Source organism: Oryza brachyantha, chromosome 10 (assembly GCF_000231095.2).
Source record: "Oryza brachyantha chromosome 10, ObraRS2, whole genome shotgun sequence".
Classification (NCBI taxonomy): Eukaryota; Viridiplantae; Streptophyta; class Magnoliopsida; order Poales; family Poaceae; genus Oryza; species Oryza brachyantha.
In genome coordinates, this window is record NC_023172.2 from 12,308,672 (window position 1) to 12,369,619 (window position 60,948).

General features: G+C 43.1%; 3 protein-coding genes and 2 pseudogenes across 4 annotated transcripts; 2 read left to right on the forward strand and 3 right to left on the reverse strand.

Annotated features, from left to right (window-relative positions):
• Positions 1-21,012: 21,012 nt before the first annotated feature.
• LOC102718588 lies at positions 21,013-21,689 on the forward strand (annotated as a pseudogene).
• A 6,669-nt stretch (positions 21,690-28,358) lies between these two features.
• Positions 28,359-30,219, reverse strand: LOC102718871. Its single transcript, XM_006662385.3, has 3 exons — positions 30,096-30,219; positions 29,848-29,976; positions 28,359-28,724 (listed from the first exon to the last, which is right to left on the reverse strand). Exons 1-3 carry the CDS (start codon positions 30,114-30,116, stop codon positions 28,611-28,613), a joined length of 264 nt encoding a protein of 87 aa, XP_006662448.2. The 5' UTR covers positions 30,117-30,219; the 3' UTR covers positions 28,359-28,610.
• Positions 30,220-32,197: 1,978 nt separating this feature from the next.
• LOC102719148 (E3 ubiquitin-protein ligase MARCHF11) lies at positions 32,198-35,614 on the reverse strand. Of its 2 annotated transcripts, XM_006662386.2 has the most exons (6): positions 34,983-35,607; positions 33,825-33,959; positions 33,710-33,752; positions 33,302-33,364; positions 33,011-33,125; positions 32,198-32,527 (listed from the first exon to the last, which is right to left on the reverse strand). In XM_006662386.2, exons 1-6 carry the CDS (start codon positions 35,303-35,305, stop codon positions 32,391-32,393), a joined length of 816 nt encoding a protein of 271 aa, XP_006662449.2. In that variant the 5' UTR covers positions 35,306-35,607; the 3' UTR covers positions 32,198-32,390. The 2 variants fall into 2 exon arrangements, with proteins under 2 accessions (XP_006662449.2, XP_040384425.1); XM_040528491.1 differs by lacking the exon at positions 33,302-33,364 and having other exon boundaries at positions 34,983-35,614.
• Positions 35,615-46,781: 11,167 nt separating this feature from the next.
• LOC102700181 (flotillin-like protein 1) lies at positions 46,782-51,066 on the forward strand. The gene is made up of 2 exons (XM_006661806.3): positions 46,782-47,977; positions 50,215-51,066. The coding sequence occupies exons 1-2, from the start codon at positions 47,042-47,044 to the stop codon at positions 50,731-50,733; spliced, it is 1,455 nt and encodes a 484-aa protein (XP_006661869.1). The 5' UTR covers positions 46,782-47,041; the 3' UTR covers positions 50,734-51,066.
• Positions 51,067-53,894: 2,828 nt separating this feature from the next.
• LOC121055507 lies at positions 53,895-59,748 on the reverse strand (annotated as a pseudogene).
• Between the last annotated feature and the right edge of the window lie 1,200 nt (positions 59,749-60,948).

Below are 60,948 nucleotides of genomic sequence, written 5' to 3' on the forward strand. Positions count from 1 at the left end.
AATAACAAACCTCAATTCTAAGCGGAATAGACTGCACTATTACCTTTTCTATGCATATATGAGAGTGATGGATGAGATATTCCTACCTGTTTATGGGTTTCTGATTCAATTTATCTCCAATTCTCCAATAAACAAGTTGGTGCTAAGGAGTGGAGACCAGAGAACCAAAAGGCTAGAATAAATCAGACAAACATCAAATTGGCCGCTACTTGCTTGGTACTACAGCTCTACATCTAGCTCGTACTATCTGTACTACTACTACAGTACTACTACTACCGTGACGACTATTCGGAAAGATCAGAATTCAGAAACCAGTGCGATTTCTTTTTGCGTCAGAAGATTGAACAAAATCTTAGCACACCCAGCGTGAAAAAGGTTGCGTTAGGCCATGTTTAGTTTCCAAAAAATTTCCACCAAAAACATTATATCGAATCTTTGCACATATAAATAGAGCATTAATCATGGATGAAACGGAAAACTAATTGCATAGTTAGGTGAGAAATCGTGGGACGAATCTTTTGAGTCTAATTAGTTTATGATTAATCATAAATGCTATAGTAACTAACATGTGCTAATGACGGATTAATTAGGCTTAAAAGATTCGTCTCGCGGCTTCTAGACGAGCCGTTAAATTCGTTTTTTCATCCGTGTCTAAAATTCCATTCCGTCGTCCACATCTGATGTAAAAAAAAAATCATTTCTCCAACTAAATGCCCCCTCAATAAAGCTTAAAGAAGATCCGTGTCTTATCGTCACACTCACAGGCTGTCGATTTGTGCTCTTTTTCTCCGTTGCGACTCGAAAGCTGGGAGCTGGCCATCATGAGGAACACACGTGAGCTGCCGCGCGAGCAGGCGGCTGATCGGGGGGCAAAAAAACTCCGGGCACAAACAGAGGCGTGAGAGCGACGGACGGCGCAAATCGGCACCAAGAACGAAGGTCTTTCGTGTTAGTAGTTAGTATGCAAGCTGGAATAGCCATCACTATCGTTGCCTCTTCACCATGCTAATACCATTATTTATCATTGATGTGAAAAATATTAAATTGACAGAAATCTTGTAATTTGTCATGTATTGGCTGACTCTTACGAGATGTATATATAGCGTACATAGAATACTTGTTGTACAAAATAAATATTTTATTATATCTCTATAGTATTTTATGTTTATCTATATGATTTTTGTTATAACTTATTAATAATGCCACACACGGTTGTGACCCAACGTCACACATTAGAATATGATTAGTGACGGAAGACAACTTTTCTTGTCTATTCAAAGTGAAACCGAACATAGAAACACATAAATATTCTAATCGTATATTACTTGATTAATCTGTCTTTACATGCAGGAGGTACATGCCTTTTATAACCTTAAGAATCCCTTAGAAAGTTACAAGTATACCCCTTGACTGATGTACCATGTATAAGGTTACTTCATTAATCTATATGGCTTACAGGGATCAACTCGTGAGCTGTCACTAGTACTCGAGTGTTTGGGAAAATATCCCACCGATTCGTAGTTAGCGAGCTTCGTCGTATCCCTTCTCGAGTTATACTCTGGATGCCCCATTCTTTAGCACAATGTGCCCATTAGACATAAACAAAACCACGTGGTTATTGACCATATACATCACAACGTGCTCGGAGGACATATACACCACAGCAAGCTCGCAGAGCATATACATCACAAGATGCTGAAACGGATATACACCATAACATGCTCTGAGGGCATATACATCACAACATGCTTTATGCCGTTTAGACGCTCGGTCAAATAGAGGCAAGATGACCATATATCAACAAGCCCTAACATGCTCATGTAGCATAAACACTCTAACACACTCAAGGAGCATAAGCACTCAAACATGCTCATGGAGCATAAACACTATACTATGCTCATGGAGTATAAACTTTTCAATATGCTGCTGAAACGCTTAGATGAATAGGGTAAGATGGCCTTATACCAACACACCCTCAGAACAAACTACTGTATAGAAATGTAAGATAATTAACTTATATAGAAACAATAAGTAGTTTGATGGGAAACGTAAGCTTAGAAGCCAAGGAAAAAAAGAATAATCATATTCAAAACTTAAGCTAAAGAGATATCGATTTAAACGATTGCACTATCATGGAGCGTCGGTAGGCCGGTTCAAAACTCTCACCGGGCCCAAAAAAGCCCGACCATAAAATCCTGGCACGAGTCTTACCAGAGCTTGGCCTGAGGCCAACAATACCCAAAAAAAAAAAGCAAAGCCCAAACATGACCAACCCGCGAGCTTGAACAGGCTAAGCCTTCGTCTAGGCCTATTCAAACATTGGGCTTTAGGTCAGACGTAATAAAAGCCCGGCAGAAAAACCAGGCCCAAGCAGGGGCCTAGCATGACCCCGAGCTTATTTGAAATTTACCGAATTTTTTTAGGTTTTTCGTAATTTTCGGGTTTCAATAGCTATGTCCGAACTCAATCCGATGCATCGGTTTGAACCGGCTTAGCGTCGGCACTCGCGGCCACGCACCGAGACGAGAGCCCAAACGAGGTCTCACCCACGGCGCGGGCCTGGCAGGACGGAACGCGCTCTCGGCTCGCTCCTCATCCTCTCGCTAGCTGTCCGCGTCGCCGGCCACGGCATGGCACCCGTTGCTACCTACCCATTGCGGCAGCGGCAGCGATGTCGGCACGGCCACACGGCCTCCGTTCGGACGGACGGCTGGCTGGCTGCGCTGCGCGCCGCGAGACGCCGACACCTGCTGGCTGGCGCACGCGGCACGCGTGGGGTGGAGTGGAGACCTTTTCCGCCTCGCTGGTTTCGAAATATGCTCCCTCCCTCTCCTCGGTGCATATATAGATGTGCGTGTGCGTGCGTGCGTGCGTGACGGCCTGACGTGTGACTCTGTGAGTAGCTACCTAGTACTGGGAAGGCATAGAGATTCCTGTTGCCTCCCAGACCACTTTCGGCTGCTTCAACTCGTCGGTGACATCCGTCTCTCTGCTTTGCACTGCTAGTACCTAATCACCCCTCGCAAATTGCCGCTTTTCTCCGTTTTCAAATAAGTTTGTTTTACTCAAATCTGTTTTTGATAATAAATTTACTGTTTTAGCATGTATTGTATCGGAATTTATGTAAGCAGAGAAAAAAACGCATCAGAAGTGGATAACGTGAAATTTTTTTTGATTTGATAAGGCAGAAATAATTTTAGCCCTTTTCTTATATTGGTACGCATGGGATGTTTAAACAATAAGGCGTCCCTTGTATTCAAAAGAAATTAATAGAAATTTTAGGGGATTTTATTCCTATAGAAATTTTTTGCTACAAAGCTTTCTTTGAATCAAAGGAATAGATCCTATGAAAACCTATGAAATTTCTATGGAATGCATCTTTCGTGAGGAAATTTACCAAGAGGAAAGGTAGAACCTTATGGAAAAAATCTATTTCAGTTTTTATCTCTCCTTAAATAATTCTTGTGATCCAATCAAACATTCATTCCTACGTTTTTTCTGTGTTTTGTAATACTCTGTTTTACACTTGCATTCATATCAGAATTCTATATTTTTTTATTTATCTTTTTTTTATTTATGTGATTCAAAGAAGCGGGGCCGTAAAATTATTTTGGGGGGAGGAAGCAGCAATGGATAAGACCAAGTACTAGTCTAGCACGAGGCCAACTATTAAGAGACCAATTATTCGATGCGCACGTACCATAACCTGGTCCATATATGATGGGAGTAGGATTAATAATAAGATAAGAGTAAGACTGAAGAAGCGCGGTCCAGGTCAATTATTTAGCAAAGCACGGATAGGATGGTTAATTACACCACGTTACTACATTGTTACTGTACTGCTACAGTCAGTAGTAGGTCGAGATATAGCACCGCACGTCCGCACCGTCTCTTCTCCTCGGCCTCCTTTTCCTTGGTAAAACACGTGACGGCGCTGAGACGTCGTCAAAGGATCGACGACAGAAGGCTTGTCTCCCACTAGCAAAATCAGAGCACCGATAGATAATGGTGCAAGTGCTAAACATGAAACAACCCATGTTGTTTCTGTTGGCCTTGGCTAGTAATTAAAGTGCCAGTGTTCCCGGCCTTTAGTCACAGTGCTCACCAATTATCCCGCTTCAAAATATAAGGATTCTTAAGATTCAAAATTTGCATTATAATATAAGCATTTCTACTCTATTTCTCATAATTTTAGAAGCCAGCCATATGTTTACAAATGAAATCTAATTAATTTAAAAGTTACAGATTGAGTGACTAAAAGGAAATATTTTGTATCTCCGTTTATATTCTGAAACGGATATAGTATGGCAAATAGTCATACACATAATAATAGCTCTATTTCCATACGGTCCTCTTTCCATCAGGTTGGATCTAGCCAAGCTGGAAACCTACCAAGAATATAGATAAATATGATGTCATTTATATATAATCCTTCAGATTGTTATATGTTACTCTTTATCAAGACTCAAGAGGTGCACTATTGATTGTTAGCATGTTGATATTTTGTTGCTGTACAAGGATTCTGAAGTGGACATTTTAGAAGATAGCGGAAGAAATGCAGAGTTCAATAAAACGGATATGCTAAAGTGAGGCGGAGGCATTAGTGTGCATGAGAGTGAGGGAAGAGATAATTGATGTGGTGATACTGATAGAGTCGTGAATGCATGATTTCGCAAATTATACTCAAATACCGATCTTCACGAATAGGGCAGTGTTACGTTACCTTTAAGAGGAATAAGAGTAGTAATATAGTAAAATTTAAATCTGACCATATATTTTTATAATTATATTAAAAAATTATTAAAACTTTGATAAGATATATTTAGTAATTCATCTATTTTAATATAAATATTATACATAAATTTATTATAATGTTATATATTTTAGTTTCTATAAATTTTCTACTATATTACTAGCGTAATATAAAAAAATCAGATCCGTTGAATCCAAAGTAACGGACAGCTCAGTAATTATAAAAGAGTATTTTAAAAAATCCTCACAAATATGGTTGTGTACATTATTAGGTGGTGCAAAAGGCTAAAGTTATACTCCCTCCTAATCTTTTGTAAGACGTTGGCTAGTTCATTACATTTGTGTATGGAGGGAGTATTTTCATCGTAAGAAAACACACCAAAAAATTGATACATAGGTGACTAAGGTGGGTTCAATGGAGACAATCGATTCAAAGAAGTTTTGCATGATAAGGGTCCGTTTAATTTTCAATTTTATCGTATTGAATCTTTAGATATCTAAATAAAGCATTAAACATAGATAAAATAAAAACTAATTACATAGTTAGAGGGAAAATTATGAGATAAACCTTTTAAGCCTAATTAGTTTGTGATTAGTCACAAGTGCTACAGTACCAACATATGGTAATGATAGATTAATTAGGCTAAAAAGATTCATCTCTGGTTTCCATGCGACCTATGAAATTCGTTTTTTCATTTATGTCAAAAACCTCTTCTGACATATGGTCAAACGTTTGATGTCACACCAAAAAATTTTATTTTCCCAACTAAACACCCTTTATATTCTCCGATGTTTTAGGTCCTGTTTAGTTCCCAAAAATTTTCCCCCAAAAAGATCACATTAAATTTTTGGACACCTAAATAGAGTATTTAACATAGATAAAACGAAAAACTAATTGCATGGTTACGTGAGAAATCGTGAGACGAATATTTTGAGCCTAATTAGTTCATGATTAGCCATACGTGCTACAGTAACCCACATACACTAATGACAGATTAATTAGGCTCAAACGATCATCTCGCGATTTAAGGCGTGAAATTCGTTTTTTCATTCGTGTCCAAAAATACTTTCTGACATCCGGTCAAACGTCTGATGTGCCAAAAAAAATTCATTTCCCCAAACCAATCAGCCCCTTAGTTTTGGAATAAAAAATGTTCCAAAATAGAAAAAAAATCACTTCAACTTGGTTGGCACTGTCTGGGTTCCCTTACCGTTCTTCTCGCAGTGCCACGCTCCCGCGGATCGCACAAAAGTAACCGCAAAAATACTCCACTAGAGAAAAAAGAAATCGCTTCCACTTGGTTGGCGCTGTCGCTTACCTACCACGCTGCCAAAGTACTCCCGCGGTCCTCCCCTCTGCTGCTTGCGCGCGGCTTCGAACCACCGAGTATTACTTCCGTCCTATAATAACGTTATTTTTTGTTTTTCGTGTCTAACGGTTGATTATTCGTCTAATTAAAAAAATTGTAGAAAAATTTAAAAAAATTAGTCACGTATAAAGTACTATTTATATTTTATCATTCAGTAACAATAAAAATATTAATCGTAAATTTTTTTTAATTAAAACGAATGATCAAACGTTAGGCACGAAAAAACGAAAAATAAACGGAGGAAGGTAGTACGATCTCAACGGAAAAGCTGGGTCGGTCAACAGCGACTTCTCCTCCACCCATCCGCTCCGGCCGAACGCGGCGGAGCGCCACCACCACCACGCACCGCGACATTTTTGTGAAGTCTCTCGCGCAAAAAGGATAAAAAAGGAACTCTAGGCCCTACCCCTAGGTGCCTGTCAAGTCCACTCCACGCCCGTCTTCTTCCTCCTCCTCCTCTCTCTCCCCCTTTTTCCTCCCGTGTCAGTGTCAGAAAAATACGCATCTGCTTCTTCTTCTCTTCTCCGTGGAGGCGTCGCGTCGCTCTCGCGGGGCGGACGCGGCAATCCCCCGCTTGCGTTTGCAGCTGCCGCTAGCGCCGCTACCGTTGGATGAATGTTTCAACGGATAAACCCATCGCATAGGAGTAGCTTCTGCGCCCTGCCTTTTTTTATATTATTTTTCTTTTTCCCGACTGCAGTTTCCTCAACATCTCGTCTGCTTTTTGCCTCTCTTTTTGCTCCCTCCCCTTCACCGCCGAGGCGAATATTCGCGCCAAATGCCTTTCGATATGCTTGTGTGATTTTGTCCCCAATTAGCCAGTAATGACGAATTTGCAAAATAAACAGTATCATTTTTTTAAACTACCTCCGTTTCATAACGTAGTTTCATAGCGTAGGATGTTTTGACTTTTTTACAACGTTTGACCATTCGTTTTATTCAAAAATTTAGTATAAATATAAAAAATGACAAGTCGTGCTTAAAGTTCTTTTAATTATAAATTAAGTCACAAGAAAAATAAATAAATTTTCATAATTTTTTGAATAAGATAAATGGTTAAATATCGCAAGAAAAAAATCAAACATCTAGTTATGGAATGGAGGGAGTATAATTTACTGCGTTTCGCTTCATCATTTTTAACCCAGATAAGTTCTCAATCTACGTGCAAAACCGAGATAAATATATTACCACCAGCAGCAGCAATGTACAGTATTAGAAATTTAGAACTCCCTGTTAGGCTCCCTTTTGTTTTTAGAGGACTTCGATCGTATTGAAAAAAAAAATTCTTACAGAAGCCTTTGAACTAAAGGATCGCATGGTACAATATTTTTTGAAGAGATTTATTCCGATAAAAAAATATCTTAGGGTACCAATATCTCGAGGTACCAAATCATTTCTCACCATTGGATCTAGCTGAGTAGAACGTGCATCGTTGGATCTAACGATCAGAAACGAATCTCGAGGTACCAAATCATTTCTCACCATTGGATCTAGCTGAGTAGAACGTGCATCGTTGGATCTAACGATCAGAAACGATTTGGTACCGCGAGTTATCGGTACCTTGAGATAATTTTTGTTACTTTTTGTCGGACTATAAAATTGCTTATTTTTTAAACTTGAAATTTCTATGGATGGAGTAATCCTATAAACATGAGGCAGGACTCTAGATTCCTGCATTCCTCCTCCGTATGAATCAAACGATGGTTTCTTCGATTTTTATAGAAATAAATATAAATATATACCAGTGGACACGTTATTTTTCATATTGCCAGGTTTCTGAGCTTAAAAAAAAAATGCACCAAGAGCTGTCGTTTTCGCGTGGTGGGTCTCGTCTGGGGGGCCATATTCTATCTTGCTTTGCAGTTAAGTACTCCGTGTGAGTGTGCGCTAACCACCTAGTAAGTTAATGCGAGGTGTCGACATTTCGGCGTCCTTCCATCCAATCACCGCACCGCCCCCAACCTCCTCTCTCTCTCTCTTCCTTTCTCCTCCGCATCGCTCGCCCAAATCCAATCTCTTTTGCCTCGTTGACGAGATAGCATAGCTCCGATTATTATGACGAGACTAATTACTGCAGTAATTCGCAGTGATCAGGAAGTGAGCCGAACAAAAGCCTTGGAGTAGCTGATGAGATGAGATTGATAGAATTAATTAATTGATTGATCTCTTCTTGACGAGCAAACGATTCGCTAGGTCGTAGTAGTAGTAATAATGGTGACAATAGTGGTGGTAATACATCGAGCCTCTCGGGGGGAAAAAATGCCAAAACCAGAGGCGTTGATCTCTCTCTCTCTCTCTACTCTTCTCTGCGTCTTCTTCCTCCTCGGGAGGAGGAGGAGGAGGAGGAGATCGCAGCGAGTAGTAGTAGTGGTAGCAAACAGGGGGGGAAGGAATCGTGGAATCCGTACTAGTCCTGGAAGCCGGTCTTCTCCCAGATGGCGTTGCGGACGCGGCGGAGGTCGCGGCCCTTGAGGGTGCGGCCGGCGCCCTCGCGGACGGAGAAGGAGGCGGAGGCGCGCTCGCGGCAGAGGAGGAGCTCGTGGGGCGGGACCCAGCCGCGGCCGTCGTCGCCGAAGCCGGAGCCCTCGTCGGACGGCCACCTCGCCGCCGCGCCCGCGCTCGCCCTGCCGCCGTACTCCGCGCCGAGGATCTTCGACCAGTCCGGGATGTTCACCGGCAGCGACGCCGCCCCAACCTCGCCGCCGCCGCCGCCCCGCTGCCTCCCGCCCTTGGACGACGGCGCCGCCGCCCCCACGTGGTGCGGCGCCGGCGGGCCGCCGTCGCCGCAGCGCAGGTACGTTTCCACCGGGGACGACGACGTCCCCGCCGCCGCCGCGGCGCCCCATATGACCTCCGCCTCGTCCAGCTCCACCGCCGCGTCCGCCCCGTGCTGCGGCGCCTGCGGCGCCGCGAACAGCCTGTGCGCCGCCACCATCGACATGCCACTGCTCCGTCCGGCCATCGCCGCGTACGAGACTGCGAATACGGCGTGGCGTCGCGTCGCGTCGCGGGAGAAAGCAACCGATGGAATGGAAAAGAGAAGAGAGAAACGGAGGCGACGTCGCCGTCTGTTTTTCACTACGCTCGAGAGGAGCTGGAGTGCATTTTATAGCGTGCGGAGAGGGAGGGCGGCGAAGTGGATAAGGGTGGTGGGTTTTGGGTTGATGCCGGGACGGAAGTGGGCGCGTGTGGCGAGCGTATCTACGGCTCTGCCACTCAGCCCTGTTCTTTTACTCGGGAGATTTTGGATTTTTGCTTTTCTTTATCACCCAACACCACGGTTGCAGAGGTTAATGGACAAGCCAGCTGCTAGCTCCGTTCATATTATAAGATTATCTAGTCTGCTTTAAATTTATTAATTGATAAATATATATAATTTATATTTATGTTTAGATTCATTAACATCCATATAATTTTAAATAAAGCTTAAAAGTCTTATATCGTGAAACGAAGGGAGCAATAGCTTAAAATGCTTTTATGCTATTAATAGTTAACTTATATAATAGTTACACATAAATATATACTACTACCTCGGTCCTTAAATATTTAACGTTGTTGACTTTTTTATAAACATTTCAGTATTCGTCTTATTAAAAAATTTGTCAAATATGTAAAGATATATATATATATATGCATAAAAGTATATTTAACAATAAATGAAATGATATAAAAATAATTAATAATTATGTAAATTTTTTGAATAAGACAAATAGTCAAACGTATATAAAAAAGTCAACGATGTCAAACATTTAGGAAAGGAGGGAGTATATCATTAATGTATAATCCATCTCTCATACACACTCAATGTCTAAAAGCTTATGCTTTGACTGGTTGTAATTATGTACCTTGTGTTTCTTTCTTCTCCTTTCCCTATGATGTGACAAATTTTAAATGTTGTTTATATCATTTAGGCCACGTTCGGCCGATGTTGTTTATATCATTTAGGCCGCGTTCGCCCGTCCTTACAAGTTATCTTATCACCCTCGTTTTTCACACGCACGTTTTTCGAACTGCTAAACGATATATTTTTTATAAAAATTTTCTATAAGAAAGTCGTTTAAAAAATTATATTAATCTATTTTATATCTTTCAGTAATTAATAATTAATTAATCATGTATTAATCTAATACTACGTTTTCTATGACAGGTAAGTTAACTTATGCCGACCCAAACGAACGCGGTCTTATTGTGGTTGCTCTGTCATGTATACACGTATATATCTCTCGTCATTTATACTTTCTCCGTTTCATTATATAAGTTTTTTTAGATTTAAATAGATTTATATAATTGCTAATAAATTTAAATACATATATAATCATATGCATTTGTTAAGATATAACTCTACGTTAAATGTGTAGAAACCAGCCCCACATTCCCGGTCTTATACCAGAATTTGAACATGATGGGTACAGTCTTCCCGTACCGTGTACATGTGCTTGAGTACATATTTTCATTTTGTTTAGAACAAAATTTTCATTTTGTAATGGTTAACTCAATAGTTTATATCCACTGTCAACAAAAAATTAAGACACAGCGCGTCAGGCCCTGTTTAGTTTCTAAAAGCATCACATTAAATCTTTAGCCACTTAAATAAAACATTAAATATACATAAATATTCAAACTAGTTACACAGTTATAGAAAAAATCGTAAGACGAATCTTTTGAGCCTAATTAGTACATGATTAGTCATAAGTGCTACAGTAATCAACATGTAACACTGACGTATTTAATAAACTCAAAAGATTCATCTCGTAGTTTCCAGACGAAATCTAAAATTTGTTTTGTAATTAGACTATATTTAATACTTTAAATGCGACCGTCGTGTTGACGTGACTTCTCCCAAAAATTTTTGGGAACTGAACGCAGACTCAGTTTGTGGCGGGCAGGGTATGGGGATAGAGCCAGAAAACGGCTGGAATTTGTGGGGGATGGAGAGGCATGGGCGCAGCATACGTGTTCTGCGCAGGAATTTGCTGGCCATCATGGGCGTTCCACCAGTCGAAGCATATTGTACAGGGTAATCTGTGGATGCGGGTACACCCCGGCAGATGCAGCCATTCCTACATGTTCTATGGGTTTGGCGATAATTTTTTTTCATTCGGAAAAATAAAATTTTCAACCATATAAAAGTGTAATGAAGCACATTGTCAAGAGTAATTGCGACTTGTGAGCGATGTGCAACAGAGAGCCATAACGCAGGAGTAGGAACTCTCTCTATACAAATACAATTGTTGTCGACTTGTGTAGAAACGTGTTTTGGACATTTGAGTATGGGGCCTCTGGGGGTACCGATGTACAATGCTCTCTCCATGTTTCTTATAAGAAGTCGTTGACTTTTATAATTACGTTTAACTATTTGTCTTATTATATATATAATGATTATTTATTTTATTATAATTTGATTTATTATTATAGAAACATTAAGTATAACTTATAGTTTTGCATATTTGAATAAAATTTTTAATAAGACAAATGGTTAAATGTATATGTAAAAATCAATGGCGTCATATAAAAATATGGAGAGAGTATTATTTTAAAATGAATAGATTTATGGTATACAATCTGCAATATGTAGCATGGACATCAGGTATAAATACAAGTAGTTGGATATAATGCCACCAATGATACATATCTTTACTTGCGTATCCTCATAATATAACGAATCGATAGTATGGTTGTGTCATGTGCTCAGTATGGATGATTTGCACTTTATTTTATTTTCCCATATGGTCCTTCACCTTCTCTTTTCAGCAATGATTTACTTTCTCTTTTCTTTTTCTTAAAAAAAAGGGTGAGCCTCTCCCATCTCCGTTACTATAAATGAGGTCTTTTAACAAACATGAACCCCGGTAGTACTCGCATTGGATGTCAAAGATTGTGCAGGATTGATGCTACATGCTAGATAATGGAGTAGCTGAACGTTCCGTGTTGGTAGTTTACGACGTAAGCTAAAATTTAAAATTTTCAACTTTAAATACATAATTAATTTTAAGATTTTTTTTATCGTAGTTTACTTTTTAGTTAAGAACGAATATATAAAATATTATTTATAAATTATTTTTCGTTTGTAAATTATTTTACTGTGCATCACTGCACTCCTCCCGTCTCCCCTTTCACCTCCACGTTGCTCTGTCTCGAGTCTCCTTTTTGTCAGTAAATAATTTTCTCTCGTGCAATCAAAACCACCATTACTTGTGAGCCCACACCATCATAGCATTAGCAATACATGACGATGGCCCCCACAAACGTACAAGTACGTTTCCACTTTCGTGAGAGGAAAAAACCAAACCCGCTTTTCAGCTCCGAAAGCGTCTCTGGCGCCACCACCACCACCACCCTCTGCTTCCGACCGCGGCCCAGCTTGCCCCGCCCGCGTGACGTCAGCTCAGCGCGCGGAAAACGACAAGGAATGGTGGACGCGGGGGGCGTTTCGGTAATTTTCGGTTCGTTTTGCGCCTTGGCTTGCCTTTTTTTTATTTTTTAGCTCCTCGTTTGTCGCGACGTGGGGGGTTTCGTTGTGGCGAGGCGGTGTGACACGTGGCGGGGAGGACACCTGGCGGGCCAGGAGAGGCCGTGGCAGCTGGCAGTCCGGCACGTGGAGGTGGGGCCCCACGTGGAAGTGGGACTGTACCCGTTCGAGTGGGGCCGACGCAGCATCCGAGGCAAAGGAGAGATGGTGGGGCGTGTACTGCCGTGTTGTGGAAAAGGGAGCAGACGGCGTCAGTTGCACAGCGACGCCGTCACCTCGTTACCGCGGCAAAAAAAAAAAAAAAAAGGCGTTCACCTGCGCACTCTTCGGCTTGTCAGCCAAAGTTAAATTTCAAATTTTACTCAGTCCATCCCAAAATAGAGAGCCCTGTAGTAATATTTTCCATTCTAAAATAAATTTATTTTTTTCTAAGATTATAATACCACACACATTCGAATTTTGATGTACTGATTGTACCTCACTTTGTCTAGGTCTATAGTTCTAATGGACTTATTTTCTATTTTTAAAATTAAAAATAAACTTATTTTTGTGACAAACGAGATGGGATAAAAAAGAAGTTATTTTTAACCAGATACAGTTGATGATGCATTGAGTAGCAGATTAGTATATTTCTAAAGTAAAACTTAATCTTAAGAGTTTATTTGATGTATTTTATGCACGGATTATGGTATTAATTTCTAATAAAACTTCTGCCCGTATTTTTCAATTAGATTCTTGGATTTTTCCCATATATATTTCTTTAAAGCTACACGGGAGGAGTGTAATGACCATTGTTTTTTCTACATGTAATCATCTCGTTGTAATAGTTATCACCAATCAACACACGTTTTCTTTACGTAAGGGTTTCCACGTAAAATTTACGTATCTTTGTTGTATATTTTACTAACAAGCAACTACTAACAACCTTGAGGGTACTCATAGTGCAGACTCAAGGGTAGTTTTTATTTGTATTTATTGCTATGATATATAAATAATTTGCTGATGCGGTAAATTATTTATCGAAGAAAGATAAAAGTGAAAAATCTGGTTCTAGATTAAGACCCAGTATCCTCACGTAAAACAAGACTACATGTGAGAGAGACGAGTGAGTCATGTGATAATAAAATACAAAAGTAGTAATGTGGAAGATAATTTCTTGACAGATGTTCTAGAGTATAGAAACCACGATAGTTTATAGTTTCTTGACATGATGTGCTAGAGTATAGAAACTAGTAAGCAGTAGTTTTCAACATATTACTTACTTAATTAGCTACAGTAGCATGGCGGTTTATTACTGGTGGTACTCCGTACTGTACAAACTATAGGCTGTGCGCACGTGAACCGGTTAAAGTATTGGTTTGTAGTACTCGCCATAAACCGGGGGATCATCAAAATCATCACACGCCAGAGAAGCAAGGCTGGACATCACAGACCGGACCACGGTTGACTTGATCATCGACCAGCCACTAGCGTGGCATCTTGCCCTAAGGACCAGGCAACCCCTAAAGTCAACAGTAACGCTGTCAATGCAATGAAAAACAATAATGGGAAACAGTACTGCTTCTACCCCAATGCTCTTGAACCAATAAGATCATGTTTAGTTTTCAAAAAGTTTTTCAAAAACATCATATAAAATTTTTAGATATCTAAATAGAGCATTAAATATACATGAATATTAAAACTAATTATACAGTTATGGGGGCAATCGTGAGACGAATCTTTTAAACCTAATTAGTACGTGATTAGCTATAAGTGCCACAGTAACCTGCATGTGCTAATGATAAATTAATTAGGCTCAAAAGATTCGTCTCGTAGATTCTTGACGGAATCCGTAATTTATTTTGTAATTAAACTATATTTAATACTTTAAATATGTGTCCGTATATCCGTTGTGATGTTTTTGCAAAAGAAAATTTGTAAACTGAACAAGGCTTAAGTCAATGAGATTAGTTTAGTACTTCGGTGATAATTTTTTGGATAAAACGAACAAATTGACCCGATTTGTGTGTGCAAAGCTGTTTGCTGGGAGACAGGCTCGTAAATTGGGCACGGAAGTTGGAGGCGAGGTAGTAAGAGGCCGTGTTTTGATTAGGGTGGTAATCTTTTGCGCATCTGGGAGAAAAAATCAAACTATATATTTACGAACAGAAAATAATTTCTAAATGTAAGTTTTATATATGTATTTTTAGTGATGTAAAAAGTAAAGACTAAAAAATAAACTATACCAAAAAATCTAAAATTAATGACGAAAATTTAAATTTAAATTATAAGCAGAACCGAAAAGATAAGCTTGTGGCTTAAGAAGGGATAACTGGTTTGATTTCCCAATTTTTATGCTTCTAGTTTATTTTTAACATTCAAAAACTATAAATTCTTTTGTTCTGAATAACAAGGTAAAATCATTTGAAAAAAAATATCATAACTAAAAACTCTATAAGGAACTGCAGCCGTTAAAACCTCCTCCAAACAAAACTAGGATGTTAGACGGGAAGAAGCAGGTAAGACCCGTCCCATAGTGACATGTATGAGCTATGTAATGTTGGTCCGTACTGGATTGACACAATTCGGGGTGTTATTTCTCAGCGATATCAGAAGTAACCATGGTAATCAAAACTACCAAAAATCACAATAAAACTTACATATTTTTCGAAAAACTGGATCAATATATGAGCGGTTTCCACTATCCCATTCCAACGATAAGCTGGGGGTTCATGGTTAAACGGCATATTTTGTGGAAAGCCTAAGCCACATCCAATCTTGTTTAATTTCATATTTACGAATGAAAAATAATTATAAATAAAACTTTTATATACATATTCTTATATATCTAAAAATAGAGATTAGAAAAACTACAATAAAGATCAAATCAACTCTAAATTTAAATTTAAGATTAACAATATAATTTTTGGCTTATATGTATGATCAAAAGTGAAAATACGAGGACCCTTGATTATCGTTACACTAACCGATATTAAGAGAAACCTAGCACGGACGCTAGCTGTAGCATCTTGCTCCAGTTGCAGTCTCCGAGAGGGTTGGCTTCACTCCACTGCAGAAAAAAGCTCGTCGACTACTCTACGCCTGCGTGAAAATCTTTCTTTTCGCTCACAACCAATCGATACGATTTGATCGGAAACCACGCAAAGGGACGCGACGCAAGATGCAGCATCTTAATCCGGATTGGCAGTTCAAATCCTGCTGCTAATAATGTAAACAAGCAAGATTGGCCACCGTGTGCCGATGCAAGAATCTTAGTCAATGCAACAATGCACATATCTCACTGCCAGTTACAAAGCCTCTCTTCACATTGGTTTGAGCAGATTTTGCTTTTTTTTTAATAACAAACAGCTTTTTTGGAGGAGATTTGTGTACTCCCACCATCCCACAAAAAACTTAAATTTTGATTTCTATGAGCATTTGACTATCTGTCCTATTTGAAAATTTTTAATTTTTTTAAAAAAATTAGTCACACGTAAAGTAGTACTCATATTTTATTATCTAATAGAAATAAAATTATTAATCGTAATTTTTTTAATAAGATGAAGAGTTATCTAAAAATTGAAAAAAATGATTTGTTTTAGGATCGGGTGAGTACTAAACTACACTTTGGTCCTGAGAGAGAGAAGCAGTGGGGAGATCAGATGCTTTGCTGCACCATCACGGCCGGGGAACACGTGTGGATCGTGCGTACGTGCGACTCAGATTTTGCAGCCTCCAAGTTGCTGCAGAGAAAGGCACTCCAAAACGCCACTTGAGCCTCAAGATTGATGAAGCACAGGCACTATATATCTGAGATTACTGAAAAGAAAATGCGTGCCTTTTCTTTTTTTTTCTCTGTCCTTGTACCGGAAACCGGGGGCAGAGGGAGATGGGGAGCTGATCCGATTCACTGCAGCCACTGCACAGTTTGGACCTTGCCAAGTGGCCACTCATCTTGCAGCTTGTTGTGCTACAGTGTATTTAGCCGACGATCGCCGTCGGTGATCGGGCGACGACGAGTACTTGTTGATCCGTCATTGGAGGGGATACTCAAGATTGAAGAAAATTGAAGAAGGCTAGGGGCTGATTGTTAAACAACATATTAAAAGAAGCATCTAAAAATAAAACATATATATTATTTAGCGATCTAAAAGCTAAGTCTGGGATTAACTCTCGGTAAAAAACCCTAAAATAAATTTTAAATTTAAAGTTAACATATAAATATTTACTTATTAATATAAGCAGAAACAGAAAGACAGTCGTGTTTAAGAAAACTGGAGGTCGACAATTTGAGGTTGTGTTGAGGAACGCTCAGAGAGAGAGGCCACATGGAGCAAGGGTGTCCAGTAGTTTTGACGAAACACGTGTGTGATTTGGGACTCACTTGTCATGTCACATTTTGGCATTCGATGATTGCGTATAGTTATTAAGCTGCCAGTGTTTGTGACGGTGACGATGTGGTGTAGATTAAGACATGAGTAGCTGTCATAGCTCTCAGAACAAGGGGAGAAATGTGAGGTGAAAGGAAAGGATTTGGGAGTTGATCAGACCGATTAACAAATAACTATGCAAGTGCCCCATGATCACTGGCCTTTGTTTAAGCCGGAGATTCGCAATGTGGATAATATTGTTTGCAATGGCACGAAAGCGAAGCGAGAGAGAGAGAGAAGGTCTCACCTGTCACCCATGATCTTATCCATTGCTCGGTCTTTGAGCACAAACACCACCATATTTTTGTTTTCCTTATATTTATTATATTTATAAGCTAAAATTTAAATTTTTAACTTTAAATTTAGAGTTGGTTTTGAGGTTTTTTAATTAAATTTTAATTTATAGCCTTAATTTTTGATCGCTAAGAACACATATATAAAAATTTATTTATAAATTATTTTTTATTTATAAATATGTCGTTTTGATTTTTCTATAAAAAGACGAACAATCACCTCATTTGTTTAATCCAGTGTATATATACAAGTTGGCTGATTAAAAACTTTGAAACCTGAATTGGTCGTTCTTCGCTGGCTGTTAATCTATTCCCTACTTTAATCTGATTCTGAAGCTTTTGTGCCTAGAATAAAAGCAGCTGCTTTGTTTAGTTTAGCGTCAGGTTGGGAGGTGTCAGAACCAGAATGGAGGAAGCCCGTCGGCTGGTGCGAGCGTAGTGTAAACCATGAGTTTCCTTGGCGTGTTTTTAATTTGCCACATGATTTGTACACTTTGCAATGGGAATGAAAGTTCTCATCTTTTCACTTTTGCTTCTGTTTATGATCTAAAATTTAAATTCTTAACCTTAAATTTAGATCTAATTTTGAGATTTTTTTATCTTATTTATATTTTAGTCTTTATTTTTCAATCGCTATATATATATATATATATATATAATTCATAATTTATTTTTCGCTTGTAAAAAGTCGAACCATGGGAGTGAGAGCAGATCAGCCGAAAGAAAGACTGCACCGGTGGTTTGCCGGCGTCTGTACGTCTTGTAGACTTTTCCAATATGATTGGCTCTGGTGAAATGATGAACGCTGCTTGCCGCCGGTGCCGGCGCGAACGGCAGCGGCGACAGCCACACGCCGCCGTCGCCGACGATGCCCCACGACGGCCGGAGGCCGAAGGTGACGAGCAGGAAGGCAGGTACGAGTCCAATCCTCCATGGAGGCGTATGCAAGGAACCTACATAGCTCATTTTGCCGCTGCGGCCCATCGATGGTGGCACGTCCTTTGACGTTACTGTAGAGCGTGACATGGTTATATTGGCATAGGTGACTCATTTATTCGTAGGCCACCCTCCATATTAAATCAAGAACTAAGGATTTATCATGCTGTACCAATACTATATGGGGGTTATTTAAGGACATTGATATGTGGGCCAAGAGGGTGGAAATCTAAATTTTAATCTACATAGATGATCGAATTTTACACAAGAAAAATAGACATTATTCTCCCCCCAAAAATCCGAATAGCTTATCGATGCTAGTGCTTCTATGTAACAATGTAGGGATATATTTGCAAAACACATTTTGTTATAGGACATTGTGACTCTGGGGAAGGTAACTCTGTAAATATGAAAATTATTTTATGGACATCATGCTCATTGGAATATTTATTTTCTATTGAATAGAAGAGAGAAACCACATAAAAGTTCTAAAATACCCTTGGACACACATGTTAGGTTTCCCATCTCTCTATATTTTCTTTCTCTTTCGCAAATGGAGTGGGCTTATATATAAGCCTCTAGGTTCTTAAATGTCATTGACGGTACCCATGACACTCCTGTACCCTTGGCCTCCACATCTTCGATGACACCAGCTTTTTCTTGTCGCTCCGTCATGGCAATATCGCCGAATCACCTTGTGAGGGTTTGCCCTCAACTTTCTCATCCTCTTTTTCAGCACTGGTAGCCACCATGGCCACCCTTTCACCCACAACCACACCACTTGTTGCCAGCCACCTCTACTCCACATCTGTTAACAAATTCCCACAAAATGGAGAACCCATCATTTAGGAACACATATTGTGATGCCCTCACCCGGTCACATTCAACCCCAGAGCTAATCAACGATGTTTCTCTCTTTCAAGATTGTGCCTTTGTCTGTCATGTTCCTGGTGCTTTAGTCCTTGTTGCTGGCTACTGCCACATACGGAAGAGTCATAGAATGAAATTCATTCAACCACTATGGTCTTGGCCATTCCCTTGGTAGAGTCCGAGTGGTTTCGTTGCGTAGACAGAGAAAACCATATACGAGCTGGTCGTAGCGTGAGTCTCGGACCAGGATGCCTTGCAATGAAGATGTGGTTGGTCGTAGCGCGAGCTTGCCCTTGCCGGTGGGTGTCCTCGCCGTGTATAGCTCTTGCAAGCGCAGTGGATACAGCTTGGCTTGGCCATCACCGATCCGTGTGGGCTGCCCAACAGAGCTTCTTCGTCTCCCGTGTTGCTGCCATGCATATCGCGACGCGGAGGGGTGGATGTCCTTGGTCGGTCGCCCTCTCCACACAGGCCAGGACAATCCGCCACCGTAAACGGACACGAGGAGCCGGAGACAAGCTTGACGAGGGTCAGTGACAGCTATGTCAAGCTCGGTAGGTGATTTGGCAGCTAGTCGTGTCCTGCTTCCCTCACCTCCTGCATTTTGGCACAAGCCATGCGTTCTCGTACGTGCAAGCTGTTGTAGTGGTGGCAGGGGGCATGGATAGCCATCACTACTAGAAATTGGTGCGGCCGCCAACATCGATTTGAAGAGAGCGGTGGGAGAGGAACATGGTGGAGTAAGAGCATCCTCCTCTTCACCGGGAGAGAGGGGGAGAGGAGAGATTAGGAGCCAGGATGACATGTGGGCTCATATTTATTTATTTTTGTCATGTAAACTCCAAATCAACACGAGTAGAACTGAGTTAAATTGCCCAGTGGTAGAAACCACACCCTCCCGTACTTTTGTAGGATCTATTTTAAAAGGGATTTACTGGTTCAATGTCCACTATTTTTAGGGGTGATTGAAAAAAGATAAACGTTATATTTGCAAACAAAAATTTGTGAATAAAGCTTTTATATAAGTATTCTTAGCGACATAAAAGCTAAGGCTAGAAAATAAACTTCGGTGAAAAACATTAAAATCAATTTCAAATTTAAAGTTAAAAATTTAAATTTTAGCTTATAAGCATAAACAGAAAAAAAAAATGAGTGCTATCGTGGTTTAGGGATTATTTAGAAACTCGACATCAGGAGGAACATAAAATGGACTTATGTTAAGCAGCAAGCAGAGTGAACACTAGAAGTGATTTGGCTTAGCCCATTTGTCTGACCAAGATCAGGTCAGTGCTCATCATGATAAACAGTTAAAATATTCTTTTATCCACTGATGATGGACACGTCAAGAAAGAAATGACTGGCCCAAACAGAAGAGTCAGACGCCGAGACGCGCATGTAGTAGTGCCGAGTGCGAGCAGAATTTACAGCCCATACAACTAGAGCCCAAATACATAGAATTACCAGCGTTACCAATTTAACCGGCCCATACAATGGAAATTATGTCCTGTGTTTGGTTACTTTGGTAGCGGCCCGAATGTTTGCAGATCTGCAATTTTGACATTTTGGTTATTTAAAAAACTTATTTTACCTCTAAAAAACTTATTATACAAATAGATATTTTTGACCGCGGCAATGTCATTGGCGTTATCGTTATATATTAGCGCCGTCCTCTGGCCACATAAGCCATATACGACGCTAATGACGTTGACGTGGTAAAAAAAGTCCACTCATACAATAAGTTTTTTTAGAGGTCTATTTATAAAATAAGTTTTTTTTAAAAGACCAAAATGTTAAAATTGCAGGTTTGCAGATGCTCAAACTTTGCAACAAAGACACCGTGACTTTACGGTTATAACCGTGACATCACAAGAAGTGAATCTTGGAAGAATACAATTTGTAAACATGGTAATTAACTCGTGGCGAGGAAGGTGACGCTGCTCCGCGCCGCACTCTACGTCGCCGCGCAGTGCCTCGGCGCCGCCTGCGGTGCCGGCCTCGTCCGGGCGCTCAACTCGGCCCGCTTCGCGCGGCGCCAACGTCGTCGACGCTGTCTACTCCAAGGGCGCCGGGCTGGCCGCCGAGGTCGCCGGCACGTTCGTGCTCGTGTACACCGTCTTCTCCGCCACCGACGCCCAGCGCAGCGCCCGCGACAGCCACATCCCGGTAAGCGACTCTCCATGCCGCCAAGGTGTTCGACACCTTCGTTTCTTTTCCACTGAGCTCCGGTGAGTTGCTGTGCAAGTGTTGGCTCCCCTGCCCATCGGTTTCGCGGTGTTCGTCGTGCACCTCGCCACTATCCCGATCACCGGCGAGGCGCTTCGGCGCCGCCGTCGTCTACAACCAGGCCAACGCATGGCACGATCAGGTATCCCTCAACCATCACACGCTCCCAAGCCTCCATGACTCAGCATCACTCATCACTAGCTGCAGCCACACTTAATTTTGAAATTTTCTTTTCGGGGGTTGGCAGTGGATCTTCTGGGTAGGGCCTCTCGTCGGGGCCGCCATTGCCACGCTCTACCACGAGCATGTGCTGAGGGCGAGTGCTCTCAAGGCGCTGGGCTCGTTCAAGGGCGTCAGACAACAATGAGTTCTTGGATCAAGTGGTGTGATATGATCAGCGTCAGCCAGCCATGCCTGGATTGAAGTGCACCTAGAGACAATGGGCTCAGATGGACGATGATCACGCTCACCTCCTCAAAAGTTGCACAAAGATGGTCTCTTTTCTTCCTCGTTGCTCCATATAGGATCAGATTTTTTATTATCATCGTTAAAAAAGTATCTAAAAATATCACATTTTTTAGTGTAGAAACTTAGAGAAAATTACAAGAATACCATTATAATTTCACAAAATTAAAGATATGTCATCCTAACCCACATATCATTGATTAATGCGGGCCCCATATGTCATTGAGATACCATCATACCAATAACATATCTTTAACTTTACAAAATTATAATGACACGTTTACAAATTTTCTAAAAAATTAATACATTAAGATACAATGGTATCAGAATTTTGCGCTAAAATTTTTGATATATCAACATACTTTTTAAGCACGGTAAAAAAGCCCGAACGATCATGTGCTGTTCTCTCCATTCTTCTCTCCGAAGGTCTCTTGATGGTTGAGAAGCTGTACTCTACTTTTAGTACTCTTATCAAGTGGATAAATTAGCTGTTCTGTTGAATTAAGGCTTGTATGCAGGCTTCACAGCTCATGAACGGTTTTGTCGGTTTTCGTGAAAATCGTCCTAAAACCGTTAACAGCTGTGAAATTCGAACACATATTGTCAGAACTTTTTTTTTTTGAAATTCAGTTTAATTTTGATTTTGTAATTTGATTGGTTTATCGACTTATGCTGGCTCGAACAAAATTTTGCAAAGAAACTAATGGTTTGCGTCGGTTCTGTGTACCCTGCTTGGATATCTCCAAAGTAATTTCCAAAGTTCTGTTAATATGGAATATGACCCGAATTCGATGACAATAACAAGGCAAAAAAGATCATTCGTCTCTTCATCAATTCTCTGTGTCACGAAATTCAATCTCATCTCACGTAGGAATGGAATTATTAGCACAGGTTACATATCCCTACTCGGCTGTCTCTCCAAACTCCATAAAGGATCAATCATAAACTACAAGACATGCTTCCTTGTGCATGATTACCTACACATATCTAAACTAACACAAGATTCCAAACAGCAATCTGCATCCAATTAACAACCAGCAGAGACTGCAGAGCCAGCCATCCATCTATGCTAGCCTCAGTTAAAATTAACATACAGACACATCAGAGGAATGCAGACATCCTTCTGCTCCCAGTCCATTAAACAAAGGATCCTAAGTTAAGTACAGCAGCAAGCAAGCACACTTCAGAGAAAGAGATTCCTAGCAAAATGCAGTACTGAACTGAACACTGATAAGCTGCTAAGCAACACATTCGTTCAGACAAAGCTCTGCATGAGACTAGCGGCTAATCTCATCGGGTTGACTCCGGTGCATTTTACTGGTGGTATAATTTAATCTATACCGATGATCTATTTTTATCGAACGACTGTAATTAAATTATATTACCAACAATATTAGGTGTAGAAATTTAAAGGGGTAATATCGTCCTTTTCATCGTGATCTTTAAAAAAACAGAGTTACTAAATACTACTAATCAAGTAATTAACAAAGTACAAAAATACCCATTTTTCTACTGGTAATATAACGCTATCAGTAAAATACATCCGAGAGTCAGAATGGTCCCCTGCAGGGCAGTATCTCTCGTGCTGGGAGAAGATGGAGTAAAGGCGACGGGACGTGGGTCACGGTGGCGCCGCACGCCTGCCTCAATTGCTCGCCCGCGGTTCCCTCGGCATGCGGCCACGGCGGCGTGCTCTTGAGCAGCGGGCAATGATCGTTCCGGCATGGAAGGATGGATGGGCCGGAGAAGAAGAAGAAGGGGGAGGCGAGGCCCTCTGCTGCATTCCTGCAGGTGTTGCTGGAGCCATTTTTGTCATGCATTGCACCTGCTGGTTTTAACATTTTAGCAAGTGTCACTGGGGGAGCTAGCTATCTGGTAAATAAGTTGAGTGGATCAGTGAATTAGTAGAGGATTTCTAGTGTGTGGGTATGTGTATGATTCAGGTTAATGCATTTTTTATACAGCTACTATCATGTCTGATTGTTTGTATGTTGAACAGACATGAAAAAAAAATAATGGGGGTGTAGACTGAGACTGAATGCACAAGTAATTCAGCATCTATGGAACCAGGCAATTTTCTCACAGTAAGCCGAAAAGATCTGATGAATTTTGTGCTAATTTTGTGCGTCTCTCCTGCACCATGATCACCATAGCCATTTGTAATTAATGTGATTTATATTATTAGACTTTACTGCTCAATGATCACTGTCGTACACCAAGACTAAATACACAACTCACCAACAGGTACACTGCATCAAATTAACTATACAGATGGTACAAGTACAAGACCGTCCTAAGCTCATATCATCTGATGCAAAGAATGCCTCCATCATTACAAGAGCAAAACCAAAAGCATAGATAAAGCAAACAGAAAGTAGCCTTAAAAGTCATCAAGTAAAATAACAGTGCTTTGAAAAACTTTTGGAGAGAGAGAGAGAGAGAGAGACTATTTTTGAAGGATCATACACACAGTCTATCATTGAGCCCCTACTAGACTGGATAAACAAGATTAAATATTTTTGAATCCAAATGAACCAGATTAATTAAAGGATGCGTCTCAGCCTCAGCCTGTGGGAGGCATGGAGATCCAAAAGACCAAAAACATCATTCCACCTCTCCACACCATGCCATCATTCTGCTTCTCTTTTACCTTGCCACTACAAGAATTGAAGTAGAAGCAAAGCCTCACCACCATTTTGTTTGCTTGCTTACTCTTTGCATCTTCTATATATATGCAAGCAATCCAAGAACGCAAGCTCATCTGCGAATTTGATTTGATGAGCTAGCTCAGGCTCCGGAAAGATCATGGCAGTGGCAATGGCGGCGGCGGCGGCGGCGATGGTGTTTCTTTTGGTGGCGCCTAACCTTGCACAGGCCGAGGAGCGGCCGACGGCGGCGCAGCCGCACGGGCTGCCCTTCGAGAGCCCGCTCGCGCTGACCCCGGACGCGTACGAGTTCTTCCACCCCAGCGAGCGCGGCAGGCGCGGGCGCGGGCAAGGCGAGTCGGCGGCGCCGGCACTCTCGCCGCGCGCAGCGCCGCGCGGGCAGCTGAGGGAGTCCGCGGCGAGCGTGGCGAGGGCCGACCAGGAGGAAGGCGGCGTGGCGCCCGTCAGGAAGCCACGCAGCGGCTGCGCCAGGGCCGGAACGGTGGCCGGGGTGGTCGTCGGCGCCGCCGCGGTGGCGGCTGTGGCGGCGCTCGCGGTGGCGTACGCCGTGGCGCGGCGCCGCGTGGCCGCCCACGGCGACGCCGAGGCGTGCGCGGGCGCGGGCGCGGCGCCGAAGATGAACGCCTAGTGGGCCGGCTGGTGAGGCCCACTGACGTATGCGTTTAGTAGAGAGTTTGGGTGCTAAGCCTATATTTATGTGGGCCCAGAGAGGTGGGCCATGAATCTGGGCTGGTGCACTGTAAATGTGGAAATGTTTTGTAGGCCCAGAGAGTTGGGCCATGCTATTTTGGGAAAGATGGCCGGAGCTATGGTAAAGATGGATGTGCTTTTAATGTTCGAGCTTTGAACTTCCCTTCATTGAAACAAAATTCTATTTTTCAAAATTTTTAATAAAAAAGTAAAGAAAATGGTATCTTCTTCTCCACTAGTTGAAATCAGCGTGGTGACGACGTCTCTCGGTAAGTTCCCCTCTTCCTCCTTCTAGATCGTCTTGGCTACGGATGGCAACGGGGATATATTCATCGGGTATGGGCAGAACATTCTCATCCATGCGAGTTAAAATCTGTCCCATCCCCATTCCCGTCCCCGCTCATGGGGACAGATTTTTCCCGGTCCCCGTCCCCAACCGGGTATTGCATACCCGTTGGGTACCCATACCCGAGTAGACACTTATCTAAAATCGTTATTGTATGGCTTTTATATGGGTTGTACTGGGCTTGGGCCAATATATGCTTACTGGGCCTATTTTGATATAAGCATGAATAGCAATAGCAAGTTCCCCAACGGGTAACGGGGATGGATATACAGAGAACGTCTTCGTACCCGCCATACCCGCTGGGGATGGATCCTTGCCCATTTTGATACCTGCGGGGAGAGATATGATTCCATACCTATCCCCTAATGGAGCAAATACCGTCGGGTATCGGGTATCGGGGCCCCGTTGCCATCCCTAGTTTTGGCAATGAGGTGTGCCCCTTCCCCCTACCCTTACTCCTTCCTCACCTCCGACACCAACCTAATTGGTCAGCAATTGTTTCTCATCGCTGACCCCAACCATCGCCCTCTCTAGACCCACGGCTTGCCACCGCCTGTTCGTATCCACCTTTCACTATTGGTCTATTGCCTCTCGGCCATCCCTCTAAGGTTAGCTATCCCCCACTTTCCCTGCGCAACACCACCCTTTCCTGAAATCCATAACCCTAATTCACACACCTATTACTGTTGTATCACCACACTGTCGAAAACTGCTCACATGTCCATTGCATGTGCAAGAGTTTGCGAATTAGGATTCTTGTAAGATGGGCTTTGGGACATTTTGGTCCTATCACCCCAAAAAAAGAAAGACTTTTTGTCTGGATCACCTGCTTGTTTGAAATACTTCAATGCTTATGTCGCAGAGAGGACATTCCTTGCAATGACTAGCATTTTCTTGTTTGTTTATTGGTGCAACCGATATTTAAATTTTAAAACTTAATTTTTAGAATTTTTCATCTTAGTCTGTTTCTCAACATTATTATTTTAAAATGGTAATGAGATCGTAATAAAATTTTTATCAATAAACTGCTTTAATTTCTTTATTTCTTTTTTCGCCACTTATCCAGTATAACTCAATCGATCGGGTTAGTTGAACTCAATATTTAGTGACAACACATGACACATAAATATTACCCCTGAGAGCCTAGAAGGTCATTCTTTGTTAAGTTTTGTTAACATGCTTTATCACTAAGAGCGAGTACAATGTAAGTGGGCTTTAAGAATTGACACTTCATATTTGTGCTTAGAAGGAAGAGAGGAAATATGATGGAGAGGGAAGAAAAGCAGGTTGCGGATTATTAGCTAACTACAACACATGTTTTATCAATAATATGGGAACCAGGGTCCCTTTTGTATTGTAAGCAATCCTCCGAATAGGGGGTTGCTCCAGGAGTCAACCCATAAAGCGAGGTCATCGGGGCATCCCAACGCCAACCTTGCTGCACCGGAGGAAGGGATGTCGAGGCTGGTAGCACCTGATGCACGCAACTACACTTACTCTATCAGTCTTGTCGTCGTTATTACCCGTCGATTTCATGAGCAATATCTGTCTTATTCAGGTGTGACGAGGCGGAGGCTGTTGGCTTGAGAATCTTGTTGACTACCAGAGGATGGATAAAAAAGAGAATGTCAAGAATATGTGAGCATCTCAGAACTATGCATCAATAGAAACAATATGGAGGCATTTAATGGTTTCCTGGCCGGTCACAAAGGGTATTTATAGCTATGTTGTAGCTGTCCCATCTATAGACATTGTTCTATTCCTTTGTAATTACCTTCTCCACCTAGCATTGTGGTAATTATGAGGAATTTAAAAGGAGGACCAGGCATAGGGGAAAGAGAGGAGAATTTTTACACACAATCATCCAAAACACATGAGTAGGGTATTATGCCCCATGTGACCTAAGCCTATATACTCACTTGACTCTTATTCCGCAGAATTAACTCTTGTTTTTCATAGATCCCGCTCAAGCTATTTCACGGCCAACTCCCCTGGGCTGAAGCCTAAAGGGGGATTTACCACGTTTCCCTAAATCCTCCAACAGGTTCCAACAAGTTGTGTCTGAGAGACATGGGCGAAGTATTATTAGTATAGTCTATATTATAACTAACTTGATGGCATGTCAATTTTTGTTGGCATCAAGTTGGCTGGAAAGTTGATTATAACCCACCCAGATTAAATTATCTTAAAATTTGAATTTTGAATTCAAATTTGAGTCTCCATTAAGTCCATTTCCATTTGGGAGTATGGTTTCGTGGTTTCGAATAATACGCATAATCTATCGAGGTTATAGAGGTTGGGTTGCACAATGTATTGTTTTATTTCATAATACCGCATAATCTATCGAGGTTATAGAGGTTGGGTTGCACAATGTATTATTTTATTTCATGGTTCCATATGCTAGACATAGCATTTAATGTTCAATTATGCTGTGTGAAAGGTATTAGTCATAGTGGAGTTTCATTCCAAAGCATAGGATAAACGATTTTGTTACAGTGGAGTTTTATTCTGTTTGCAAGACATTGATAAATGTGTGCACCGGATTTCATCCACATAAAACAACAAATGCCTCTATTTATAATCCTTCTGACTATCAGTCCAGGAATACTGCAACCTGTGCGGCGGTGCTGATCCAAGACTCCGTTAATCATCCATTGTTCTCTACCTTTGTCGACATCCCAATGGATCTGAAGATCTTTGCTGGTTTCTACTCCTGTTCAGTCATGTGCTCATGTGCGAAGCGAAATTTTCGTGAGAGCAGATCCTCTACCTGATGCTGGCATGCCTTGCACAGCAGCAGTATGATAACAACCTGCAAAACGCATTGCTAACACGAGTATTCGCTTCAAAACGAAGCAAACAGACAGGGTACTGCGTAGGCCCTGAAGTGTATTACATGCAAGAAAATCTGTAGCAGAAAGAACATTTTTTTCTGGGATAAATAGGACATTGATCCATCCATATATTCCCTGATGTTAAACCTTTCTTAAATTAAATGCATCACTGTATCCAAGCTATGTGTTCGAAGAAATGTGAGTAAATCATAGCACAACAATGACAACCAGGGAGCCAATGCCCCGTCTGCTGATTTTGCCATGCACAAGCAGATATAGTGTCTGAATTACCATCCACGAGAGCTGAGGTATGCAACAAGTCGTCCCAGAGTCTCATCCACCGTCTTGTTCCATACGTGAGCTAATTGAGTCGAGCTCCTTCTACCACTGGTTTCATTTGGCTGCACCACAGATGAAACATTCAGCATCAGGTGGTTCCTAATAAGAAAGGCATCAGACATGCAAGCAACAAAGAGTTCACTTAACAGCCGTTTGAAATAAAACAGCTTCCTTTGCTGCCAAGGTTGAGTGATTATGGAAGGAGAACAGTAGACTTATTCTTTCTGCTAAAAGCATGATACTCTGCATGTTGACATGTTCCCTTGAATTAATTCTGCAGATTATATTGTGTATCCATTTGAAAGGTAATAGTATATATAGCAAGGAGTTTGGAGCTATTAGAGCATGCAAAAAAGTTAAGTTTCTACCTTGATATGCAAAGAAGTTGCAATATGCTTATTTATGCTCATCAACATTTTTAGCTTGATATTGTGGCCTTAATTAAAATTAAACACAAGACATAAGACTTTCATAATGTTATTTACTTAGATAAGGAGAAATTGGAGGGGGAAATCAGATAAAGCATCAATTTAGTTCAAAACCTTTCTAAAGATAATCCCATTAAGTACAATTTAAATACTGGAATATAATGGATTCTGTGTCTCAAGCATTGATGCCCTTCCCCAAATGAAATATCATCCTCAAAACTAGTTACAGGTTCTTTGTTCTGGTAGCGTTTGATATCACTTGCTAGAGCACACAAAAAACTTTAACATCGCAATGCCCAAGGACAATTATCTCAATGATAGAATGTGGTATGTTTACTTCCAGCTATGGAAAAAAGAGAAACTTTGTACATTTTATACTCTCCCTTTCTTCCAAGTTCCAACTCTTCAACTTCATAATTATTGTCCTAATCAACAAACTGGTGTTTTTCTTAGTAATATGTACAAAATTGTGCAGCCAAGTAGATTCTAGATGCGAAAAAAATCTGTAATTTAAGTTCACAGACCTTGTGAGGTTAAAGTATTATATTGCCAGTCTAATGGAACTAAAATACCACAACAAAATAGTCGAATACTAAAAACTAAGCCTTGATAATACAAACTGCATTCTGATCATTACCACTGGTTCTTGGTCTAATGATTCTACGTACATAACACAATCAATCATGTTAAAATAGGTATATATCCCGTAAGGCATGCAACAAACAAAAAATGCATCGCATCGGAACAAAATACAGACCTGGTAGGAGAAGGGCGACGGGGCGGCGGCGGCATCGGCGTCGGCGAGGGAGCGGTAGATGGCGCGCCGCTGGTGGAGGACGAACCCTCCCATGGAGACGGAGCCCAGGGCGAACCCGAGGAGGCGCTCCTGCGCGCAGATCCAGACCAAACCCCAACCAACCAACCAACCAATCAAATCAGTCAGCCAATTGAACGAACGCGGAAAGGACGAGCCCCGCCGGCATGAGCAGAACAGATCCCGCGTACCTGCGCGAGGATGCTGATCATCGCGGTGGTGGCGGCGGCCGCCGGAGAGACGACGAGATTCTGAGGGGGAGGTGCTCCGCTTCTTCTTCCTCCTCTCCTCCACGGTTTCCACGGCCCCGGGCGATGCGCGGCCGGTGAGGTGTGTAGCCTACTGCGCGTGATGGGCTGGGCTGGGCCGAGCATCATCACACGCTTTTGGCCCATTTGGCTTCGTTTCCCAAAATAGATTCTCATGGAACATATCCGACATATGTCTAAAATTTGATATCTAAAACTGAATTTTGAGAATTAGACTACTTCTTCCGTTTTATATTATAAATTATAAGACTTTCTAAATTTGTCTAGATTCATCTATATATCGATGTATATATTTTATAGATGTGTCTAAATTCATTAACACACATATAAATCTAGGCAAAGCCAATATTGAACGGAGCAAATAGAAAATATGTCTTCAACATATTTCTAAGTCTACTCTCAATATTTACATGCATAAAATCAACGCTCTCATGTTTTAAATTTAGGGTAAAAATATCTGCTCCAAATTAAACTATTTAGTTTTGGGCTTCTTTTGGAGTAGGGTATAATTTCTATGCCCAATATTACCGTGGATGAACTTAATACAGGTTGGAGAGTAAAGTATTAGCATTCTCTTGAAGATTCTTTAATATGATTTGCTAAGGAAGAGAGGAATTCTAATGGAGGTCTGTATCGAGTAAATAACCCGGGATAATAATCCAGTTTAGGACTTGTTAGGCCTGGAGGAAAAAAACAGAGTATTTAGGTTTCTAAGTACGAATTCCTACAAGTGTTGTTTGGTTTGTAGGAAAGAAGTAAACAAATCAAATAAATTTTCTTTTCCTACAAGCTAAAACATATAAAATTTCACATCCAGTTAATCTCTTCAAAAAAAATCCAGCATATTGATGTATATGCATGTATTCATATTCTTTCACTCTTTTTAGTTTTATGAGTTAAAATTTTATTTTTCTTCTCATATGAATGCAAAATTATAATGCATACTTAAAATTCCTATAATAATAAATCATATTAACAAAATAATTAGTAATTATATAATTTTTTTAAATAAGACAAATGGTCAAACATAATCCTAAAAGTTAATGGTGTCATAAAAAAAATATATGGAGGGAGTATGAGTTAAAATTTTCTAAATCGAATAAACCCTCGTTAGGTAGAGAGAAAGGAGAAAAGATTGTTTAGGAACCGGGACTCGGCAAAGCACCATGCCATGAATACGAGTGACAGCAAAAGTCAGAACGCATCCCAAGCAATGCACAACGCCATGTACACGAGTGAAAGGCCCTAACCTTTTTGGATCGAAATACCAACATTTGGCTTACCAATTATTTGACAAATTAAATAGTGCGATCGGAGTCACTCATGTTTAATTTGGCAACATTATAGAACTTTGTTCACCATACCAGCTAAGTACAGTACCCTTTTCCTGATTTTTTTATGTTTAATGACTTTTAACTTTTTCCTGATTTTCACATTTTCACATTTGTCTTGTTAAAAGAACTATTACATAACTAGTACAACATCCGTCATGAAATGTAAAAGCATTTCTACATTATTTAGTTTATTTAGTAGATATTAAGATTAGAAAGAAAAAAACCAGTGTCTCTTAATTAATAAGGAATCTTAATTAATAAGGAGTAGATGAGTAAGAGAGCACGTTGAGATAAAAGTAAAAATAATTTTAAACAGAAACTAATTGATGAAACAAGTAATACTATAAATATAGTTACATTTTGGTACTAGAAATGGAGTATCTATTTTGTTAAGATTTGTTCTACTATTAAAGTAACTTTAAGCACAACTTATATTTTTTATATTTGCAAATTTTAAAAAAGAAAACAAAGTCAAATATATATCAAAAAGTTAACGTCATCAAACATCGAAGAGGCTAGTAGCAACCAAACAAACCAAACATAGCTGTTATATAGTATGTACTCTACCCTAGAAAAAAAAATGGTACTGGCTGAGTTTAGGCTAGGGCAGGCATTACCCTAACGCTGATAAAAATTACTCAGGGCAGCAGTAAATCTAACACTGGGGACAGGCATGAACACTTACCAGTGAAAAGTGAACATTCCGAACTGAATATTTACACTGGTGGACGATTCGATATCGTAGTCAACAATAAGCTTTGCATTTGAGCTCGTCTCCGGGGGAGGAAAAACGTGTGAACTACTAGATACCACAAACAAGGAGAGAATCCAAAATACCAACACAGTTTGTTTCGTGTCCTATGGCTATTTACACGCCTAGTTACTATACACCAGGATGGTATCCACTGGGCGCCATGCCATCCATCGGCAGCCTTGGCATCCTTCTCCTGGAGCCCCATTCCTGGCAGCACTCTAGGGCTAGCCGAAGGGCGGTGCCGAGGCCAAGAACGATAAGAACACCTGCAGGGATCAGATAGTTGTGTCAATGAGCAGTTGAACACCATCCGTGGGGGTATTTTCAAGTGAATTAAGACATCGAAATGATAATCGGAGAAAATAGAACCCCCAAATTGTCCCGGCTTTGCATATAACCATAGGTATGAAGCGTAGGGAACATTGTGATCATGGATAGAAGGTGTTTCAAGCAAAGTACAGATTAATGGTAACACTCAGTCAGGGGCGGATCCAGCATGGGTGCTGGGGGGGCTCAAGCCCCCCTACCAGCTGGATCCCCATGGAAAATACGAGGGATGAAGGGAAGAAAAATAGAGAAAATATAAAGAGTAGGGGAAGGCAATTAGCCCCCCCTAATTTGATGATCTGGATCCGCCCCTGCACTCAGTCCATCTTTCTAATTTTTCTTGTATCAAGTCAATGCAAGGTAAGTAGTAACAGAAAATTAAGTAGTGTTGGAGATGCGGTGAAGCAAAGTTAATTACATACCAATTATTATGTTCACTGGAAGTGCGGAAACACCAAGAGAAACAGATATCAGAACATCCAACAAGAGACCACCTATCAGAATTGCAAATGCAACCCAAAGAGGGCTAAACCATCCCTACACACACAGAAAAAGAGAATCAAATATGAAGTAGAAGGAAATGCACAAATTCGGCACAATTGAAGACAGGCACATGGGCATTTAATTAGTAGCTTCTTTCCGAGTCAGTGAAGCCAGATAATTAATTCATGTATATGTTTCTTTTTTTAATCTGTATCCAGTTACAAAAATACCCTTTCATGTCCTCCTCGGCCCCTTCCATAAGCTGAATCAACCCTCCAAACCCAATAACTTGTCTGCTCAATGAAAACAAGCAAAATTTTCACTACTAGCAAGAGAAAGTCGATCTATACTTTTTGCAACACAATGTTCACTTAATTCAGGAGGGCGTTTAGTTGTCTAACTGTGGAACAGAATTATCCAAAAGTACAGTCGATTGAAGATGATAATATGATATGCACAATGAAGTGTTCAAAACTAAAAACACATAAAAGCAAAGAATATCTGATTTAGCTGGTCTAAACATGTTCATGCAACATGACTAATAATGGATGAACATAGGATGGGAAGTGATGTTTTCCACTTTTCCCAAATAAACCTTGAGAATGATGTTAGACAGGGTGAAAGAATGGTATACATACACTAGCTTGTGTCTCTGGAGGGGGGATATTGACAGCAACCTGCCTGTATAGCAAACAGCTTCAGTAAATCAAAACAGTTCCGAAAAGCCAATAACCATCTATGAAGAAAACTTACTGGCAGATTTCACACTTGTTTGAACCTCTAGTACGAAACCAAACACTAATACACGTGCGGTGAGCCTTTGAAAGATCACCTCGACATCTGCATCCAAGGTCTACCAATGGTTCTTCTGTCTTCTGTTGACATACCCTACAGGATAAGTATAAGATATTAATGATTCGGAAACGAGATGAGTACTCAGCCATTGGCAAGTGGCAACAATGGAAGTCAGAGAAATATGTAAATTTGGAAAGTGCAGATGTCAGTATATAAACAAAGAAGGGCCTCTGGGGTAATTTAACATCATAAAGTAATGATGAAATAACTCGTAAACCATGTTGGTAAACTGAATATGCTACTGCGGTACCTAACTAGCAATTAATAAATATCATCACACATTCTCATCTGCCGCCTCATAGAAACTAAGAACTCCACAATGTAGCCATGGCGTCCTCTACATACGTAATTTATAGAAAACATCTAAACTCTTGCTTGGTGGAGCTTGAGCCCAAAAGTTGTTTGTAGTTTCAAGCAATTTCAATTAAATCAATCGCTCAAGGGGTATTCTTACATAAAGGTCAACATCAGCAGCATTGGGGAGCCTAAGCCTAACCTTTCTGCCCTAGATTATGAAACTGCTATGATTAGAGCTTATGTTCCATCTCCCATCCTTTAGCTGTCGCTTTGATAGCTTGAAATCACAAATACAAAACCATGTATGCTTTTAGTTTGACAAATTCAGATGAAGCACGCAACCTCTTGATACACCAGATTAGTCATACATGAATAACTAAATGTAGAGAAGTAACTGGAAGACTAATGATGAACTGATAATAATCGCATGTGGTAACTGACGATGTGGTGTACACAAATATTCATGAGCAAATCGCTCCATTGAGGAGCTACTTTCCCTTCAGATTTATACAACCACAAAGACTTCACTGCAACCAGCAAAACCGCCCGAAATTCCTTCACAGATGGGCTAAATTCAACCAAGAAATGCCTAATTACTAAATCGGAGCATCCCCAGCCGCACACCTAGCTTCCCCCATCGTCTCCTCGATTCGTGAAGTTCAACTAAAAATAACCACAAGCCTCCCGATTCGCGCGAGATCCTACCAAAGCGCGAACATTTCACACTAGAACACCACGAGACCTCCACCCATAGCCTACCTGCATTGCTCGTCGAAGCTGTCCGTCCTCGCAAGCTCCGCCTCCTTCACCGCGGCCGCCGCCACCTTAGCCCCGCCGTCCCCGGCCCCAACGGGGGCCAGGGACGCCGGTGCGACGCCCTTCGGCTCAGCCCCCTCCTCGGGCTGCGAGATCACGACGGTGACCACCCCCGCCGGCGGCGCCGCCTCCTCCGCCGCCGCCGCGGCGGAAGCCACCACCACCACCACCTCCTCCTCCTCCGCCGCCCGCGGCGAGGGCCGCTCACCGCCGACGCTCGTCGTGCCCGGGCAGGGGCCCGGCTCCGACCCGGCGGCGCTCGACATGGCGCCCCCCCGCCCCGCTCGCTTCTGGGGCTTTCCGTCGAACACCTCGCGTGCGGGGGAGGATGCGTGCGTGGAGATGTGCGGGCGGTGGTGGGGCACCTACTCCTCCCCCCGTCCTCTCCCTGAGGGGGCTGGCCGCTTCCCGGCGAGAAAGGGCGGCGGGGCCCACGCCGGCGGGGAGGCGGGGGGAGATGGCGACGGGTGTGATCGGAGAGAGGGTAGGCTACGTGGGTGGGAATCCGGACAAGCAAAGGGGCGGGGTTACTCGGGTGTGACTGACTGGTGGGACCGATAGGGTGTGGGCCATCGGTGTCAGTGAGTGTGACTAGGGAATGGTTGGGTGTAGGAGTCGTGGCGGGGTTCCGATCTTAAGACAGATTACTTGATTAAGGTTAGAACAATGGAGGGTTTGATTAGTAGAGATGGGGAAGCAAGTGAGAAAATTAAATGATGTATGGTTGCTAACTTGTGATTAATTGATATAAGTATGTAGGTGATCCTTATATTGCCGGATTAAATCAAACTCTAAATGTCCTTATAAGTTATATCTTTATAGGGGAAGAGCAATACATAGTAGTTGATTAAGTTTAGTCTTATCTGATTCTTTTTCTGAAAAGAGTGTACTCAATCTAAATCTCACCCTCTCATGTTCTCATCACTACTAATATACCACATTGTCCGTCCAGTTAATAATGAACTGCATATGACCATAGAAAAACGAAATAGACCATACTATATATGCTCAGATATATATGCCCAGAGAGTAAAGAAAAATGTCTGATGTACTGGGCATGCATATAAAGAAGAAACGGTTTTATTGAAGAAACTATTTGATTTTTTTAGTTTTTTTAACCTATGGTTTTCGTGTGACGTGGGATGGGGAGGATGACGTACAACTCCGCTTTTAAGTTGTAGAGGTATTTAAGAGAAATTAAAATTTTGTAAAAGCTTTAATTTTCTAGGATCATTTAGGGATGTTTTAACCACCTTGTTGTTTATAGCTTATGGACAATGAAGAGGGTAAGGGCTTTTTTAAAAAAAATAATTTTTTAAAGTTTCTTTAAGATGTAGATTGAGAAAAAGATAAGAAAAACATAGAATTTTGATAGTAACGCAAGTGTAAAACATAGAATTACAAAAGCTTAAGAAAAAAACAATCATGTGACTGTAAAAAAAAAGTTAATATGAATTTAAAGAGAGATAAAGACTCAATAAGAACTTTATTGAATTAGGCCTTCCTAGTGATTTCATACCATTTAGTTGCGTTCATTTCTTTATTTTAAGGAATCATTTTGAAAGAAAAATCTGTAGGAACGGAATCCTCCAAAATATTTAAACTTTCTCTTTAAATCAAAGAGGCCTTAATATTTCAAGGGATCGAAATCCTAAGGAAACATTCCCTGCGGAGGCCTTTTGGACTGTAGAAATGTGCTCCAAGCTTCCAAAACCCTATCAGACTTCAGCTGCGTTCGTTTGGGTTTGTTTTTGGTAATTTATCCAGAGCGAAAAACAGACCAGTAGATTAGTACATGATTAATTAATTATTAATTATAAATATAAAAAATAGATTAATATGATATTTTAAAATAACTTTTCTATAAAAAGTTTTAAAAAACACAATATTTAGCAGATCGGGAAACACACGCGTAAAAACGATAGAATCTAGATAAATAATCCGAGCAGCCGAACGCGGCCTTCCTATCTTCCGTTCCTCTGCGTTTTGGAGGATTCTAAAATAATTTAATCGAAGCTCGCGTATTAGTTTCATGTAAAAAGGCCTTTGCCCGCCGCAGCTTCCAAATCACCTCTTGTTGCTCTCTAAGAATAAAACATACCATGCGTTATGAGGTAAGTATAAAAATGAATGGCTTCCGTTATTTTCCTCTATTTTTTTAAAAAAAATGCCTATCCGACAATCACATGACGGCAGAGTTATATCATCGCATCTTATTGCCGGGGTCGAAAGTGGCTGAAAATAACGTCCACAGAGGTTGCCTAGCTAATGCCGTATCCACTATCTCAAAAGAAAAATGATTAAAACGAGAGCATTTTATTTTTTATTTTTGAGAGGGAAAATATATATGAGTGGCTGTAAGACAAGCCACATACGGTGTATTGAAGAGACAAAATATGGGCCAGAAGACAAATGCACGCTCCTTTTCAACCATTTATGGAGCTCTCTGCATCATGTGGCCCAGCCAGCTTTCTTTGTCGCATTCAGCATTCTTGATGAATTTCCGAGGCTTCTCCCCCGTTATGGTTACATGAACCTTTGCAAATAATAATAATAATAATAATACCATCTTCGATCAACATGGGGCTTAAGGGGGTGTTTTTTCTAGGGACTAAAGATGTTTGGGCACTTATTATAAATAGTAAATATAGTCTATTAGTAAAACTCATCCATAATATTGAACTAATTCGCGAGACGAATCTAATAAGCCTAATTAATCCATGATTAACCTATGTGATGCTATAGTAAATATTTGCTAATTAGGGATTAATTAAGCTAAAAAAAGTCTCACGGATTAGTTCTCATTTATGAAATTAGTTTTTTTATTAGTCCATGTTTAATACTTCAAATTAGTGTCAAACATCCGTTGTGACATGGGGCTAAAAAGTTTAGCCCCATCTAAACAACCCCTAAAATTTAAAATTTCTCTATTTCCAAGGAAAAAAAGGAATTGTTTGATTACATTTGTCTGAATTTTGGAGAGATTTCATGCATATGTCTGAACTTAGGATTTATGTTGTGATTCATGCTCTGCCTACCCTTTCTCCAACAACTCTGATAACCCCGGCGAACGGCTGAGTAGTTATGGTGTAGGTTTGATGGGTCAGGGAGGAAAAATTACCTAGGTTTAGAGAGATGGCCAGAGGAGGCGGCGGTCGGCAGTATGAGCGGCGAAACATGTGGATGGTGAGGTGCCAATGACAACGCCAAAGCCATGGGGTTGGGAGCTGATGATTGCCTAGTGTTGGCAACATAGGTGTCAGAAGGGGTAACGAGGGAACCATCGGAGCCTAGAGATGACAATTGCCCCGTTTCCTATTTCTCCTCAAGGGATTCTTCTATAGGGGACATGGATGGTTTTCTACGAAGAATCAAATAGGGGGAAATCATGTCCCTATCCGGTTTTGCAGTGGCGGGTATGACGCACCATTCATAGTCCCCCTTCCATATGAAGATCTGATTAATAGTCATATAGAAGTCAAAGTCAATGCCTTGGTGTTCATGTCATGTGATTATATTCCTTCTGATGGGGAAGACTTCCTAGCGCTACCGCTAGCTTGAGGAGGAAGAGAGAGGATGAGGAGGGGACGAGCATGAGGCTTGCTGGGAGGAGGGAGAGCGTGTGTGGCATACGTAGGACATGAGGGAGGGAGTTCCTGTCTCCTTTCCTTCCACCACCTAATGGCAGTGCCGTTGGCCTCATCGGCGCTAGAAGACCGCCTGCCAGTCCAACCTTCGAGAAAATGGACATTTGGCCACATTCAAAAAGCAGTTTCGCCATAATACCATTTCAAAAACACTTTTCATTAAAATGCCATCCCTGAGCGAAGGCTTACAACCATTTTGCCATTTTTCTCGTTTTATTCAATTTCTCAATTTTTTTGCCTCATCCACCGGATGGACTGACCAAATTGCCCCTTCGTCGGTCTAAGCAAGTCCGGCTACATCATCTTCAGTCGGCATCGTCTTCCTCCTTCGACTTCGTCTTCCCCAGCTCTCCTCAGCGCCACCGTCGCTGTCGCATCCCTGCCACCGAAGCAACTCCATGGTCGTCGCCCGCGTCGCACGCGACATTTCCCTTCTTGCTACCATCGTCATCTGCCACATGGAGAGGTAAGAATCCTAGGGTTAGGGTTTAGGAATTGGGATATTGGCGATGCTATGTAAGACAGTAGCGGCAAGTGAGGGCAACATGGCTATGAAGGACGGCTCGGCATGGTGGCGGCTAGGGGTTGCAGACAATGGCGAGTGGAGCACGCGTAGGATGAAGGCGATGGCGATGGCACCGCTGACGCTGCTGATGTCACGCCCAGAAATTCCTCACACGAATTTCTGAACTTAATTGTGTATTAAAATCCCTGTCCAGGACCAGCCAGGGTACACAAAAAGACAATGTTGATTACATAACCATCGTTCTTAGAAATAACTGAAAATAACACTTATTCTAACGAAAATGCAGCGGAAAGAAAGGTAGACTAGCTCTAGCGGGTACGGCTCCAGTCCACAGGCAAAGCTTCAACGGTAGACCAGCTCACTCCTGAGAGTCACCTCCATCGGACTCAACTTTTAGCTCTAGAGAGGGAATTGAGCAAGGCTGAGTACAAACCACCGTACTCAACAAGTAACACGGAAAATAGGGTAATAAATGATGCATAAGGATCATCAAGGACATGCTTAGGGTTTGTTGCAATAAAACAACACTTAAATAAATAATAGAGAATAAACCAAATAAAGGTAATTAAATACATTAAAGGATAAGTAAATAACAGTGGTAAAATACCACAACACTGTCCAACGTTACACCACGTTGCGACAGGCCTAACCACTACTCAACGTTACACCACGTTGCAGTAGTCTCAAGTGAAAACCAGTTTACCCAAGTTATTAAAGGTTCACTAATCACAGTGAAGCTGGGAGTTTGCCCGTAACCGTGGGCACAGCTATTCGAATAGGTTATACTCTGATTAGAGGTGTACTACTGTACCCACAAGACACGACTCCACTACACTTGAACGTGCGCCGACATACCACCATGGCATACCGAAAAGGAGACCGTGATAGGACCCGTCACATAACCCTCCCTATTTAATCGCACCGCAATTCAGGTTTCACTCCCTCCTTTACACCAAGTCGGGCAGTCCCCTCTTGTGCCTTGGTAGATCCGGAAGCAGCAGAGGCTTTCGTTACACCACGATTGCCCGTCCATACCCCATCACGCCTACCCTTGCCTTGGTACGTCAAATAGTTCGAAGCCATGCTTCAAATCCCACCTTACCCATTTCGGCATGTGGTTAGCACTAAATTACTTCCAGGGTTTCCCGTGAACCGGTCCTTAATTGCCATGGGTGCGACTCTCAAAACCATGCACTCACAGCCCACCATTAGCAATATTTTAGTTGCCATTAACCCGAACCGGGTAATGAATCATTATTACGGCTATTTTGCTAAACATGATTATTAAATGATCCATGAGCTACTTGTTCTAAGCACGGCTAAGCATTAACCTAGGCCTAACTCTAGTCAAGTTACCCCTGGTCTAGCATGAATAAAGTTGGATAAACAACGGCATAATAATAAGGATTACCCAAGAAATAAATACAGTAAATGCTTTAATTAAAACAATGCATATTTGAAGAAATAAAGCGGGGAATTTGCAATAATGGGTTCAATATGATCAAAGGTGAGTGCCAATTCCCTTGCTCTGGCCCCTGGGGTACTTCGGCGACGATCTTGAAGTAAACCGGCTCTTCGGTGGGGTCTGAATCTAAGCAACAAAGCACAAAAATAAATAAAACAGGCACAAACTCTACCGAAATAGTAAAAGAAAGTATTTTTAATGGATTCTTGACAATTATATGAATTTAATGAAATTTGAATGGACCTAAACGGAGACTAGATGAATTACTTATGAATTTTAGAAGTTTTCTAGGTTTTTTTTAACTAAATAGAAAAGTCCTAAATCAATTATTGCGCAATTAATGGGGCTGCTGACGTCAGCGAGGAGAGAGGAGGCGCTGACGGGTGGGAGCCACCTGTCGGTGAGGGAGAGAGGGGAGGAGAGGCTGACACAAGGGCCCGAGGGGAGGAGAGAGGAGAGAAGGGGGGGGGGTCGGCCGGCTAGCGGCTGCCAGGTGGGCCACGGGGCAAGGGAGAGAGGGTGAGGCCGACGGGTGGGGCCCGTCGGTCAGGGAGAGAGAGGACGGGGTGGCGCCGATTGACGAGTGGGACCCGCTCGTCAGCAGCCCAGAGCTAAGGAGGAGGACGCTCGGCCGACGGCGACGACCGGCAGGCGACGACAGCGGCGGCGCACGGCGACGGCGCAACGACGCTGCGACGATCGGCGACCGACGACGGCGCACGGCTGGCGGCGACGGCCACGGCGTACCGCGGCGAGCGACGACGCGCGAAAGCGGGAGGCGGCGACGGCACGGCGACCGCGTGGTGGTGGAGACGGCACCCGGCTGGCGCGGAGGCGGCGACCTGCGGCGCACGAGCACGGCAACGGCGCGCGGGCCGGTGACGGGGACCGAAGAGGAAGGACGAGGAGGGAGAGTGTAGTGGGGTTGCTCACCGGCGAAGGCGAAAACGGCGGAGGGTCGACGACGTCGAGGCGGCAGGGGTGACGTGGATGGACGGCGACGAGCGGCGTCCGACGGCGAGATTGGATGCGGTGGCGAAGGGGTCGAACGTGGCGGCGAAGGGGACGGAGGGGCGGTGAAGGGCGCTGAGGTGCCCACCGGCGGCGATGAAGGTCGGCGGAGGGTTGGCGACGTCGAGGCGGAGACGACGACGCGACTGGACGGCGACGATGGGCGATGGAGGGCGAGATCGCACGTCCGCGACGAGATGACGGGGTGCGGCGGCTAGGTGGCGAAGGAGAAAAAGATGAGCGGCGGCGCGAGACGGCGGGGGTTTTATGGGGAAGGAGCGCCGGCTAAGGCGGAGGCGGTGGTTAGAGGCCGTACCGGCCACGGTGCGGAAAAGGCGGCGGCGGGCTCGACCACGACGCGGCGGCGTGGCGACTCGGGGTGGAGGCGGACTCGGGCGCGACCGGCGCAGCGGGGTGCGATCGCTGACAGGTGGGCCCCACTTGTCAGTGGCGCGAGGAAGGAGGGAGGATGGACTCCGCGGGCGGGCGCGGCGCGCGGGCGAGCAGGCGAGCTAGGCTGAGGCGGTTGGCGGCCCATACGGGGGGGGAGGGGGCACGCGCGCGGAGAAGAAGGCCGACTCGGCTGGGCCGGCCCGGGAAGGAAGAGGGGAAAAAGAAAAGGGAAAAATGAAAAGGAGTGAGGAGGAAAATTGGACTTCAGCCCAGTTTGGTGAGGAAGGGAAAACGAAAGAAAAAGGAGGGGAAAAGAAAAGCTCCACTTTTGCTGAATTTTAAATTAATTTATTTGGCCAAATTTTATACTTCTTCAATCTGAGTTTAAATCCAGTTAATCGATTTGCGAACCTCGATTTAATTAAATTAAGTTCTTTTAGAGGGATTTTTCCTGAGTTAATTAAGCCAATTATTATTTACGAATTTCTTTTATGAATTTATGCTTGGGACAAAACTCCGGGTGTGACAGCTGACGACGAAGACCTAGCCGCGAACCCCTTCTTTTTCTCCTCTCCAACTGGCTTGGTCGGACCAGCTGTTTCAACAGAATGACCAAGGGGCAATTTGGTCAGCCCATCAGGTGGATGAGGAAAAAAAAGAGAAATTGAATAAAACAAGAAAAATGGCAAAATGGTTGTAAGCCTTCGTTCTGGGATGGTATTTTATCGAAACGTATTTTCAGAATGACATTTTGAAGAAACCACTTTTTGAACTTGGCCAAATGACCATTTTCTCCTGAGCTTCCTCCATCGGTGGCAACGAGTGTCCCCGTCCTCCGTCGTTCCTGTCTCCGAGGCTCATCCGCACTGTTACAAACATCAGCCCACCATCGACTGCTGACCCCATGGTTTAAATCACAGCACCATCGCCTTGATGCCCACCTGTTCCATCGTTGACCGCACAGTCAAAGCCTCCCAAAATCATCCTTCTAATCCTAAGGAATTCCTCTCTCTTTTCCTCTCCTCTTCCCCATTTCTAAAACATAGACCTTAACTCCATAACAACTCATCGGAGCCAGAGCGCGAAGTTGATTCTAAGGTCAGAAATTCACAAGATTTTAGCTCTTATTTTCTTGGTGGAATTTGATTTAGCAATTTCCTTCACATATTGCCTCCAACAAGTCAAAATTGAGGGAAATGTTAAGGCAAGCTCTTGTTTGACTCCTACAATTCTCTATGGTACAAAATTATATAAACACGCGTATACCATAGATTACTCACACAGTTTTGGTTGACCATGTTAAAGGGCAACGCTGGTCAAAATGAGCGTAATTAGGCAATACACCAATCAGTTCAATGACGCTAGTTCTTGCATGTGTCGAGGACTCAAAAGTCTAGTCGAATTATCCGGGGTGTCTATAGCCGATCTGTATACTGTACGTGATATAATTATTAATTTTATAAGTATTAAAATTCTAATGATATGCTTAACAAGTTGATTTTTTCGAATTATACCTTAGAGAAAAACAACAGTCTCAATCAGTTACAACCTGCTAATTTCTATTTTTGACATTAAATTAATAAAATACTAAATTTTGAGAGTCCAAGAAAGGGACATCTTCAAAGTATTAACTTGGAATTTTGAAATTATCAAATTTATAAAAAGCTAAAACTAAATATTTAATAATAATTCCTATTGCACATCTAAACAAACTTCTCGTAAGATATACTATCGTGATAATATGATCAACGGTCAGATTTTTTAAATTGATACACGTGAAGAACTACCTTAAATTATTTAATTAGTATAAATATGAATGGAGAGAAACACAGCACCATAATAAAAAATTTTCACGGACAACCAAAATAAATTGTCGCAGGCAGGTGTAGCAACCGACTACAACCAAGGGTACGTGAAAATAGACATTTTCTTAGGCAGACACGGCAAACTGCACGCAAAAACAGATTTTTGCAGGTGGGCACGCTAGAAAAAGACTAATAATATAGTCAGCAAGTCGGCTATAAGAGTTCTTATAGCCTTCTTTCAGCACACACATACAGTAGTTAGCTATTTATAATTAATATATGATTTACTTGTCTCTCTCCCAGAGTTTCTTGGTTCTTATGCCAGAGCTGACTATAAGTTTACAGTCTGTTTGTCCTCTCTTTTTCATCTCTCATCCACCTCAGCATTTAGCCGATTTAAAGCCTGCTATTATACTTGCTCTTATACTGCCCGACTGGTCAAAAAAAAACTCAAAAAGCAATAGTCCAAAAACCCAAGCTCTACTCCCCAACAAAAATTTTCGCAACTACCACCATCCCCATAAATGGCTGCCTCTGACCTTACCCATGTCATCCATGACCTCCACCGCAGGATCCACTGTCCCTAACCTCCTCGCTACCCGATTCACACGTCGTGAGGCTAATACCATTATCGTTGTTGTTGCTTCTTTGTCGTCAATGGCGAATTTGCCCTCATGAGGCCATTGTTGTCGAATCTGCTGCTTTTGAGTCCATCGTCGTCGAATCCACTGCTCTCGAGTCCACTTTTATCATCCTCACCGTTTCCAAGGCCACCGTGGTTGTCATCGCTGCTATCATGCTCCCGAGTAGTAGATCCACCCCTCCTAAGGCATGTGTACGTCGTCCTCGTCGCTCCCAAGACCATCACGATCATCATCATTGTTATATGCCCAGTGGATCTACCCCTTCTAAGGCTAGCGATGGTGGATCCACCACTCAGGTTGGCACCATTATCATCACCATCCTTGTGTTTGTCCGTGGTGGATCCACTCCTCCTTCTTCTGAGGCTATAGGTGGTGAATCCACCCCTCCCAAGGCCTGCGCCGTTGGAGCCACCTCTCACGAGGCCATTGGCCAGCATCGATAAGAGAGGAAAGAGAGGAGCTATAGGAAAGACTAAAGGCAACGAGAGTGAAGAAAGAAATGAATGAATACTTCTTTCTTTTTATCCATCTTGCGTAAAGAAATTTTCTTTAATAAATACTAAGAGTTAACTCTAAGTCGTTATTTTGCTATGTTATGCAAAGCACCGCCCTTCTCTTTTCTCCCCCTGCCTATAGTGTCATCATGTTTGCTTAGGTACCAACAAAAGAGAGTCAAGTAATGAATATTTTTATACGCGCCGTGATAGCCGAGAACCTAAAATCCACCCTCATTCCCAGTTCCCACCCCCTACGTACTAAAGCCGATACGCGACTGGGTTATTACCAAAGCCAAACACTAACGACCATGCATCAAACAAACAACAAGAAGAGACACGGACCGCGAATGCGTAGAACTTGCCTCGTAATTTCCTGGAATCTAAAGCTTTAGTTTCGTCGCCGGAGCCGTCCGTGTAAGCCCGTTTAGTTTTCAAAAACATCACATCGAATCTTTAAATATCTAAATAAAATATTAAACATGGATGAAAAAAAGCTAATTACAGTTAGGGCAAAAACATCACATCGAATCTTTAAATATCTAAATAAAATATTAAACATGGATAAAAAAAGCTAATTACAGTTAGGGGAGAAAATTATAATATGAATCTTTTAAGCCTAATTAGTTCATAATTAGTTCTAAATGCTATAGTAACACACACCTGCTAATGATGGATTAATTAGACTCAAAAGATTCATCTCGCGGTTTTCAGTCGAGTTGTGAAATTCATTGTTTCATTCATGTCCGAAAATCTTTTTCGATCCGATCAAACGTCCGATGTGACACACAAAACTTTTCTTTTCACAAACTAAGCACGACCTAACTTAGCCTTATCCGCTTTGCATTTGGCACAGAACGTTGCTGATCTCTTCAATTAATTCGTGAGGGAGAAACGGTGGTACGCCGCGGTCCACGCCTTAACTGGGAAGTTAATTGGGATATTAATTTTGAGAATACTCTAGTACGTATACAAATCGATGGAAAAGGGGTTCAATCCAAAGGGAGAGCAGCTGATTGGAAAAGACACGGTACCGATCGAGATGGCCGGCGAGACTCCGCCCATGTTGTTCTTGGATAAACCCGAAGAAATATATATTAATTACGGGTTGTGTGTGCATAGAATAACTAATCAAGATGAAACCGGCCAGCTAGCGTGGAATTTGGTGGTAATTACGGCCTAGTTCCCGTTGAATGAGAAACACGCTAATTAACGTGCGTGAGAGATATATCCAAAGAAAACAACCAATCAGCGAACCCGTCGTGGGCTCACCCACTCATGCATTGCAGCAGTCAGCCGTACCGGTACAACTATCACAGCAAGGTCAACACAAGAGCTAACTATTAACTCTAAATTCTTTCTATATCACTAAAAGATAACATAAAACTAATTTGTATAATAGTTACACACAAATATATGCGGTTCCTCAATAATAAAATCAAAACACTCCGTATGTGTTTGTCGACATGTCTATTATATATGATCTGTTCATATTTTACTGCCGTACATGTATATATCATATGATCTGAGTATCGTAGTTTATATGTTTAATGTCATGATTTTTTCTTAAATAAAATAAATTGTTATGTGTTTATATATATTTAACAACACAAATTATGTCATCGATGTATGGTTCACCTTTCATACACACTTAACACTTAGTATCTTAGAGCAATACAATTTATAGCCTGATTTTCTTCTCTCTCCTTTACTCTCTTCTGCACATAAGCATAAATATAACATGATAATTTTTAGATCTCATTTACATCACTTATTATACTAGTTGAAAATATGTGTATAAAACGTTTGTGCTTGTGTAGCTAGCTAGATACGCATTCTGTCGTGCTCGATAGACCCATTAATTCAATTAACCCAATCAACACGTACGGCCGGGCACTTCAAGTTTGCGCGCAAACACGATCACTAGCTTGAGCAAGTTTGTTGTAGGTAATTTAGTAAATTGAAGAGGATCAGAGTGGCCGGCCGAGCAGGCAATCGTCGACGAGGACGCACGACAATGGGGTTCGCGTACCGGATAGCGAGCGCGTCGGAGTACCTGGCGATCACCGGGTACGGCATCGACGACGTGAAGCTGGCGAAGAAGGCGTGGGTGGCGCCGGGGCAGCGGTGCACCCGCTTCGACATCTCCCCGGTGAACTACACCTTCGAGGTGCAGGCCATGAGCGCCGAGAAGCTCCCCTTCATCCTCCCCGCCGTCTTCACCATCGGCCCCCGCGCCGACGACGACGACTGCCTCCTCCGCTACGCCAAGCTCATCTCGCCGCACGACAAGCTCTCCCACCACGTGAACGAGCTCGTCAAGGGCGTCATCGAGGGGGAGACCCGCGTGCTCGCCGCCTCCATGACCATGGAGGAGATCTTCCAGGGCACCAAGTCGTTCAAGCAGGCCGTCTTCGAGAACGTCCAGCTGGAGCTCAACCAGTTCGGCCTCGTCATCTACAACGCCAACGTCAAGCAGCTCGTCGACGTCGCCGGCCACGAGTACTTCTCCTACCTCGGGCAGAAGACGCAGCAGGAGGCGGTGAACCAGGCGAAGGTGGACGTGGCGGAGGCGCGGATGAAGGGCGAGGTCGGGGCCAAGGAGAGGGACGGCATGACGCGCCAGAACGCCGCCAAGGTGGACGCCGAGACGAAGGTCTACACGGTGAAGCGGCAGGGCGAGGGGGCCAAGGAGGAGGCGAGGGTGAAGGCGGAGGTGAAGGTGTTCGAGAACGAGAGGGAGGCGGAGGTGGCGGAGGCGAACGCCGACCTGGCCATGAAGAAGGCCGGGTGGCAGCGGCAGGCGATGGTGGCCGAAGTGGAGGCCGCCAAGGCTGTCGCCATTCGTGACGCTCAGCTGCAGGTGGAGGTGGAGCGGACCAACGCCGCGAGGCAGACGGAGAAGCTCAAGGCCGAGCACCTCAGCAAGGCAGTTGTTGACTACGAGATGAAGGTGAGATTCAATATATTTCTCTCTGATAAAATCAATTGACTTTTTTGAATAAGGTAAAACCCATATTTCAAAACTATATTTTGCAGAAAGAAATTAAAACTTTGACTGTAAAAATATTTTAAAGTAGTTTAAATTGTACGACATGTATATAAATTTGTCTTAAATGCTACTTAAAAACATTTTTTACACGGGGTAAAATGACCTTTACTGATGGATCGGATAATCGCATCTAACAAAACAACTATACAAAATTATCAACTTTTACCACTACAACTGCACATGAAAATCGATTTTCTGCTTTCCCCTATCTATTAATTAATTGGCAGCGCTCCTGCCTCCTATTAAAAAAAATCGATTTTCATATAGGATTCTAGGCAACAAAATGTGAAAATCGGATTTTCACCGGCAGTCCGTAAGGGACACGTCTACGGAAACATTTTGTGGCCAAAAAAAAAAAAAATCAGACCCAACTATAGGCTACCATTCACAAATTCATAACACAATTTCACAGCTACAAATTCGAACAAAATTGTAACAGATGGGGGGGGGGGGGAGGGGGACACAAGCAAATTTCACAATCGCAACAAATTAAGCAAAGTGCCCCCGTCTACTCGAACAGCAATAAGCATCATGCTGTCAGCACACTTACACGACATCCTCCAAGACCCTCATCTTTTCACTAATGCTTATAAACCAAAATTTGATTTTTTTTTAATTTTAAATTTGGAGTTAATTTTGGTATTTTAAAACTATTTATTTTTCAGTCTTGACTATTAGGTTGCGAAGAAGCATATATAAAAGTTTTATTTTCAGATTATTTTTCGTTTTGCAAAAATACTCTGTTCCCTAGAAAGCCAAATAATCACCGTCTGATATGTGTTGGTGTTTGCTCTCGTCACTGCATTTACCCTCATGTAGAGGTGGAGATAGGAGAGATTCGTGCAGATGGAGAGCTGAAAAATCGAATTCTGGAGGCGCCCCATCCAGTCCACAAATTTCTCTTTTCTTTTCCTTTCTTTCTCTCTCCTTCTTCTCCTTCTTTCCCTTCCTTCCTAGCTACAACGTCCTCCCATTTGCAAGGCAGCCCTAGATCTAGAACTCTACCAGAAAGTTGCCGCCGCCACCAGCAAAGTCCGCGAACCCTACCAAAAAGCTGCCGCCACCACCAGCAAAGTCCGTGAACCCTACCAGAAAGCTGCCGCCGCCACCAGCAAAGTCCGCTGCAGCCAGCCTTAGCGCCTCCAGCTCTCCCATCCACAAGCTAGCCCCAACTCAGGCAAGTGTCTCAAGGCTACAGTGAAGCCCAGCTTCTCCGACAAGTGTCCAAAGGCAAGTGTCACTAGGACAGGTGGTGGCAGCAGCTGGGCTTCATTGTAGCCTTTAGACACTTGCCAGAGCTGGGGCTGGCTTGCTGATAAGAGAGCTAGAGACGCTGGGGCTAGCTGCAGTGGACTTTGCTGGTGGCGGTGGCGACGATGGTTTTCTGGTAGGGCTCTAGATCTAGGGCTTGCGACTCTAGGGCTGCGTTGCAAGTGGGAGGACGTTGCAGCTGGGGAATGAAGAAAGATAAAGAAGGGGAAGGAAGAGAGAAAGAAAGGGAAAGAAAAGAGAAACATGCAGACTGGATGGGGCGCCTCCAGAATTTGATTTTTCAGCTCTTCATCCGCATGAATCTTGACGCTGAGCCGACGGCCCAGATCTTTGATGCACACAACTCCCCGGGTAGCAAAACTAATATATATATATATATCAATGGATGAGTCTAGCTAAAGATAAGTCTTACAACATGGCTCTACTATTAAAATAAGGAGTATTTCAATTTCAGAAAGCCTAGCTTGGGATATTTTAACCCCTAGTATGAAAAAAGCATTTTTTAAGTAGCGGAGAGAAAGTATATATATATATATATATATATATATATATATATATATATATATATATATATATATATATATATATATATATATATGAAATTTTATCACCCTTGAGTAGGTACCGAGAGATACCGCTGTTTTCTATATAAAATTTGCTACCTTCTAGTATCTAATTGTACCTCTTTAAGGATGGGAAAAAAACTATATAATATATATAGAGAGAGATCTTGATTAGGTGGCGTGTGGATTGTCACTTACGGCAGCCACCAGCCATGTCACGTTGCACAAATCACACGACACAAGATTAATGGTACATGCATGACATGAACTTGAATCTGATGGGCGAATGTGTGTACAATGTAGGTGCAACAAGCGAACTGGGAGCTGTACAACCGGCAGAAGGCGGCGGAGGCGCTGCTGTACGAGCAGGAGAAGCAGGCGGAGGCGCGGCGGGCGTCGGCCGAGGCGGCCTTCTTCACACGGCAGCGCGAGGCCGAGGCGGAGCTCTACGCCAAGCGGAAGGAGGCCGAGGGGCTGGTGGCCATGGGCGACGCCCAGAGCGCCTACCTCTCCGCCATGCTCGCCGCGCTCGGCGGCAGCTACGCCGCTCTCCGCGACTACCTCATGGTCAGCTCCGGCGCGTACCAGGAGATGGCGCGCATCAACGCCGACGCCATCAGGGGGCTGGAGCCCAAGATCAGCGTGTGGGGCAACGGCGGCGGCGGCGAGGGCGGCGACGGTGCCGGTGGCGCGATGAAGGAGGTGGCCGGGGTGTACAAGATGCTGCCGCCGTTGCTGACGACGGTGAACGAGCAGACCGGCATGCTGCCTCCGGCGTGGATGGGCACTCTGACCGCCGGCGGCTCCTCGTCGACCAGGTGACCTTCACGCCTATCTGAATCTGCTGCAACTACTGTTATAAACTTATAATTGACGTGAAGATTCTGCGTGCGACCTATTGTTGTCTGCATATGTACGTATTCTGTGCGCCATATGTCCTCATCTCCAGTGTGCGTTTGATCGATATGCTTGTATTTCATTGATCAGTGTGTAAATCAAGTTTGTAAATTTTTACATGCTCTTCAGTTTGAGATTTTGATGGGTGTGTGACGTGTGTCTAGTAATGACCCATTTTTTATTTTCGTACCCATGACCTCGGCATCCACACCCACCTCTGCTATCCTTATGCATGTGTTAACGGTACGGCTGAATATAATAATGCAAAAAAAGATATCATAAATTCTTCCATAAAATCATATAAACCAAATATTCAAATTTATCTGTTTATCCAGCATTTGTTAATCTAATTACTATTTAAACAAACTCATACAAAATAACAGCAAAACACTAGTTAACAGTAATCATTATAGCTTTACATAATTAATTATAGTTTGGTACACATTGCAGTTACAAGTTTTCAAGTTTGGTTGATAACTCATGAACTCGCAAGTCCAAGTTTATACACTAATTTCGAAAACATTGCAACAATAAATTGATACACTAATTTCATAATCACTAAAAGGTAAAGTTTGCATATTGCAAGTATAATTTTAATTAAACAGTTTATCTACATTATCTAATATTAACATAAAATTTAAACTTTATAAAGCTACTTTGTACAAATACGTTCTTCATCCAAATACGACTTTCTGTCCTCTTATAATAACTGAATATTTTTTTTTACCGTTGTATATATCAAGTGGACAAAACAACTTTGCAATTATAAAATAACATATAATTCAAAGTCTAATTTTGTTGTTCTTTTTATATTACATAAAAGATATTTAAACCAAATAGTAAGTGATCATATAATACCTAACAAATTTTTATGGCACAAGTTCTTTTCTGTTTTAAAAAATATATGACATTTTTTATAAAGGAAAATTACTAATCATGCTTCCATTTGTTGTGTTTTTCATTCGTTATTATGAGGAGTGCACATATCTTTCAATGATTAAAAGACAGATCAAGAAATTTACTTATTTCACAGAAAAAGTTGGTGCCAATAAAATATTTTTAGAATCCCAAATACTCATTTATATCTATTAGAGATTTATCTCTGATGTTATTGTTAATGATTAGGTTATTTGGGCATCCAGCAATAGTGGTTTAGAGCATTGATCCATCTTATGTTTAGCGCAATTACGGTGTAGTGTTGAGCATGAACTTTATTGTCTTGTATCATTGTCAATGTTAATGTCGTCCCGTGTCGGCTTGTGCTACTGTGCATGCTGCGTCAATGTTGTGATTGAACTTTGGTTCTAAAGTTATAAAATGCATAATTTTAGAAACTTTAAGATCAAAAAATTTATATATTTTTATTTATATAAAGTCTCTAATATATAGACAGTCTATGACTTGTTTATAATTGGAAAATAATTTCTAACATATGAAAACTTTATAATTGCTAAGGTAATTTCTAATTTAAAAAGTCTCTAATATATGAAAAGTCGGCAAAGGGAGAGGTCGAGCCCGTCCTAGCCGTCTGATCTGAAGGAGATGATTTGTATATGTCGGATTTGAAGAATGATGAATAAAGGATGTAGAATGAGTAAAACATATTTGTGCAAGGCACTACTTAAGAAAAGAAATCTAGGACCTTCCTTTAACTTCTTGCACATCACTTAATTTCCTCGTGACTTGCTGTGTATGCCTCGTACTCACCCTCGCCGTGGAAGATGATGATCAAGAATTGGAAGAGTACCTGCAGGAGCTAGCAGACTTTGAAGCCTTTTAAGATTTTGGTCTGGACCCCGAGCCTTTGCTTGTGGGTTTAAGTCTAGTTTGTCGTTTCTACTGTTGCCTTTTGGTGTAAGTCTGCTGTAAGTCTGGGGTTGTCCGACGCTGCAACCTATATAAGCTATCTTAAATATGCTGTCAGTTAGTAAGTTGTTAATCATCTATGGGATATCTATACCAATGGGGTTCCTAGGACTGGTACATGATTATAGGTAAAAGACGTTCTACTCTTGATAAACATAGTAAAAGGTTAATGGGAAGGGGTGTTACAACTCATGCCTCGATTACAGGATGCGACGGAAGCCTCGCTCAATGCCCTGATGACCCCCTCGTGTCAACGAAGAAAGAGAGAAACGTAAGGGAGACGAGGGAGAGGGGCGGGGATGAGGTGGTGAAACCAAACAAATGGCATGGGTGGGCAGCAAGCTCTCGGTGCCCATGGCATTAAGGGAAGGAGGGGCTCCCATCTCTAGCCGTCCACAGCATGCAAGTCTGCACCGAGTGACGCCTATGTTCACTCCATTGCCCACCAAGCGGTTGGCCAACTAACTCTAGCGATCTGCAGAAGATGATGACCGTAGGGGCTCATCTCCTACCTGCATGCTTGTTACCGCATGTCTTCCTTGCGTTGCAACTCTACCGTCGCCAATCCTATTTTTGGCTCCCAATGGGGCTTCCACCAATACATTTTCCAATCTTATCCACCATCTTTGGAGGCGGCAGAGGGAAGATGGTGCTGCTAAGGAACCGTAGTGGTGGAGGTCATCCCCATCTCCTCCTTCACCTTCACCTTTAGCTTGATGGCGCCCACCACCGTAGCTTAGAGCCACAGTCTATTTAGACATTGCCCCACTTGTAGTGCTAGGATGGGAAGGAGGAGACAACATGGGCGGGGAAAGAGGATGGCATGTGGGCCCATAGATTTTTATATTTTTTTTTCTCAAAGTGTCTCTCTCTTTTTTATTTTTTTACTAGAATACCATGTAAGCATCTTATAGACACCACATCACATAAAAACCATATGAAAGTGCCACGTAGTATGGGACCACTACCAAAACTAAGATCATTTTTTAATAGTCAGAGTCTTTATACCCGGTCTTGTGACTGAGCGACATGTATTAAACTCAAAGTGAGTGTAAAAATGGATTTTTTTTTTAACATCTGACCTCCTTTCCCTCGAGACTTACAGGAATAACCTTTCAAACCAAATTGGTCCATAAGCCTCCTGTAAATATGCAATAAATCCCTCAGTTTCGTAAAAAAAAATGCACCGGGCTTTATTTCCATTATGTAAATATTTACATTCAAGCACTCAGATTTATGTAAATCTTGTCAGGGAAGTCAACACAAAACCACACAAATATAACACTGCACGGACACATTCACATATACAGAGACCATACTGGATATAATAAAAAAAGAGATTGGTTTAGTCTAATAAAAAATGTCTCGAGATATCGGTACCTCATGATACCAAATTATTTCTGATCGTTGGATCATAATACCTATCTTGCTCAGTTAGATCTAGTGGTAAAAAAATAATTAGTAGCTGAGATACTGATACCTCAAAATAATTTTTATTGGACGAGAGCAAATCTCTAAAAAAAATACCGCGAACACTGGGCTCAGCACAGCCGTCACATTGGCAGCATGGCCCAATCAAACGCATGCACAGCACGCAGTAATCCAATACCCTTGGCACACTTGGCCGTATTGCTCGGACCTTATTTCTCAGAGTCAATACCGGTGCACAATGTAGCATGCAGAAAAGCAGAAGAAGGTTACGCTGATTACTAGACATTGTTGTCATTGCTGTGGTTGAGTGGGTGGTGGTCAATTGGTCATCGTCGTCTCCGTAGACGACGGCGAGCTCGGCTGGCTGATCGGGAGGCTGGCGCGTGAGGCCGGCGTGCGTGCACAAGGCCCAGAGGCAGGTGATGAGGTCGGTGCTGCCCCAGCTGGTCAACGCCTTGGCAGGGCCCTGCACGTCGTTGGACGGCGCCAGGTAGATGAGCAGGTGCACCCAGAAGCGCGCCAGCTGAGCCCACGGCTCGTCGGACGAAGCCTCGTTCTTCCCGGCGCCGGCGGCCCTGAGCCGGTGGAACAGCATGGCGCCGCGCCGTGCCGTCGGGTCATCGAAATCGGGCAGGTCCTCCCACTGGCCTGACTTGACGATCTTGGCTATATTATTCTTCTTCTTCCACCGGCGGCTCGTCGGGAAGAAGGGGTCGTCGGACCACCTGGACACGAAGTCGAGGCAGTCCCTCGTGGCCTCGTACCTTTCGGACACCCATGTCTCGTCGTCGGGGAGCAGCTCCGGAATCTGCACCACCAGGAACAAGCAGTACCTGGACAGCACCGACGCGATCTCGCGGTCTTCTTTCCTCTTCTTCTGCTGCTGGTTATCGCCGGCACCGGCGGGAGGGTGGTGGTCGTCTTCATCGTCGCCGGCGGCGGCGGGAGGGCGGTCTTCGTGTCCCATGTCGAGCAGCTCCGTGGCCAGGTGGCACGCCAGGATGATCTCGGTGGTGGTCATCTTGCGGAAGTCGACGCCGTCCATCTCCGGCAGGCTGATGATTCCGGTGCGGCGGCTGACGGTGCTTGCTGAACGCAAGGCGTTTATGACGCGTGCCAGGGCGCTCGCCGGCGGTCTCAAACGGATGGTCCTTGCAGAGTACTTGTCAATGTTAGAGATATATATACATATGGTTAAAAATAAGAGTCCATTCTAGAGATAAAGATAAAATTGTAGAGAGATAGGATGGAATATTTATACTGTACTTTAAGTCTCTATCTTCTATGTACCCTATAAATAAACCCATGAGGGTCGGTGTAATATACAACAAATTAGAACAAATCATAACAGATCATAGTTTCTCTCCCTATTTAATATTTTCCACATGGTATCAAAACCTAGATCCTAACACTGGTCGTCGAATTTGAGTCAACGCCGCCTACAAGCCCATCCAATCGATTCAATGGCTGGCCAATCATCACGAAGACGACGACGCCAGCCCATCGTCAATCTGTGAATGACCGATGAGCAACGCTGGCGGCAAGATGTTCGGGCCCGGCGTTCAATGGCAAAGCCTATGCTTGCCGGCACCTGCGGTTCAACAGCAAAGACAGAAGCTATGCTTCGATTTCTAGCACAAAAAGCCTCCGCCCGAGGAGTTCGAGCCAGGTGCTCGATGCAAGACGGCGTCTATCCATGCGAAATCAAGCGACAGCACCATCGATCATCAACCACAGTGCATGCATCTATTTTTTTGTCAATTAGCTACATAGCTCCCTATGTTATTTCTAGATTAGATTTTTCCCAATAATTAGTATTAGATCAATTTTTTAACCACCATATATCATCTATAAATTAAATTAGATTAGATTCTTCTCGCTACAAAATATCCAAATTCTAGCGACAGAAGCAGAGGAGCGACGACATCGATCAATCAACAAACAAGCACTACATCAAGCAACTGACGTCTTTACCGAGTCTTCACATCCACCCTCAATATACATTGAAGTAACATCGCCGATGGTCTACATCAACATGGGAACAACACGACACCGCTACGTCCACAACGATGGATATTTATCTCACGTCATCTGACAGGAATCTCTGCAAGACGCTACATCGACGACGGCATCGACCGCGTCATCTATGATGGGCAAAGACTGCATCAACCTGGCATCACTACGGTGGTAACCTCCTACACGACGTACGGAGTACAACCAAAAATTGGTGACCCGACGTCAACGGTGTTCTCTGACATATGCAAGATGACCCAAGGGCATCCTCTGACATATGCAAAGACGCTTCCAATGGTATCCTCTGACATCTGCAAGGTGCCTCATCTATGATCGCAACTCTGTCTTCAAATTTTGTCTTCAAATTTTTTTTGCCTTCGGCTATATGCGGCTACATCAACTACCATGCCTACAACGATCACAGCTATCACATGATCGGCTACCTCGACAAAAATTACAACAAATTATCCTAGACAACTCTAGTCAAAAGCGTCCGTGTCATCGCTCTCATCCATGACACTCCCGCTATGACTGCGGGAGGGAATAGAGGAGAGAGACAAGGGGGGATGCAGTCACCAAGGTGGAGGACCGAGACGACACAGAAGGAGACGCAGTCACCAAAGTAGAGAACTATCCATCAGAGATGCAATCGATGATGGATAAACAAAGAAGAAAAGACGATGAAACACAAGATTTCAAATCCAATTGCAATCGTTCGCTTCGCTCCCGTTACGACTGAGGGGACTGAGGGGGAATGTTAGAGATATAGATACATACGGTTAGAGATAACGGAGTCCAATAGAAATTCTAGAGATAAAAGATAAAATCCTAGAGAGATACGATAGAATATTTATATTGTACTCCAAGTTTCTATCTTCTATATATCCTATAAGTAAACCCATGAGGATCGGTGTAATATACAGAACAGATCACAACAGATCATAGTTTCTCTCTATTCAATATTTTCCACGGTCAACTGGGCCGCACGTGTCAAAAATGGACACCTGGTAGATTGTCATCTCCGATTTGGACAAGGAGAAGGTGAAAAACCGTATCGAGATGACCAAGAAGTAGAGGCTCCGCAGCCAGCACCGGCGATGGTTAGCACGGTAGTAGATGCACACCATGCGCACGATGTTCCAGTTGGAGAAGACGTGCACGGTCCAGAACTCGTGGGTTTCAATGGCGACCACCGTGAGCACGAGCAGCACGGTTATGGAGAGGGAGGAGGACACGTAGTTTACTCTGCCATTGGCTCCGGCTGCGTGCATCATTCGGCAGTACAATAGAATGGACTCTCTTGGTTTGACGATGAAAATGACGTAGAGCACCGCGCCGATCAGCAGCGCCAGGAAGACGAAGGACGAGACGAAGTTGACGATGAAGAGGATGGGTTGGGACATCACCACAGGTGCAGCCGCCTGCTGGTAGTAGTTCGCCAGCAGCTCGAGCTCCAGCTGAAGCACTTGGAAAGGGCGCCTGTGGACCAGCGTCGTCTGGGCTTCGCCGTCGTCGCCGGAGCGACAGAGCCCGCACGTCACCATGAGCTTGTTGCAGAGCTTCTGGAACTTGCCCTCGGGCGGCTGCGTCTCGAGATTGAGGAGGCCGTCGAGCATCATGGCGCGAGCCATGTCGGAGCCGACCTCCACCATGGGGTAGTGCTCGAAGCGGCGCCGGAGCATCTTGAAAAGGGAGAAAGACAGGCACAGGTCCTCGAGGAGCTGCCGCCTCCTGCCGTAGAAGAGCGCCGGGTGTCCCTTGTGCATGCTCAGGACGTGCTGGACGGTGACCAACCGCCCCTTCTCCCTGGGGTCCTCGTCGCCGGGACGCTCGTACTCGTCGGGGTCGGTGAGGAAAGGTGCAAGTGCTTCTGCTCGCTCTGGTCGCAGTAGTATGGCACGGCGACGCCGGCGCCGGCGCCGGCGCGGTGGTCGATGCGCCTTCCCACGCCGTAGCCATATCCATGGATGGATATGGTGGCCGGCTCGAGCTTGTCCTTGAGATTGTTTCTGTTGTCTCTCCCCTCCTCGTAGTGGGCGACAAGCCTGTGCTCGCCCATGACCACGAAATTTGCACGTGGAGAGGGTGGCGGCGTCGGCGTCGGCGTCGGAGCTCGCGCTGGTCTGCTGCTTCTCCATGAGTTTCTGCATGTAACCTGCAATGAGGAGAGGGTTCCTCGCCGTGTGCCAGGAGACGCTCGCCAGCCTCCGGTTCACCACGCTCAGCAATGTTAGGATTTATCTTGTTGTTTTCATTTCATTATTGAGTTGAGTTGCTGAGTCGTTGTGTTATCTAGTGCATGTGGTAGGGAGCAAGTGAGTGAGTGCATTGTGAGTTAGTATGATCGGTGAAACCATGAGTTGTATACAAGTGACTGCATGCAGCAGGTGTGTGTTTGCCTTGGAGGAGCGGCCAAGTCAAGCAAAATGCGTGGTGACGTGAAGAGAGGATCAACTAGCTTAGTGGTGTTCTGCATGCGAACATGTGCGAGTGGCTGTGAGCTTTGCATGCAGGAATTAGTTGTTAGGCAGTGGTGCATGTGCAGCTAATTAGTGTGATCGTGGGGATTAGAAGCGGGCAAGTTTGTTGCTGCATAGAGACGTGCAGTGATTAGTGGGTGGTTAAGTGATGGAGTGAGTGGCCGGATGTGCGGCCAACGTGCTGTGCGTGTATGCTATTTAAGCAGTGTATTAGCTTGTGTTTAAGCAGAGAATAAGAAAAGGAGTTGTGAGTTCTTGTGTGGTGCTGGCGTGCAGCACTAAATTCTCTACTCCAGTGCGTTTGTGCTTCTTCTGTGTGTGTTCGTGTGGAGCTGGGCCATCAAGCAACAGCTTCGCCAAGCACAGCGACCAGAGCGCAACGAAGATGACGATCAGCGACGCCAGCTGCGGCAGGTTGGTGTAGATGAGGTAGCCGACCCACACCAGGTGGCTCAGGTCGTAGGCGTAGTCCATGAGCGTGAAGCGGCCGGTGCCCCTCGAGAAGGAGGAGCCGTCGGTCGGCAGCAGCAGCCCCTGCACCTTCTTGAGGATGAGGTCGACGAGGAGGAGCCACAGGAGCATCAGGAGGAGCTCCGAGTCGGACTTCTGCTCGCCACCGCCCGCGCTCTGGGAGAAGGAGAAGGTCGCGGAGACGAGCGGGACGAACTGGAAGAAGGCGAAGTTGAGCACGAAGCGCACGACGGCGGTGGGGCTGAACCGGCGGAGGAACAGGTGGAAGCTGCCGATCTTGGGCCGCCACGGGAAGAAGAGCTGCATGAAGCCGTTGATGTAGAGCGTGGAGCCCATGACCGCCATCACCACCACCACGAACAGCAGCTTCGCGTCCCCGCCGGCGCCGGCCATCTTCCCCGACGTCTGGTCGTCAGTGCCATTTCTACCACCGCCTCCTGTAGTGTTGCACCAAGTGTGGTTGAAAGCCTCCAAACCGGCCGGGATGGCACTGTGGATCGTCCATGACAACGAGCTCATATATAATTAATGGCTACTACAAACTAGTGCCAATATATATATGTATATAGCCAATTGTTATCGCATTTAATTTGCATGATGCAGACATATATGCATACCTATATATACTGGTACCGGCCTGCCTGCCAGCGACATATATTCATCAACAAGGTAGACAGAATCGCCGTCTTTCACCAATTCTTTGCTTAGTTTAACAATTCACTCAACGCACATCCTGCCAGGCAGCGCATGCCAGCCTTCTTTTTCTCTCCAGGCCAGCCGGCAGTGCGTAGGCGTGGGAACGGGTTAGGCCGTGGATTTTTTTCACAATTCTATTTAATTCTTAAAAATTAGCTCAAAACTCTATATAATTTTATTTTTAGTCAGTTTTAAACTTGACCCTTAAATTTTCTAGGCAAAATGGTTAGACTCGTCACCACCCGTACGTGATGGATGGTTCACTATATCCCTGCCCCAAGCACAGCAAAAGGAATTAACGAAGGCCACAGTTAAGTAGCACCCCCCCTGTACAGAAATGTAAGAGATTTTCTCTTTTTATTTGCTCTCATAAACATAAGAATTTGGAGTACTAATAAGCTATCAATCACCTCTTACTTAAATTTATTTTTATCTTAACCCGATATCGACCATACACTCACTTTCACCAAAATAAGACTATCCTATATAGTCTTTTACTTTATCCTTAATTTCCTTAAAACAGCCCAAAATCCCTTGTATCTTACTCGTTGAAGGAGAGGGAGTACAAACGAGTTTATTTTTTAAAATTAAGGCTTATTTTTATTTCTAATTTATTAGCACAAAGAGGAACAACTGACTACCTATCTGATTTTATTAAGGCTCACTGAATGTTTTTTACTTTTGCTATTGATCAAACATTTGATTTTTTTGTTTTTTTAAACATGTGTGCAATGTATGGGGAGAGCGTGTATGTTCTTTTTAACTTGGGTGCACGTCTTTAAATTATCATCCAACGGTACTGACCGAGATTGATTGTTGATTGTGGGATTAAAATTTTAAAATATTTGATCACTGGGTGAACCCAGTGTTTTTACCAATTAGATACACACATGTATATATCGTGTCTCCTGCCTTGAGACTACAACATATTCTATTCTTTTCCTTAATCGACCCTGCATATATACATGGAAAAAAGTTCAGGAGTTCCTTACTCACTGGCCCAGCAAAGGGCAACCTTTATTTCAACCTCGGAGGCAGATGCTTGTGCATGCGCATGCATATTAGTAGTAGTAGATCTAATCAAAATACTTGTCTATCATCGTAAGCAACGAAAAAAAGTTTGGAGGCGAACAAATAAAGTTGACTATACTGTTTTGGCACTTTTGTGGTCCCTAAATCATAA

What these genes read in the sequence shown, in the direction of transcription:
- LOC102718871 (XM_006662385.3), bottom strand. Translation starts at nt 30,116, where the DNA reads ATGATCAGCATCCTCGCGCAG. An exon ending in TGATCAGCATCCTCGCGCAG is followed by an intron (nt 29,977 to 30,095) that starts GTACGCGGGATC and finishes ATCTGCGCGCAG; the next exon opens with GAGCGCCTCCTCGGGTTCGC. An exon ending in CGTCGCCCTTCTCCTACCAG is followed by an intron (nt 28,725 to 29,847) that starts GTCTGTATTTTG and finishes TCTGTGGTGCAG; the next exon opens with CCAAATGAAACCAGTGGTAG.
- LOC102719148 (XM_006662386.2), bottom strand. Translation starts at nt 35,305, where the DNA reads ATGTCGAGCGCCGCCGGGTCGGAGCCGGGCCCCTGCCCGGGCACGACG. An exon ending in AGCTTCGACGAGCAATGCAG is followed by an intron (nt 33,960 to 34,982) that starts GTAGGCTATGGG and finishes CTTATCCTGTAG; the next exon opens with GGTATGTCAACAGAAGACAG. An exon ending in TCCAGTGAACATAATAATTG is followed by an intron (nt 32,528 to 33,010) that starts GTATGTAATTAA and finishes TGATCCCTGCAG; the next exon opens with GTGTTCTTATCGTTCTTGGC.
- LOC102700181 (XM_006661806.3), top strand. Translation starts at nt 47,042, where the DNA reads ATGGGGTTCGCGTACCGGATAGCGAGCGCGTCGGAGTACCTGGCGATC. An exon ending in TTGTTGACTACGAGATGAAG is followed by an intron (nt 47,978 to 50,214) that starts GTGAGATTCAAT and finishes TGTACAATGTAG; the next exon opens with GTGCAACAAGCGAACTGGGA.